Raw genomic sequence first — 70,550 nt, 5'->3', positions numbered from 1 at the left:
ATGCAGATCCAGGATGAGCGTTTCAAATGGCTGGTGACTGAGGAATGCTATGGAGTTCTGTTCAGCCAAAGTAAACCTTACATTGAACATTGAAAACATCATCCATAATAATGTTCCTGTATGCCTGTGTTTAGGGGCGAAGGCAGTGACACAAAATGATCAGACGTTCAGCTTCCTCTCCCCATGACAGAATTCATTACTGCACTTAATGCATCGGTCTGTGTGATGACCTCATCCCCTCTTCTTTGAACTGAACCCCAAAGGTGATCTTGAGATTGAGGAAAGAGCTTGCTATTTCAATTCTTCAAATTCAAATCCTAAGACTGTCCCCCGAAGCCATGCCTCCAGAGGCAGACAGTAGTGAGACTGAATCCTCTTTCACACCATTAAAAAACAGGCAGGATCAGTGGGTCAACCAGGACCAGGGTTAAACAACCCTCTCATGGACAAGGGTATTCATGCCTTGGCTACCAACCAACAAAGACTCTGGCTCATTGAACAGCTCGCTGACATCAGAGATCAAAATACTGTCCCTGACTTCTTTCCTATTTAGCCATTCTGTTAGGGCACTGAAAAAAGCATGTGAGGTGCCATCACCCTCAACAGTAAGCTTAGTAGCAGTGGCTTCCCATGATGCTCTGCAGCCCAGTCAACCAAGCACAGTTGTTCATCACTATAATATGGAATTTTGCGAGGCTAACAAGCATCATGCTGCAGAGACCAATGGGATGACAGTTGTACAGTGCTATATTCCGTCCACATGTATTCCAACTTCTTCTTCTTCCCAGGTCTCTTCTGTTCTGTTCCCAGTGCGCCACAGTGCTCTGCTGACCAGCTGTGGAGGATCAACTGGCGCAATGGACCTGGTGCACAGAGAATGTAACTATATCACAGTAAAAAATATGAAAAACTCAACTCACTCCAAATTTGTTGGTCTTCACTTTCCATTTTGTTAAGTTTGAGACGTCGTCCCCACCACTCACAAACCCTGTCAGCCATTGTAGCCCCGGGAATTTTCAGTTGTACAGAAAATTTCGACACTCCTGAAGGCACCATCTGCATGCATCCAACATACTTCAATGAGCGCTTCACCTGGGCGGAAGAAAGAAATGACAACAAGTAATGAAAGCAAACCGCAGGTATGACGTGCGCGACTGTCACGTGTGATGTGGTCTCACCGAAGTGGTCTCCATAAAGAAGGAATCATGAGAAAAGACAAACAGCAAAAGTAAAAGTGATATGTCACTTCAAACGTGTAATAAACCTGTTCCGCAGATGCTTTTTTGGTAGCCTAATGTAAAGTCAAACCCATTACATTGTATTGGAGTCAAAGGTAAACAGTAACCGCTACAGAGGCCGGTGAACTACAAGGCTTGTCCTGCCATTTTTTAGTGCAGTCGAAGCGGCATGAATCAAGTAGGTGCCATACAATTCTCTCACAAGTGGGTCCCCCACCCTGAGGAAAGATTCTTAAGTTAGACAAGGTGCCTCAGCGTCCAGATTACTTTCTTTTCGTTGAATAGCGAAAAGGAAGATTAGCATCTTGCTCACTCCCAGCTGACATTGACCCCACAAGGAGGGTTATCTGTGTACGTATGGAGAGATGGAATCACTGTTGGTCTCCTCTAAATTCGTCCTATCATCATTACTCACTGCACTCCTTTAGCGTGAGTAGCTAACCCGAATCCACTTTCTGATGAATTACATAAAATTCTAGTCACTGGTGTGATTCATGTTCCGCGCGGCTTTCTTCCTACTAACAAGACATTTTAGTCTGATCTACAAGCACTTCAGACATGGCAGTTCCTTGGGAACGCTCTCTGTTTTTTTCCTCTTTCCTCCTCCACTGCTTTTATTAAACACCACAGAGCTCTGAGCAAAACATGGCTGATGATTCGGACTGGATGCGCCAAAGGAACATGAACACGATGAGCGAAAATGAGAAGAAAACACAAGGGGGTAGTTTGCTGGGGGAGCTGGGAAAAGAGCTGAGGGACAAATGGAGGGGGGAGGAGGGAAGGGGAGCCATGGTGAGGCTTGACCAGAGGGTGGAGCAATGCTAAAGAGGACAGTTGAATATTCATTTCGAAGTCAGTGGGGAGAACTTCTGAGCTTTATATTGTCATCATCACACATGAATGCCAACACTAGTTTAACCGTTGATGTCCCGTACTCCCACACTGGTCCTCTTCATCTTTGCCCTCCAATTGATCCAGAGCATCACATGACACGTGGTCAGCCCTGGACACCGGCAGGGGATGGACAGGAAAGTTCAGTAACCCAGTTGAGTCTGATAGGCTTCACCACAACCACGGCAAAGATACATTCCAAAATAATTGAAGCATGTTTCTGGATTTGTGCACTCAGCAGATGCACAGACACACCACAACAGTTTACTGGGAGACTAACTGAACTAACTGAATAACCGTAAAGGTTGTCGACAAGCAATCCTGAATAGTCTCTTAGCTAAAAATATCCTCTATCTAAACTGTACAAGAAATGCCTCACTTTCAATTCCCCTCAGTTGCGCTCAGCGTATTCACAATATTTTGGCTGACCAAGATGACAGTTATTTACGCGGCAAAACAATCGTACAAATGTAGCAAGTTCACATGAACACAAGTAATGTCAGATGACATCTGTAATGTATCTGGAGATGATCTCCAGAGTTCTGTCTTCACTGGGGTCCCTCAGGGTTCACTATTAGGTTCTTCTTTGCGCACAGACTCGCTTTGGACCAGTCACAAACTTGGATGTTTTGTCTTTTCTCATACCTCAGTGACACCCTCGACAACTCTGTGGTCACCCTTTGTCACACAAAAATCTATCTGTGGCACTTGACAACCGATACCTCTTGTAGGCTTCTCACTCGAGGTCTGGTCCAAGTTCTTGCCATTCCTCGCTCGCCTGCCTGCTGCTTGAACCATCATAACTCTGCAGCTCATGTAGAATGCAGCTGAGCATCTGGACTTTTACCTGCATAAATAGTCTCCTCAGGGACTACTCTACTGGGTGGCAGCAGGATTGGGACTGACATCCCTCTGGGACATGGGCATGTACCCCAGCCCATCCACCCCACTCAGCTTACAGTTACAGTTCCGTCACTGAGAAGATCATCATGGTCTCAGAGCTCACGACTGTGTTGACCTCAAAATGGTTGAAGGAGCTCTGCATCAAGGTCCCTGCAGCAGAGGCTGCGATGATCTTCCAACATAGCCCACGGACTGCTTGACACTGCTGCACTCCAGAACACTGTAATTTAAAAGTAAACATGAAGCAACATCTATGCACTGCAGCCACCTTCCAGCAGATGTGTTTCTCTCTCCTTCAGTTAACTATGCAGTTTTAACAGGTAAATATTTGTGAAAGGATTAGCTCTATATCATCTACTGCACTTCTGGGGGGAACATGATACATGATATGAAGAATGATTGACACTGGAGGCATCGAAGACAGCAACACAACTGGCTCGGCTGCTCCGCAGCTTTGCCTTTGAGGTGGTGTTTAGCTTCAAATGTTTGATCCTTCCGTTCTAGCTATGTTAGAAATGCAGTTCTTGGACAGAGAGCATGACTTAATATGGTGATGCGTCCTCCCACTGGCCTTTGGTTCACTCTAGTTCAGTAACATCTTAATGAGATGTCTGCCTGAATCAGCAGAGTTAAAGGTCCCAGATGACGAATCAAAGGCAGCAAATAAACGTACGCCGTTGCAGAGACAAAGGTGACATTTGACAAATACGAGCCCTGCAGGTTCCATCATCTGAGTCAGTGAAGATGATGATATGAGACACTGAGAGGTCACCCCGCATTTCTTCTGTTGCCTTCACATGAGCACACTCCTTCTCTCTGCATCCAGACACACATGCACATGTTTGTTTTTCTATCCTTTAGGGGACAATTTGAGATTTCTCATTGCCGTAATGAAAAATAATAAAAAATAATAATAAAATAGCTAGCACTAACCAGGACCAAACTGAAAGCCAGTCATAGTGACTTAGTTATTTTGAAGTCCTCATCAATTGAGGCTTGCAGGGTTCAGTCAAATGTCCCCACAAAGTCATACAGTCCCCACAAGGATAGTGTTTTGTCAAGAATTTGGCTCCACAAAGTAGGATAAACAATCACACACACACACAAACCCAGTGACACAAATGTTGCACAGCTCTGCAGTGGCCTAAAGTCACCCCACTGCAGTTTCTCTGCAGGACATTGAGTGAGTCAGCGGTCAAACACACAACCCTGTCAACTGTATATCAACCGTCTTGAATCATAAACAAGAGTCTGATCCCTCATGAGATTCCTGCAACAAAACTATGGATGTATATATATTTTCATTGTATGTGTTCAATAGTTTAAGATAGAATACTTTAGGAACTAAGATAAAATGACACAATAAACCAAAGTATTGAATATCTTTGAGCTGAGTTTGCCAATCACATCGCGGCAAGAAAACAAATTCTCCGTGTCAGAACATCCAGGGATGTGTTGTGTTTGTATCGCATCCTCTTGGCCTTCAGCGCACGGCCATCCTCTTCCCATAAAGCTGAGAGAAAATCAATACTCCAGATACAAGTCAATTTCCTTCAGTACGTTCTAGAAGCAAATTCGTGTTGCAGCATCCTGTGGGTAAGTTTCACAGGTGTTTCGGACGCACAGTGACAGCTTGAGATCTATTGTGGGGGGGGGGGACATGACAGTGAGGTGGAAATGAGTTTCGAAGTGGATTGGTTATGAAGTGGACGGCGGGGAAATAGCAAGAAAGCCTTTATTAAAGTGAATGCCAGCTGGAGAGGACAGCGGAAGCACAGGAACAGACAGAGCAATAACATCCCACAACACAAATGCATCCCCTCTGTCAAACATAAACAAAGTGCCACTGAAAGTGCAGATGATTTGTCCTTCAAGTGCGGCCTTCACCGCGCCTCAGGGAAACAAAGGCAGACATGAACTCTGTTTTACCACCAAGAGGGGGCGAGGTGGGGGAGGTGGGCGCAAGTGCAATACAAAGTGACAAACGTCTGCTTGAAGAGGAGACGAGTGAACGGCTGATAATGCTCCATCCTTTCTTCTCCCAACTGTATTCTCAGCGGAGGCATAAAAAGGCTTGTGTCCACAGAGGCGTCTTTTGAACAAAAAAGATGCTCGGCCACTCATCTGTTGCCAGAGCACACGGGTAGCAGGGACCTCAGTCTTCCCTGCACGACCTCTTTAGAAAGTGTCGGCCATTTCCAAGCCACAGATGAGATTCATTTCTCTCACACAAAACCCAGTTTATTTAACTTTAAATAATGGTGCTCATTTGTTATTGTCTAACGGCAACATTATATCATGTTTCTGCATTGACATTGAAAAAATAAATAAATAAAATAAAATAAAATAAAAAAATATATATATATAGTATTTATTTTCTTTGTTCAATGGTTCAGACAAATCTAATCAAATTTAATAATTTCATATGTCACGCAGTAAAAATAAATATTAAACCACAGAAATAGTCTTTTCTTACTATTAAAAAAATAGAGAAAATCAACCTTTCATAAGACCAACTGTCTAATTCAACTATGCAATATCTGTTGGCACAAATCCAGCTCCATGCCAGTGCGTTTTCATGCTTCTATGATTGGCAGTGTCATATAAAAATTCAGACATTATTTACATTAAATGCTCACAGTAAAACTGTTACAGGTATATCTTACACACATTCTGCCACATTTTGCAAATTTCCTGAAGTTGTGGAAAACAAACGAAAGCCTGTGCATGCTGCTGAAGACATCTGTGGATAAACAAACTCCTTCATTCTTTCTGACTACTTTAACGCTATTTTTAGTTAACATTTCCACAATACAATGAAATCTGATTTGGAACTATTACTCGCGCACAAGTGCGCACGTTTGTGTTTGGAAAACGCCAGCGTTGCAGACTGGAAGAAACAAGCAGCGCATTTGTGATTTATTTATGACAATGAATAAGTGACTCACTCAATCTGGAGCGGGAGCTAAAGTGGGCTAGTGAGTGTGTACTTCCGTAACTGGGTGTCTGTCCACGTACGGAAGAGAAAGCTTCATCAGGATTCTCTTCCCCTGATTTGTACATGATATTTTTTTCACGTGCCCGTCCAGGTCTATTCATGGTACAGTAGATAGGGGTCAGTGGCGGGTAATTGATGTTGGGGGACGCGTGATTGAATTGAAGCTGAAGTGTCCCGCTGCGAAATGAAGGACATGCTGACTGATCCTGAGTGATAATGTGATAACACTCGATGACATGATCTCATCTAGAACAGAGCTAGACACAATCATAGGATCACAGTGTTTTGTGTTGAAATTCACAAAAGTCATCAAAGAGACCATGAAGGAAAATAATAAAAACTCTTAACATTAACTGTAAAACAGTCTTTATAACATATCGTGTTAAATGTAGTCTATAAACAAATTAAATTCAGTTCTTTACTCATTAATTCCTTCTTGTTTGTTGTTTGTGACATAAATAGAACATATTTTCCATCATTCTGTGACACTCCTTCTACACGCCACTTGAGTTTGGCTTGTTAGAGTTTCTTCATTAATAAAGGCACAAATCTCCATCGTGTTAAACAACAGAACTGAGTGTGGTGCTTCTTCTTCTTTGTCACGTCTGCCTTCGCTTCGGCGCATTACTGCCACTCGTGTGATATGTTGAACTGCACCCGTGCTTATGTTCATATATAGCTGGATCTATATCTGCTTTTATCCAATGTAATCTCCACAACCTTTCTTTTCACAGTGTTACACCGGTGATCAGCATGACACTGGCGACTAAAAAGTTCATCATGTGGAGTCCTGGGGAGCGTCAGACATCACTCAAATACCACTGACCATGAAGGTGACACTGACAGAGACCTTGACTCGGTGCCTTCCAAATATAGCCCAGTGTCATCTTCCCGATAATGGAAATGTAACCCTTCCTCTATTCACTTCAGTGAGCAGTGGAGCGACAGGCCGGGGAGACTGGCGGCCATTAAGAAGCCATGGTCTGGGTCCAGGTCAAAAGCCTAAACTTCAACTGAACCTTACCTTCCTCCTCCTCCACTTGGTGTCCGTCAGTAGGTCCGCCTCACCGATCAACCGGTGTGAAAGAGTCAGTGAACAGCGCCATCGTGGGGATTTAACAGGAAACGCGTGAGGTGCGGCTGAACGTTTAAAAACAACAACATATTTTAAACCACATTGATGTTGCACTGTCTCGTTACAGTTTGTACTTTTCATTCTAGAAGCATGGCGCCCGACATCATTTCCAACAATACATAAGCAAGAGTTTAGTTGTAAACACCTACTAACACGTATTTATTTACAGTCATCGCTGAAAAAATAATTAAAAAAAGTCTTTTCACTGAATTGTGTTGCTTTAACAATAATAATGATATATGTATAATTGATGGATACAAAGGAAATAGAAATGAAATATAAACTCAATTTACATGACCAGAAGCTCCCAGAGTTTTTAAGAATTCCAGTCAGAGTTTTCCATGCATAGTCAAAACAATTCAGAATAGCGTCAGCACGTGGGTCACCTAGTTTACTCAGACCACAGTGGTGTCAAGTCTGTAAGCACACTTCTGCAATCTGCACAACATATCGCACTGTTTTCCAGACGAGACGTTTAAAAGATAATCCATCTGTAAATATACCGCTGAATACAAGTAACATGCACCAACAGACATGCAAAATAAACATCTCCAAATTGCAATAGAGGTGCATCAACACCTGAGGATAAGGTGTAGTACCTGAGGTCAGTGGTCCGGAGAGCTGCCTCAGAGGGCCTCCTCTGCTGTCACATTTGTGTGCATACGCTTTTGGTCCTCCAGGATCTTCTGTGGAAATGCAGCACTGTGGTAACTACAGCTGGACATGTTCCTCGATATAAGTCCCCAAAAGTGTTTTTTTTTTTCTTTTTTTTGTGTGTGTGTGTGTGTGTGCAACATAACTCAACATGTTACGAACAGACTTTGATAAAGGGACATCACAAGTCCGATGAGGAACACGTGAATAGATTTTGAAGATCATCCATAGGTTGGTTTGGATTTCTGAACATTCTAAAGAATGCCCCATTCATTTTTTATTTTTTTTTACTAACAGTCATCTGACCAGTTTCGTTTAAAAACAATGCCTAATTTTATGCAACACAACATGCATCACTGAAATAAACCAACAGAGGTCTTTAGCAATAACGCCACCCACTGTCTGATCATTACATTGCACTTGGAATATATTTAGCACCAACTAGATATTTAAACTGCAGCATCTTAGAGCAAGAATGAAACACATGAGTATGGAGAAAAACAACCTCAAGATGCAAGCAAAAGCTGTCTAAATGATCATATAGTTTGGTGAAAGCTTTCATTTAGTTTGGGTTTGATATGATTTTAATGTTAATACTTTTAAAATGTAATATAATTATTATTTAATAATTGTTATTATTATGTAAGATGTTAATAATATTACAAATTTTATAATTAATTACTTATTTTTACCTTGTGTTTAAACAATATTAACGTAAATAATGTTGAAGTCAAACTGTCCTTTACGATTCACTATATATATATATATATATATATATATATATATATATATATATATATATATATATATATATATATATACACACATTTTATGTACATTTTAAGTTTGCCCACATGAGGGTGTAGTTTGACAGAGAGAGGCTGAGTTGCCCTTCCGTCTCATGGGTTTCATTTAATTGCGGCTCAGCTGCACCTGTATCATAGAGTCTTAGCTAAATCTGTCTGAAAAAAGATGATCTCTTGAGTGAGAAAGGCTGATCTTTTCTGAGGGTGAGTGACCAGGACTGGTCTTGGTTTCTATCCTGAGGTCAGGAACAGCTGCATCGCGGAGCTGCCAACAGGGGCAGCTATCATTGGCCCCCCAGCCTCCAGGCGCGGTCATAATAGCGTCGCCGTCCTCACCAGGGGATCATCGATGGTGCTTGCGAATTGTGGAAAATGCAGCGTTGTTCACTGAGTTCACTTGGAGGAGATTGTTGTTGAAGGAGGCGGCGATAAGACAATTTACACTGCTGTCATATCTTTATCTGTTTTTGCATCAGTGCACCATTCTTTTGCCTTATTTTCATTTATTTTAACCAAACAAATATTGTTTTTGTCTACAGTTAATCCTGAATCTGTTTTTCCTATATTTCCCTCCATTATGAAGAGGATAGACAATGAGCTACAGATTACTTTATTGTTTTTGTGTCTGATTTGGGCAGATGTTTTTTCATATTAATCCCCACTTCATGTCTTAGTCACAACACAGTGGCTATAGCCGAATCTGAGACAAGAACCAGAGCATAAAGACATCAAGCTTAGCATAACATTTCAGTGACAGAATCAATTCATAGTTTACCAGTTTGTTACTTCATGTCCCCAAAAATTTCAACATAAAACTCTTGAAAACTCTAGATTTCTTGCAGCCAGGTGCTCAAATTCTTTTTTCCCATGTATTTATTTTGTGATAGCAATGCAATCGTTGAAAATTAGATGACAGACATCTTGAGTTGAAAACAGGTGAGGAATCAGACGCAGAAATCTTGCGAATTTCATCCCTTCCTATTCATATTATTAGATCAGGGGCTTCTTCAGGTCTTCATGACTCATTATGAAATCCATTCGTTTTTGTACTTGAGACCGAAGATAGAGGAAGAAACTGACTGCAGTGTTATATGTGAAAATATTTAAATTAAAAAAATGTTTAATCTCAATCTCTAGTTAGAGTTGTTAGGATGCTAGTGATTTACAAAGCAAGGATGGATGTTTATCACTTCCATTTGGGTAAATTTCTCTCCTACTCAATCACCTTTCAGTTTTAAATCTGGCTTAGAAATTAAAAATGGCTTTGTTAATTAATCTGAAACGAATGGTTTCTTCTTAGTCATAAAGTGACGGGTGAAGTAGAACTGTCTCCTGTTGGGACAATTCAAAGCTTTATATTTATTTTTGTAATGTATCTTTAAAAAAACATCAAAGGATCATGATCAAAGAGTTAAAACCCCTGGGAGGACAGAGAGTGGACATGTCGGATGCAGATCCCAGGTAGAAGATGAAGACATGGATATAAACCACCACCAAAAACCAGCCACGACACCATGAGGACAGGTGAGGTGAGAGTGAAGAGGACTGAAAGTCCTTTGTAGCATTTTGACCATGTTGAATACAAATAAATATGAAACATTAAAGTGTCATAATGTTCTTTATTTTTAATCTAAAACTGTAATCCTCCCCTCATGTTATACTAATTTTAAAACTGTCTTAAAAGTAGTTCCACAAACATATTTTTCCCATGTAAATGTTATAATTAGGGATGGGATTGACTTCAAAAAATCGAATGAATTAATTAATAAGAGAATTTGTGATTAATTAATCTCAATTATTCGCAGTTTAATGGTGTAAGAATATTTGCCACAAGAAGCCACATTTTTCAGTTTGAATGAATTTGGTACATTGCTGAATCAAATGATGGACCCATGCATACATTTAAACAACAAAATAGTGCTTATTTTTGCATCAGTTTGACAACAGCACAATAAATCACGATGGTGTCGATATTCAAGTTTTTATATCTCCTTATTTAAACTAAAGCTCTTTTAATGTCTTGAAAATATTTGTATAAGAATTTCAATTTTATAAGAATTTCAAGAACATTCAGAGTAGTGGAAACCCTGGCCATTGTGTAGAGAAAAACCTCCCTGAAAAAAGCAAACAGATGCTTTTGTTTGCTTTTGTTCAGGGATTCCTCCATGTTTGTTGTTGTTGTTCTCATCCTAGCTGCCACATGTCTTGCGCATCGGTGTGATCAGTGGACCAGGAACTCCTGCACTTACAAAGGTTCCCTGTTGTCTGGAGAAAATGTAATTTAATTTAATTTAATTTAATTGATTGTAATGATACTTATTGTTCTGTGACCGTCATATTGTGGATTGAGAGGGAAATGAATCAATCATGGTGACCTGTTTTTCTGCCATGAAGCGTCAATAAAAACATCATAAATGAAAATATCAAAGAAGAAAAGGCTTCTTCCACAGAGGACTCACCAGTATTCATTTTGAGGACTCCATGTTGACAGGCCAGAATGTCTCCCGGCCCCACGGAGATGCTTCATCTTCAACACTTGGAATAATTCATAAACCCTGTTTGGGAGGTTTAAAGCACACAGGCGCAGTTTGACACATCACATCATCAGTTTGATATCAGGGCAGCTAAAGGTTATGGATGATTTCAGATATGAAACATAACCGTTTAGATATTCCAAATGCTAGCTTCTCCACAGGCTCCAGTGGGGGGCAGGTGGGGGTCCTATTTTTGGAGGGACTATCAGCAACTCTGTGGAATCGGGATGAGTGACAGGACAAGTGTTGTGCTGGATCCTCCCCTCGCGCATTTGGGGCAGGCATTCCTCAGTGTAAGCAGAGCCTCTTCCCTTTCCACCGAATTCCCTCCGCCTCTTGCTCCGGCTTGGCTGTGAAGGTTGGCCCGCTCTGCGTGAGGGTGGGTGCGCAGATTTGTGTGTGTCCAGGTGTGAGACTTCATGAGGAGCCGGACAGAGCGGCAGGAAAAGAGCTCAGTGAGGGGGCCCCGACTGCTGAGCATGGGGCCGACGCATTGAGGGCCCCCTTAGGTGATACACCGGACGATTAAAAAGTCTTATTCTATAAAAGATGGTTGCAGAAGAAGCGGTGATCACGTTGTCTGGGGGAGCGCCATGGGGATTTCGTCTCCAGGGAGGTGTGGAGCACCAGAAGCCCCTCCAGGTGGCAAAGGTAGGAAACAATTTTTTTTCAAGCAGCAGACGATCCTGAATTAGTTGTGAATGTAAAGATGTCTGCAGGTCTGAGTTTGGTTCCATGGCTTTATCGGAGCCTGGATAAATATTGGTGATATTCTGATGACTCAAACACAGTGTGCTCGGCGATGGGCGATTTACAGCGGAGGCCTGATACTATGCTGCTGCTGTCGTGCCTGGTGACGTGGTGCCACCTGAGACGGTCCTGAAACACTGATCACAGCAGAAAACACTCCGCTGTGGAAGCTTCCAAACCCATGGATTTGGTTGACCTGTGGTTTCACCCGAAACTCAGCATTCAATGAGTCTACTTCTTTGATTCAAACAAACCAGGGAAAAATAGAAAAATACATATGACATGGATAGTTTTTAAAAACCTTTCTTAATGGTAGATTTAATTGAATTTTGTCAGAAAACTGTTCCGTTCCCATACACTTCCTGTCTTTTTTAATAGGTGTCGACTGGACACTTTTTGCTAAAGGGGGGCTATTTTTAACGATGAAGCCATAGGTCATAGGCTTGGCTCAGGTGTACGTTTCATTTCAGGACCTAAAATGTAACTTTACTGACTCTGGCCTGCCACAAGGGGGAAAGTATGTTTAAAACCCAGTGGTGTATGTGATGCAAAGACATCAAAAGCTCATTAAAAAATACACTCTTCAAGTTTAGTCGATAATAAATTGGTTTTGGGCTGTCATAATCTCATAATCTCAATCTAAGTCATAATGCTTTCTATGCGTATAAATGAAACCCCTGAAATCCACCTAGAAATTCCTAATGTGAACGTTTTTGCCAGCGTTGCCAGAGTGTTTCTGCAGAAGTGACTGTGGTGATCTTGTCAGATCTTCCTGTGGTTTTCAACAGAAACCCACATTCACTTGAAGTCATGTGTTTAAGAGTTGACTATGCACAAGTTCTTCAATCCTTGTGAGTGTTGAACTCAACCTTTCCAGAATACCATACCTACTCCAAAGTCAAATCTGATGCAGCTCCATAATCTAATGATGCAAAATTAACTATAAAATGAAATGAACATCCGCAGCCCGGTCACCACTGAAACATTTCCTCCACCATCCGTTCGCAACACACAGTGTTCATTGCTTCTGTAGCACTCGTGCCGCTACACCGCCACAGGAACCACACAACTGTCAGGCCATCCTTCCTTCTTTTGTCAACCCACAACCGCGCTGCACACTTCCCTGTAGATGCAGCTAATAGTGCTGGGGCAGATGGCTAAACTGTGCAGATGCATCTGGTCGCAATAGTCTGATGAAGCTTCATGAAACAGAGCACTTATTTTCAGAGATCAAGAACCATATGAAGTTTCATTTTAATTGTTGAAAGTTTTGTGAGGAGCTCAGAGCGCCGTCTTGATGCATCTTAAAATGAGGATACTGTTTCACGAAGCTTCATCAGCCCATCACCAGCATCTCCATCCACAAGTCCAATGTAAAATGTATCAATCTCTTTTGAGACTAGAACTGCATCATGGGCTCTCAATTTTCCTCTTCCTTTGCTAAGTTCTGCAAGCAAGTTCCACAGCACTACTGCCACCAGGTGGCTAACTTTGACGGTCAATGACGTCACTGATATGCTCAGATAACGTGAATAGAAAAAATCATTTAAAATCACTCTGTGGGAGGAAACAAGCATCTTAACAGATGCATCGCTTTTTTAGTTACAACTGAGGTTATTCATTTCAACCTTGTAAGTGGATGTTATTTACTTTATTATGAAATTATCTGAGTATGAGAGGCATTTGACAAGAATGCTCACATGGAATGGTCGCAGATTTCCTCGCCTGTCTCAACAAACTTCAATTAATAAGTACAAATACAATTACAGTACAATTCAGGTAGCAGTGAGGCCCATCACAATTTATAGAAATAAAAACATCACTGAACCTCAGAACTCTCGGACTGGTCTCAGGCGAGTTAGGAAGACAATTTTGTCCAACCACATGTTGAATTAAAGGGACATAAACGTAGTGCTCACCTGCTGATGTGGACACAGTAAATATTACGCTCAGCTTTGCTAGTAGTGTCAGGATGCTGGGAGCATCAACGTGGTCTTGCTAACACGGCTGAAACTGGATATCAACTAAGAGGCAGGTCATGTTTTCTGCACCTCAAATGTGACACTATTAATTTCCAGTGGCTTCTTAAACCAGATGTTCAACAAGGATCAGCGTAAAGATCCACCTCCCCTCACTGGCCCCTCAACAAGTCTGTCCTCTAATGATCTTGTCCAAGTCTCCTTACTGAAGTCTATTTTTAACTGCTTCAGGAAAACAAATCGCTGTTCACATTAGCAACTATTTGAATGTACAACAAACTGAGTGCTAATCAGAAAACATGCATTAATGGTCCAAACACAGAACCGCAAACCCAAATGAGCTTTTTACAGCGTTTGACAGCTGTCTGGTCTAAAAGTGTGTGCTCCTTCACCCCAGAGAGCACGGAGGCGCTGTCATGTCACTTCTCATACGCCACCATCCGGAACAGGTGAAGCAGTCTGAGGTTCACTGAAGGAATTTATGTGTCAGTGCCGGCTCTGCTTATTTATGAGTTTAAGTGTATTTTTATAGCAGTCTGTGGGGTGTTTGTGTGTGTGAGTGCATGTCAGGGTATTAAAAGTGCCATGCTTTAAACCACAAGGTGACTGACTGGATGAAGCCTGCCATCCTGAAACACGATGAAGATTTGGCTAAAAGGGGGGGCATTATATGGTGGAGGCATTACTAGAGCTGATTCTGATTCAAATAGAAGTGGTGAACACTGATTCCTTCACTCCGTTTTGGCTAGCATCATGGGAGAAGAGGGTTTATCCCTGAAAGGTCCTGGGCACAAATAGCATAGGAGCAAGCAAAGATGGCTGCTGGCTGACATTTCCATGTTAAAGTGCCTTTGAGTGTCACACTCAGGCAACACCATGTGGCATGTGTGCCAGCAAGACAAAACTGTCAGCAGAAAATCTGGCCTCTGTCAGTTGCTGTCCAAGAACTAGGCGAAAAAATATCATATTCCGGTTACACGGCATGGAAGCTAAGCTAGATTATCTATACTTTGGATATCAGATATAATTAATTCAGTCAATTTCCGTCAAAGTGACCATATTTACACGTCACGGCAGCACAACTCTAAGTCCAACACGGAAACTGAAACTGTGAAGCACGGCTAATTTAGTTAGCACTATATGACGCCACAATTAGTTTGTTTTTATTCATACATAATGTGTAGTAAGAATGTATTCATAACTAGGGGCCTGTTTAGTAACAATAAGCATGGAATATTTGGCGCTGAGGTGCAATATATAGAGCTTCAAAGGACAGTTGGGGGTGTCAGTGATGACAGGTTATGGCTCACTTTAAAGTGTAGAAATGTCAAGGTTGAGCTTGTTGACAGACGTGGTGGTGAAGCATACTACGATGGTATTTTATTGTCTCAAATTATCGCTAGTTTCTGAAGGGATTATCAAAACCTGTCACTCTGCCTGACTCTCTCTCTGTCCAGGTGCGTAAACGCAGCAAGGCTTGTCGGGCTGGGCTGCGGGAGGCTGATGAGATCGTGGCGATCAACGAGGAGTCATGTGAGTCACTCTCGCACGCCCAGGCCATGAACCTCATCGATAGCTCCCCAGGTGTGCTGCACATCCGAGTCAAAAGGTGAGTCCCACAATCGTCTCCGGCTTTCGGCATTCCCCAGGAGGGCAAGCAAGAGCTCCCCCTCCCATAAAAACAAACTCTCCAAATCTAAAGCTGTAATAGATCTATCAGTCAGGGATGCAGTTTCAACTTCACCCTCCTTTAAGTCACAACTAGGCCCAAGTTGTGTTCATAAAGTCATGAAGTTGTACCTCTCAACCATGTGAAAGGATTTTCAATGCGTCATACTTTACTTGTTTGCAGGGTGCCGGCGGGGTTTCAGTCAGTGGTCCTCGTCAGCCGTGCTCCCTCACCACGAATAGACAAAGAGTATCGTGCTGCCTTGCGAGCGCTGTCTCCCACCCATTACAACCACGCCCCAGTACGTGAAGTCCACCGCAGCAGGTCTTCTTTAACCAGCGGGCTTACCTCACCACCTGGCAGTGAGGCTTACTACGGCGAGACAGACAGCGATGCAGATGTGGCGGGCTATGAGAGACAGCGCAGACAGAAGCGACGCAGCCCCAGCAACTCCAACCCTGGGAAACCAACAGGACGTGCCTCTCCTGAGGGCGGAGAGACATCAGAGATGAGCGGTTATGACAGCGCCCCAGATGCACGTGTTTACCACAGTTTGTTAGAAACGGGAGCTGGAAACGGTGGCGTGGGCCTACCAGGCGTGGCCCGGAGGGAGGTCGTCTACCAGCCGCATGGTCCTGGCATGTGGTCATCTCAGACGTCCACAGAGACTTCCTCCATCATCTCCTCAGCAGATGACCAGGGGCCACGGGATGTAGCACAGGAGGAAGACAGTGGATTCCTGGAGCCAGCTAATGTGCCACTGGTGTCGCCTGAAAGGGCAAAAGAGGCCTTGATGTTGAGTTCCCGAAGTCAGCTGGTTCCCATGGTTGGCCCTCTGAGTAAACCAATCGATGAAGAGCTCACAACAACCTACATGGAGAAAGCCAAGCAAGCCAGTAAGTGTGGATTACTACGTACAGTACATGGAGTATTGTGATCTCACTCGATAATTTTAATGTTTCTTTATAAACAATTCTGTTTCCTGCAAGTTAGTAACAACTTTCAACTGTCATGACTGCATTGAATTGGACTTAATGGCAAGAATGAGCACGAATAACATTAATTTTTAAAACTTTTATGTGACACGAAGGTTCCAAAATAGATGGTACTGTAATCAGGGCACATTAAATCATAAAGTTAATCTTGCGTGAAATATAACACAGCAGCTTAATGTGTCAAATGCAGTTTTTAAATACCAGTGCAGCCTCTTAAAACTGGAGATCTTTTAAATGTTTTTAGTTAGCAAGACTTGCAGGTCATTTTCGAAGAATATATGTGCCTTCTAAAATTGACCAGTCTTATCTATACAGCACACTCAGGCTGCCTTCTCAAACAATTGTCAAGTTGCTCTGCCATTATTACTAACAGATGTGGCTTCTACATCCTACAGAACTGAATCGAGGAGATACACAGCAGGACAAACATGTAAAGGAGGCAAAAAGCAAGTGCAAAACAATAGCATCCCTGCTAACTGATGCGCCAAACCCACACTCCAAAGGAGTGCTGATGTTTAAGAAGAGGCGGCAGCGCTCTAAGAAATACACTCTCACCAGCTTTGGCAGTGTGGATGAGGACAGATGTTTGGATTCACAGGAAGAGGACGGAGTGTTTCCGGGAAGTGAGTCAGAGTTTGATGAAGATGGCTTCTCCTCGGTCCCTGACCCAACATGGGACAGCGAATACATGGATATGTTAGAGAAACGGGCGACTGCAGGCACGGAGGGTCGGGGCGACGGGGCGGAGGATGCACCAAGTCCTGGGTTAAGCGACATCTCAGGAAAAGGGGCCAAACTATTCGAACAGCAAAGAAAAAGGGCAGCTGAGCATGCAAAGAAGGTGGAGGCATCACAACCTCCGACGTCTCCGCAGTCTCATTTGGTCGATCAGAATCAGATGTATGAGGTGAAGCCACAGATGCAGTCCAGCTTTCAGCCTCAGCCAGCACCAGGAACCATCGAGCAATCACCAAATCTTGGTGCCAGCTCTGTTGGCAATGTACCGATGGCACCTCCACCTGTGGCCCCAAAACCATCTACTGCACCTGTAACCGTCATTTCAGGACTCACCTCGCCATCAGAGACACCGCTGCCAGAACTACCCACCAGCAATGTACTCAACAGAACAGCCCGTCCATTCACACCCGGGTTCATCAGTATTCGCGCCTCAACTGCACCCGTCACATTCAGGCCACCCGTCACAAAAGCAGCACAGCGACCAGCATCGGCAGCAGTTGTCCAACCAGCTTTCCACACACCCCAGGAACAAGCTAGCCACTCTGCAAACATATTTTACCCACAAGCTCCAAGTCATGTACCAGCTCAGCATTCAATGCCATCGGTTCCCTTTGCTCCATCACCAGAGGCTCCAGTTACTCTGCATGCTCCGGCCATCTCCACATCAGTAGATACTGTGCGTATAGCACAACCCTTAACAACATCGTACCCGGCTCAATTTGCAACCGTACCTCAGTTTTCTTCACCTTCATCGCCTCGAGTTGTGCAACAACCCATGGCTCGGTCACCTGTCCAGTCAGTACCACAATCGCCCAGTTCTGTACACTTTGGTTCCTCCGTTCCTCCTCCAGCTCAGGTGTCGGTTAGTCAGCAACCTCCACCACAGATTTCAGTGTCACCTGTACGCCCAGTAACCGTAGTAAACCAGCAGGAGGAGGTTGCACCAACTCCTGTTCCAGGGCCCACTGGTCGAACTGGAATTTTGCTTGAGGCCCGAAAACGGGGTGGAAAACCAAAGCCGATGTTCAGTATGCCCGAGATGAAGAAAAACTCCCCGAATCCGGACTTACTGTCCATGGTCCAAAACCTTGATGAAAGATTCAGTCGCTACAAGTACGGCCAGCCTCCATCCGATGCTGCGTATGATGGTGCAGAAGATGATGGCTCTGGTGAGGTAGGTGCCGGGAGATTCCCTCCGCCTGTGGCACCAAAGCCACGAGTTATCCACGAGACACCACAAATTCTTCAAGCAGGCGGGAAGGGCGCGCAACTCTTTGCTCGCAGACAGAACCGCATGGGTATGTATGTTGTGGATACCCCACCTGAGACCCCCTACCAACAGGAGGTGACGTCATACAGCTCTTCCCAACTTGATCCTTCATCATGCCCTTCCTATTCATCGCAATGGAAATACTCTCCAAATGTACGAGCTCCTCCACCAATTGGTTACAACCCACTGCTTGCTCCTTCCATACCAACGGGACCTCAGAGAAGTACCGGACAGCCGGAGAGCCGGGGCAGAGGAGGTCCACATAGAGATGGAATTAAAGCTATTGATTTCATGAGACGGCAGCCATACCAGCTCAATTCAGCCATGTTTAACTATGGAGGCAGTGCAGCCAATTTGGCACCAACGGCCAACTACTCAGCCCAGGGGCACCAACAGGGAGATTATGGAAGAATGGTTGGCAGCTCTTTAACAACACCAAAGCAGATACCTGTCAAAACAGCTCGTACCTATGAGATCAAGCGTTTCTCAACACCTACTCCTATGTCAGCTCCCACCCTGTCACCAAAAGTCATCGCACCCCGCTCAGCTACCACCCTTGGTGAGCGAATTAACCACTCCGAAAGCAATTCCCCCCCTGCTGATCTGTTCTCTCCAAGGTCATCCACCGCATCTACAACGATACCAGTCAATCCCCCATCCATCTCTTCCCCTCCAGCCACAACCAGCGGACTCCCTAGCCTCCCAAAATTCTCAACCGCTCCCGTGCACAATCCTCTGATGCCTGCTGGCCCGACACCGTACACTCCTATTTCATACAACAGCGGCCTACAGTCAGCCAAGCAGTTCCAGAGTGCCCCTGAGCTAAGCATCCTCGCCTCTCTGCCTCCTCTGAAGACCCACTCTATTCAAGCACCTAAGCCACGGTTTGTTGCCACCAAAGGGGGTGTTCAGCCGCGAGTCTGGAGACCCGGTGCAATGTAGAGAGGTGACGTTGTCCCTCAGCCACACTTTGAACTACACGATGTGAATGCTTCATGAAAAAATAATTTGGTTTATTTCAAAGTGGGTCAACTTATTACGTGTTCTATGATCACAAGAGAAAAACCATCACTGGCCAGAGGAGTGCTTTAGATTTGGTATCACGGTCCACAAAATGTTATGTTTGTTTTACCTGCTGTATGACCCTTCCCGACAGTCCTTTCAGTACATTGTACAAATATAGGTGTTTGAATGGATACGTGCACTATACACATTTTAAGGCTGTTGCAAGAAACACATTTGGGCTTTCAGTGTGGTCTTTCTGAGCATATGTAATTCTTGACGTTGATTTTTATTAAACAAATGTCAAAAATGAAGGAAGTGTATTCTGATTTCTTAAGGAATTTTTTGGAGATCTACGGAATGTTGTTTTGCCCTGAAAATTCTATAAAGAGCAGTGAAGAGCTTTTGGACTAGGAAGGGTTACGATGGGCCAAAAAAGATCACAAAGTGATGTTTGGCGGAAATATGTGGTTGAAATGCCACGATTGTCGGAGAAAGAAAACAAGCAGGAATGGTACACAGAGCAAGAGAACAGGCGACGAAGCTGAAGAAGCAAAAGAGCAGGAGAAATTTGTCTCAGCCTTTTACAGACAAGGAAAGGTGGCTACAGTGTGACCATCACAAGTCATGTAGAATGTTACAAACTGGTGTTCTTATCATCAGGGAAAGTCAGAAATTTATTTTGTATAATTTTAGATAATATATTTAACAGTACTTTTTCTTGTATGTTAATATTAAAGCTTCCAAAAATGAGGTTGTTTTAGACATGAAAAGTACAATGCATTTCCATGCATGGCCTGACTGTAGATGTGTGAAAATGTTTGTGATAAATGCTCATTGGTTGTATTTATATTGAACCGTTGGAGGCTCTTGAAGAATAAAATTAGACTTTAAACTATTTTGGGAGTCTTCTTTTTTCATGCCCCTAATATGAGATTGGAAATAGTTTATTTATTAATTATAATCTGCTGAAAGAAACCACTTTTGTTGAGATGTTAAAAATAACATTAATGAAGACATTGCACAGAAGCAAGAGCATCACGGTACATACTGCCTCCCACTGGTGGCCCACATATTGCAATTCAACCTGGACTTTCGGGGTAGTTTCACTGAAATTTTAAATAAACAATGACAAAAATACACTTTGCCGGTATACGATGCTTTCACATGAAAATGAATTTATGGCATCAAGGATTGTTGCTGCTGTGGTCCAGTCTCAACGTGCGTTTAAAAGGTCATGACCCTTGACCTCTAGATTAATTCCTTTAACTACTTTTGGTAGGTACTGACCACTGCAGACTAGGAAGCTCCTGCATAAGGAGGAGGTCATCAACAAAAGGGGGATCTACATGATGTGATGCCGAGTATTGGAGCGACTGACAGACAGCAGACAGGGCAAAAATAAATGTATGGAACGGAAAAAGCATGACTCTCTGGAAATGACGATTTACAATCACAATGGAAATCTATCTTTCAAACATTGACATGCAGCTGTACATAATTACCACTCAGCGGCGCTATAGTCATAACTACTGCACAGGGAGTACATAGGTGAGTTTAAAAAAATAATCATTTAAACGTGGGGAGAAAGTATGAACTCCTCATAGAAAAGTCACAGGTTGGCTCCTTGAGGGATTTGAGGCAGCCACTGTCGTGCTGCAATGCTGCAGCACTAATATTCCACACGGCTGCGCGGTATCTAAATATAGGGGACTATTCACAACCAAATAGAATATTAATAATGGTGGCAAGTTTACTGCCAAGCCACAACTGTAATCAAGAGTTGGTTCCCGATTTAACTAAAGCTCGAAGGGATAATTAGAAAGATAAAACTACCCTCCAATCCTTGGAGAGATTTCTATTCCCGGATCAATATGGGGCAGCCTTTCATTCCAGGTAAAAGCAGGTGTCATCATCACAATGCTTTTCACTTATGTATTTTCAGCAAATCGGTGGTCGAACATGCCACTCAAACCACTTGGAAGGAATTCTCAATCCTAGGTCCATTCCTGATCTCCAGAGACTGGTCTTTCTTTGGAGATTTGCTAGAAAACACCCTTTTTCAGTTCTGGCACTAGTTGCTCTTCATGTTCACTTCACTCCTCTACATATAATCTCCTTTTGGGCCAAACTTCTTCTCGCGAATTCTGTCCTAATAGAGTCCAAATAAAAAGTCTCTGAAGTATTTTGACTCAGCCATGAGCCTTCTTTGGTTTAGAATTCAAATATCTTAAGTTAATTCGACTGAAACAGGAGAAGAAAATTGGTGAATAAACTAAATCACAAATTTGAAACAAATTAAATGGCCAAATTTGCATCATAGGAAGTTTGAAGGAAGGACGTGGTCAAGCATCTTTCATAACTCGCAGGACTTAACTTCCTCAGAACCCATGCACATATGCAGAAATGTTTTCCAAGCTCATGCGATGAAGCGCACTGGTCAAAAGAATGGGGTGATATGTACTCTGATAACATCCGGACCTTGTGGTTGTTGACCTCTTTAATCGGGCAGCTTGGATAAACCAGACTGCAGCATGACAGGATGTATACCATCCAGGCACCAGGTATTGATAATGTTTTCACTGTACTTCATGATTGCATCAAAACATTTTAGTCAATAAACAACTGCAACTCACCAACGTGGGCACATCTTAGACCAAACCTGGGCAAAGTGAGACCCGGGGACCCTTCCCTGTACTCATGCGGCCCTCGTGAGGTCCGAGCAAAAAAATGACAAAACAAAATGACATTGCTTTTAATTCTATATAAAACACAGTTTTCCTTCCTTCTCGCAATTCAAAGTCATATAATAAAATAAATATTTTTAAAACAAGCAATGTTTTCATGGATTTTTACAATATATTGGGAAAAATATCTTAAAATAAGTACCTTTATATGATGTGTTGCCAAGATATTCAGTAATTCTGATCATCCATTTATTATTTCTATTATGTAACTACAATTAATGAATAATATCACACACTTCCCCAGTTTTCCCCTTGTTTTATATATATATATATATATATATATATATCTCAGTTAAATGCAAGAGTCTTTTATTTCCCTTCAATCTCTAGGCTTGATAGGCCTCCCACCCCCCATGTCTTAGACAGAAGTCTATGCCCACTGAACTGATAATGATAATAATAAAGTCAATTCCATTCTCATCAGGGTTGTGTAACGTCAATCAAATGTCATCACAAACTCTGCAACCAGACACCAGGACCTCTCACCCTCACCGTGTCACTGGCAGCTATAGCGGCGGTCTTTGACACGTATAGCGTCCTCTATAGCGCCAAACCCACCCTGAAGTCCTTTGAGGTTATCTGATGACTGGTTTCTCTTCCGGGAGCTCTTGTCACTAAATATAGACATCAGAACCATCTGTGAGAATGATTTTGTTCCCTTAATATCCCCATCAGCACTTTCAGTTGGCCAACAGAGACTCTCCCCTCCACTCCTTCAGCCCTGATCCCTGTTCATGCGCCTGAAAAATCCTCCTCCTCCTCCCCCCTCCATCCTTGCACTAACACTGCTGCCACCCACTGCCCCAGCCCTCTGCCATCTGTGTGTGCGGGGAGGGTTTTGCACTTCCCAGGATCTGGATCCCGCCATACGAAGGTGCAGAGACATTGAGGGATTTGTAAACTTACGATCGGGATCACCAGGTCTTCTCTCCTCTGACTGATATTTATAGGTTCCTGTCTCCTCCCTGACCTGCAACAAAGCCCGGTGAGTGTCTCTTTATCATGTTCAGCCACACAGTTTTCATTGCAACTCGCGTACACTCGATGCAACATGTTTATGATTTCCATCTCTTCATGGAGGTTCTAGCCTAAGGTCTTTATTATTGTCTCGGGGGAAGCCACTTTCTTTGGACTTCTCAAAGTGATCAGAGGCCCAAAAGAATGCGCTGACTCTCCCTCTTCATGGGTGTTATGTTTTATACGGTGTCACCAAACACTGATAGGGGTTGATCCTGTAAATAAGAGCCAAACGTTCCGCACATTCAAAAGGACTTAAGCCCATGTCCAACAACAGCCTCTTGTCACATCGAACAAATGCCACAACACGGCAGCCAAAAATAAATCGGAATTGTCTTCCTCAGGTGTGTCCTCACGGCCTGTGTCAGACCCATTTGATAGGCCAATGACGCCATAGCGTGTCGCGTCAAGAAAATGTCTTGGCTGAAAAAGTCTTTTAAAAATAGACGCGCTGGGTTGAGTTACAGCCTGTAGATGTGATGTGATGTTTTGCCATTTCAAAGAGGGTCGGAGTGGAACTAAAAGGGAAGTGTTCATTGCTACTCCAGCGAAACTGCATGAATAGGGATGAATTTGCATCATAACTTGGTCTGCAAAAACATTTACACACAACGCTAAATGTGTCAGGTGAAAAAAAAATGAAATGAATTTTCCAACTGAATTTAGGCAACAAAATGTAGTACTATGATCCAAAACACAATGGCCTCTCACCACACAGGTCCTTTATTTGGGCGTTTTGAAAACAGAAAAACAGACATCAAGGATCATGGGAAGAATAAAATTTAATCTAATCTCAACAAGAATTTAGGAAACCTTAATCTGATCTGAGAGTGAGTTAATGATTTTTATATCCCATTCAATGATAGAGACAAATTAAGATTATAAAATCACTGTAATTGCATATTGACCACTAAAGCCATGGGCCCACATTTGGTACTTTCATTGCAGTCACTCAAACCAGGGTGAGCAATTTATCGGGAAGAAAACCCTGAAGGCTTGGATTAATAAGAATGCCAGTGATTCTAGCGTGAGATCAGTGGGCTGCTTGAGTCAGGAGGCAGGACATATATTGGGGTACGGATAGTAAGACCACAGGCAAGTCTGAAGGTGGGACAGGATTTATCCAGAGGGAGATTGCTTTTTTATAGTTGGTTGTAACTGTTCTAAATGCAATAAAATAAGCTTTACAATTTCACAATATTAGAATACCACATTTAAAAAAACTAGCAATGCCATATAAGAATGAAGAACAGGCGAGTTCAGAAAAAAGGAAAAGCAATGTTATGTGTATAGTATTATAGTGAAAAAGGCAATAAGACTTCTGCTTAAACCATCAATAACGGCATAAAAAGGTTGCTAGACCATACACATCGCAGTGATGACCTTTGTTCCCTTTAAGTCCAAACTATGGGGCTTTAACTCAGTGAGTCGCAACTGGTTTCACTTTGGGACCCACCATCATCATGAACCGTGTGTAGTTAAATATGTATTAAAGAAATATAAGTACAGTTTGAATCCCGACAATTTTGAAGAATGCCCAGAGAAACTCATTGTTGAATTAAATGTACAAAAACTTAAAATTAGCTTATTATTAGTTTTAAGACCAAGAAGTAAAATATTGTTTGTTAAACATATTTACAAAACACAAATGCTACCATAAAATAAATTAACAAAAGTAAGTAAAAAAAAAGAGTAAAAAACAAAAATAAAATAAGTAAATACATTTGTTCATCCATGTAAACAAGTCAAAATTGATAATGGAAAAGAAAAATAAATTAATTAGCATATTGCATACACAGAAACAATTAAACACAACAAAAATGTCTGCATGTTTATGTTGTGTGTCATGAGACAGTCGTTTGAGACATACTGATGTAGCTATAGCACTTCACAGAGCATGGTTTTCCCATATGCACTGTCAAATTATCACACGACACATGGTTTGGGGTCGCAAGGGACTCTGGGCAGCTGCTCAAGTGATGTTGTGATGTGAGTTAAACCCTGGTCAACTCTTTCTAAACCATTATCCACTTGAGAACGGTGAGAAAATACCTGTTACTGCACACAAAAAAAGCTAAGTCATATTGTTTGTGTTTGCTTAGCGTGTAAACAGATCTCGTGTGTGTTAACAAAACACAGCTATATGATTCGCTGGAGCAGCTTCGTGTAATGTCAGGAATTTAGTGGGACTGACATGCACCCTTGAACGTGAAAGATGAGCTGGACCCCAGCTGACCGGCCGCCGGATCCATTCGTTTGCTCTGAGGGATTGTTGACGTTGGTGTTTAGAATGTTTTTCCATATGTGCTGGGAATTTTTCCAAGGCGAATTGAAAAGCTCCAACTTCAAATGAAGTTTGAGTTCTCTGTACCTGAAAAACTGGGTGGGACTGTCCATCAGATTCTACATGGCTGTTTATGTGTGGACACCACTGGACTCACTAGGTTCCTGACCTTGAAACGCCTGCAACTCTCTTCATCACGCCCCCTCACTGACCAGGGCTGTGGAAAGAGTTGAGGAGATGAGGAGATGTGCAGTGGTGCAGCTTTAGCTAAAATGTAAATTCACAATATATATATATATTATTTAGTTAAACTGACTATCACCCGTCTTCTCTCACTATTTGGGTTGAGACAAGCCATAATATCATCATAACAAAGATTAAAGACTGCTAGAATGGAACTAGTCGATGCCGCATTTTTTAGACTGCAGAAGCAGCTGACGTCTTGTTTATGTCTGACCACCAGTCATGCCGCTGGGAAAACCTGCACCCCTGAGCAAGAGGAAAAAGCCCTCCAAGATCATCACCGACCTCTCACATATCTCCCAGCATGGTAAGCTCTGACCTGAGATGACACCAGTGTGAGAGATCATGCACAGACGCACCACAGAACCAGAAAGGGAGAACCAGGGAGTGGAACTTTAACTTTTGAAAGTGTGTTTCCGAAATCGCCCTATTCTAAATTATGAAGCAAACTTGAAGATAATATAGCACGAGGTGTCAGAGACAAAACTCTTATCAACTGTCTGCATGTATAAGCATTTCCTTCCCAAACTAGAGGGTGAAGAACAGCCAGAGGCGTCCGAGTTGGACCTGGGAACAAAGATCAGAACACCCAGGGACATCATGCTGGAGGAGCTGTCCCTGATGAAGAACCGAGGCTCTAAGATGTTCAAGATGAGGCAAAAGAGAGTTGAGAAGTTCATCCACGAGAACAACCCTGACGTCTTCAGCTCTGACTCCATGGTGAGGGATCCACATGTGGTGCTTGTTTTGCTGACTGACATGGCTGACCTTGCTTATAGGACCAGCTGCAGAAGTTTGTTCCCTCTCTCGGTGGTCAGTTTGGAGGTCAGATGATCAACCTGGGTGGGCATTTAGTCAGCAAGCAGGCTGGACATCTGAATTATACCGGCCTACGTATTGGAGAAGGCCCTCCAGTGCCTCCACCGAAGCCTGGGAGCAAAAGTGGCGGAGCAGGAGGGGCGGCAGGAGATGCTGGGGGTGACCAAGGGCAGGTGGGAAAAGGAGAAGAAGGAAGCGGGTGGTCTCCACTTAAAGGTTAGTTTGACAGACGGTTGTGTTGAGGAAAAAGTTACAAGTCGGTGTACGTGCCTTTTTAAGGAGGAGGAAGAGATGAGGGAGCAAGCAAGCGAACTTACGTGAAGACCTATGTCTCTCCTTGGGAGAAAGCCATGAAAGGTGATGAGAGTTTGCTAGCCACTCTGAAAACTAGAATGCCTGAGCCTGGTAAGAAAAAGGAGCATCCCAAATATAAAAGCTTCAACAGGTAAGTTGTCAGTGTGAACTAGAGCGCGAACTGTGGCTTGACAACATTTCCGAATGCCTTGCAAGGAGTGCAATGCCCTTCGGCGGATTCGAGAAGGCCAACCAACTCATGAAATTCCAGCTGCCGGATCCTGAGGCGAGCAAACCGGAGCCTGAACCGCCAGTGGTCTACCAGCATGACATCGGCTGCAGGCCATCTTTCAACCGCACACCCATTGGTTGGGTGGGCAGCAGTGAGCCCAGCAGCATCCACATGGAGACCAGCGACGCGGTGCCGTTCGACGGAGAAACGGACGAGCTGTGAAACTATGAACGCATGCACAATAGATGCAAGGGATTTGACTAAATTTCTGAATGTGATTGACAAGTGTTTGACTGCGACGCAACTAAACTATGAGATGAAATGAAACGTCAAATGAAGGCCACAAGGGAAAAAAGAAGGTGGATGAATTGTAACAAATACTGTTGCGCAAACTGTCTTCATGTCAACAGGTGTTTATCTTTCAGGTACATTTTCTTAGAAGACTGTGATTCAATGGAACCATAGAGAACCAAGACGAGTGTTGAATGCTTCCTTTCAATGTCTAAACTATGAAAACCAACACTGTGAACGACTGTCTCTCCCATATAATAATAAAGACTAGATGAAAGTCCTGCGATGCAACACTTTTTTACCTGTAACATTTTACATTTCACATTATGTAGATAAAATAAACAAATGAACGGCTCAGTGGAGGGGTATATTTAACTGGTTGAAATGTTCCACGCTTGGAAGTGGAAGTGAAAAAGCGAGACCGACACATCACATTACAGGACGCCTGGCAAAGTTCACTCAAACGTACTAGTACTAACTGTCCAGATCATAACTCCCTTTTGCAGCTCGTCTTTCAAGGGCGCATCAGATTCACCAACCAGTCTACGTGTTTTATGGAGTCTAAATTAGAGATTATTTGATGTTTTAAGGCAATCCCAGTACAGTAAAACAATATATGGTGGTCTTAATAATACCATGACAGATCGGCCTATTGTCTAAGTTACTACATTTGTGCATGATACAGTGACACATTTTATCTCTTTGTCTCAATTGTTGATGCAACTAATCGGGGTGACTGACAATGTATTTAAAACAGTGACAGGCATATACATCATGATGTTTTCTTGGGTAGATTTATTTTGCATGTACAATTATATAAACATCTTATACAAATTAGTAAGCAAGATTTAATAAAAATTAACACAACAAACCGTCACTACTGGACATGACCGCTAGATGGCAGAAAAGGGCTAAATGACTGGCGAACTAGCTCTGTTCCACTTCCGTAGCATTCGGTAGCTAACTGGCTGTTGCTAGACATCTGTTTGCCGCAGCGCGCTGCCATTGAAACGTTGCAAGAAAGACAGATATTGACTTACCCAGCATGTCCAGTGAACGTCTTCTCAAAGCGTTCGTGACAGAACGTTTGACGGCTGCAGCGGAAGAAATCGCAGACTTTTTTGGTAAAACTATCGCAAAATATGAAGAGGAAGCTTGTGAGTCCCAGAGAGAAATCACACGCCTCCGGTCTTTATTGATGGATTTGGCTTCATACCGAAAATCAGGTTTGTTGACAGCTGTCTCTTGGTGAACCGTCATAGTTTTGTATTGTAAATATCACAGCCAATGTTGAGACACCTATGTAAAAGTGGCTGTTCTGTCACATGCTATTGAGAACTGCTATTGTTTTTTTTTTTTTTGTTTTGTTTTTTGTTTTGGGGCGGGGGGCGGAGGGGGAGTCAACTGTCGTCAAAACCTTTCAGAAGTCTTTAAAGAGGCAACTGGTGCAGATGACAATCTCAAATTGCAAATTGTCTTCGTTGGCAGATGTTAGCAATTCATTATTTATTATGGAAGACACCTGATATTCTTAGTGTTGACCCCTGACACAGCAAGTATGAAAGGCTGCCACCTATTATGCAGAAAAATGTGGCGAACTAAGCTTCTTAGCTTTTGAAGACCTCATGATCTATCATAATTAACTTTAAATTAGAAATCATGCAATAATGTGTCTACACAACCTTGGTGCAAAAAAAAAAGTTGTTAAACATGTTTTATATAAACAAAAATATAAACGCAACTATATATAATTTATTTATTTAATACAGTGGTACCTCGGTTCTCGACGGATTTCGGGTTTCGAGCGAAAATCCAGAACTCCAACGCCCCCGAAAAAGGCTGGAAAAAACATAACGTGCACAGACCGATCCCACCCACGACGCGCTTTGTTGTTGTGTATAACTCAGCCTCTGTATGCAGACGTGTCCCGTTAGCTACATTTACTGACTGTTTTTTCTTCATATTGAGGTGTAAAATCTTTCCTGTCTCCACACTGGACCGTGGTAGAGTGTCACAGGGGAGCTGCTCGCTCTCCACACCTCTGAGGCTGGAGCGCGCACTCCAGGGTTTGATGTCCTGTTGTGGGCTGGAGCTGGGACAGGGATGAGGCGAGTCTGGGACAGAGCGTGACTTGGTTTATGACTTTGTCACAGCCAAACTGCACAGAAGCGCACATTCAGAGCTGGACACGCACCGGGCACCTCTTCACTTCTGGAGAGACGTCACTCACTCGGCAACCCCTCCCACATGCAGCGGCCACACACATAGAGGAACAGCGCACCTGCAGCAGACACTCCACATTCACTCCTACAAAAGCCTATTTTAAGGCTTGGAACGCATTATTTCCTTTTCCATTCATTGTAATGGGAAAAATCGATTTCGAACAAATCGCTTCTCGAACGAGGTGTGGTCGAGAACCGAGGTACCACTGTATATATATATATATATATATATATATATATATATATATATATATATATATATATATATATATATATATAATTTATTTTTTGTGTACTAGATATTATTTTTTAAATCTTAATTAACTCATGAATAATGGTAATTGGTCACACATTTTGTGTCTGTTGTTAACGTAACAAAAGATTTAATCACACCAGAGTGGTCAATAATGTTATAATGTCATTAAGTTTCCAATGTTAAGTTTTTAGCATGTTTTTTAAACTTTTCTGTGCCTCTGAGATCATTCTAAACGTTGTCATGTTGGGTTTTTGGAGTAAACAATTGTTGCATAAGGCCTGAAACAACAGAAAATCACGCTGTTTTTTCTTGGCGACAATGTTGCAACTCTTGAGCAAGTTTTAGGTTAACATTTGCTTTCTCCAAAGCTCAGGCAAGTTTCTAAGATAATATCAAAGTGATGATGTAACTTTTCTTGTTGTCGTCTCTCAACATCTGTCTCGAACATCTACTTGTAAAGAAGAGGCTACTCCAGAACAAAACCAACGTGAGCTAGAAGCAAGTCCATGCCATGTGACGGATGTGGAGTTGCTGCACATCAAAAAGGAAAGTCGGGCAGCATGGGGAAGTCAACAGGTAGAAACACAGACTCGGGAGTCAAAAGACAATGATGCGTTGTTTGTGCCTCATACGTCCACTTGGAGTCAGAATGGGGAAGTGGATGTGAAGCCTTTTCTGAATTCCCCAGAAAACGGCAGTGAAGGTGAACTGCAATGTCAGGAGCCACTGGATATCCAGGGAGTGCATCCTGCATTGTCTGCCCCTTCAATGTTGTCACCACAAAGCCCTAACCACAGTGAAGCAACTGAAAATCTGACAGAGCATCTCAGAACTTCAACATGTTTGGAACATAATTCTGCACAGCCTCATAACCCAGGAGAAACCTCCTACAACTGCTACGTTTGTGATGTTTCCTTTTCCTACAAACAGCATTTGGTCAACCATGCTCTCCGTGTCCACTCGCCGGAGACTGGTGTCGTCTGCGCGGTTTGTGGCGACGCCTTGGACTCAACCGAAAGTCTGCGACTGCATCTAGAGACTCACAGGCTTCCCAAATCCTGCCATATTTGTGGCAAACAGTGCAAAAGCACCTCTACAATGACTGGACACATCGCCAGTCACACTGGAGAGAAACCACACCGCTGCCACTTTTGTGGTAAAGAGTGCAGGCGCAAAGGAGACCTGAAGATACACATGAGGATTCACACGGGCGAAAAACCTTTCAGCTGCTCTTACTGTTGTAAAAGTTTCACACACAGTGGACATCTGACTAAGCACATGCGAAATCACACAGGGGAGAGACCGCACCAATGCTCTGTTTGTGGGAAAGGATTCCTGCAGAGTGCACATCTGAAGTACCACCTTAAGACTCATGCTGAGAAAAGTTAAATATTTGTTGTCTTGTGAGACTTACAAGACATGTGTGGTAATAAAAATTTCAGTATTGTTTGTAATTATTTGCATAGTTGTGTGAGTCACACATCCATTGTGTAAGGACACTATTAGCATTGTGACAGAGCAGAAAGTTAAGAGTCAGCTTCAGAAGAAAATATTTGTTGAAGAAATGACAATGATGGTAATAAGCAGTAGGAAGGGCTTAAGGAGACACACGAGCATAGCATGTGGAACTGAGAGTCTGATATTAATTCAATAATATTTCATGACATAGACCAAAAAAAGTAAATTGTTGAAAAGGCAAATCAAAGGTCTTTTTTAAAATTCCTTCTAAGCCCATATTTTTCTTACTCAATATTTATTGCAGTGTTGAATTTATGTAATGCTTACATGAATTGGATCTTTTTAAAATAATTTCAGTTGTGTATGACACATATTAACATTGTTTTTCAGAATTTTGCTGATATATTGCCTTTCAAAATACATTTCCTCATTGATTTTTTTTGCATTAATCAATTTCAATGCAAACACATTTTAAATAAAGAAATTTGTATTTCTAAAATAGATTTTCTTACAAGCCACATTTTAAGTTTTATTTCTCAGATTCATATTTGAAATTACTCGTTTGTTTTCCTTTGAATTTTTGAATCTAGTTTAATAACCATTTTTGCAGCGAATCATGTAATGATGAGCCTTACCTGTAGATGGCGCCATTATTTGCACAATTGCATTGAAACACTTGAAACACTGCGACTGAGAATATCATATCCTTGTCCATATCTGTCGCGGTTTGTGCTGCTTAATAATTGAAGGTAGTGAGACCCAGAGGCGTCAGGAATGAACGCTTCTGTTTTGCCTTCTAATGACTTTTAATTTGGGTTATAAAGGAAGTTCCACGCGTGTTCACCCTGTTGGAAGGTTTTGAGCCTTTTATAGCTGATGTTTGGGTTAAATCCCGGGATCACAAAGACCTGAAAGAGCTCTGCTTGGATGCCTCCCAGGTGGCCTTGAGTTCTCACACAGCAGAAGAGCTCTTTCAGGAATCTCAGTGTTTTGGGAAACAGCTTCAGGCAGTGAATTGTGAAGCCAGTCGGGCACCCACGACCTTAAGGGCTGCATTTCAGCGTTTAATCTGGTTATACAACCGCTACCTAAAGGCATAGGATCAGCTGCTTGCCCACCCCCGACCCATGGGAATAGCTTCCCTCATGTCGGCTCACGTTGAGCGTTTCGGAAATTAGATGACTGGCTAATGGCTTAATGACAGACAGACAACCTCCTTATAGGAACCTAAAGTGGCCTAATCCTCTCAAACTATTATGTATACGAGTGGTTGTATGGAACTGTGAAGGTGAAGTTTGCTTTAACTCTATATGGCGACTCACGCTTTACTCATTTGAAGAGAATGTTCCTCTGAAAAAATGGGGGTAAGAGGTTAATCTTCCGTGGAGTCAAATTATGTAAAGCTTGGCCAACGGAATGGGCCACTTTTTTTGTGGGTCAAATTGGTCTCAGATTAACAATGTAGGGGAAAAAGGGAGTCAAGTTGTTCCAGTCTCATGGCAGCGTGAGAGACACACTTTCACCCCAGGAACTGTTGTTCGAGCCAAGCAATCCACAGGAATTCCTCCGAAGCTTGAACTGGGTCATTTGGAAAAATCTCCCTCCAAACTCAGACTTCAGTGGACCGCGCGCAGGTGTGGAGGGGAGGTTTTTTGGTGTCGGTTCAGGTCAGGCTGTTATCGTGGTGCAGAGGAGGTCTGCAGACATCAGAACTGTCTTCTGAAACATTCATCTGAAATTTTAATTTGGCTGCTCCATTTATTGTGTCATAAATCCAGCTGTGGGAGTGAATGGTTCCGTATGAGGAGAGAAGCATTTTCGGGCAGAATCCTGGCTGCACCCAAGGCTGTGCTGAAGTCCTTCAGGGTGACTTGGAATACACATGGAATACCCTGACCTTTGGATAGTCATCAACAAGCCTAACCAACAGTCAATGTCAAATGGAAAGTTTTTCAGCTCCAAATAATATATTGAATTGCTCCTTCAGTTCTGTTGATGCTAGTATGAATAAAAATGTAGCACAGCCAATGTCATGGTCTGGTTTTGCTCACAAGTGTGCATACCTCTTTCGCAAGACTGAAGAACTGCTACTCGATCCAGCACCCCGAATTAAGCAATCCCACTGGACCTCAAACTTTTCAGTGTCTGTAACAGTCTCAGGATCACAATGTATTTACTTCAGCTGTAGATGTTAGCACAGTAAATAGCTAGGCCAAAGTGGGAATAATTGAATTTATGTTGCATATATTTAATTTTTTCACAATATAAAGCGTAAAAACTTTATTTCTAAGCAGATATTTTTAAATGTACTTTAATTTTATTTTGCAAGAAATGCTCGCAGAAAAGAATAGCCTAGTGAAAAGAAGGAAAATTGGGAAAATAATATATATTTAAAGTATTTTCAAAAGTGCAGGTAAAATTGTGAGCAGCAGTTTCATAATTTTACTGTGGCCTCATGATGGCTGTCACAGCTGAACATTTAATTCAGAGCTGCAGTTGATACGATATTAAGTTTACCAATTTTCAGAGCTTTGATCTGACAAATATTTATGATCGGTCAAATGAGGAAATTGGATTAGAAGCACGAACTCAGTCTCCTGCCCTGCCGCCTCCAACGACATTACATGGCCTGTAACGTGAACTGGACACATCTTGAGGGTATATTCGTCCTCATCCATGAAGTTTTCGAGGAACATAATAGAGCGTTGAAGCGAAGCCGCTGGCTTGAATGATCAAAACACAAGAACGAGCGTTCTAAATGGGCCGGTTCAAAGTCTGGCTTCTGGGACCGTTTACAGACCTTGATCTCGCACAGTATCATAAAATGTACTCGTGTCAATCTGAGCATGTCAAATTAGTCTTTAAAAATTACAGACTGTGACCACCTTTGGAAATTTTAGCTGGTGACACTGAATCCTGAAATCTTTTTCCTGTCTGTCCAAAGAAAGAGTCTACCTTGTTGGTACAATGAAAGCAGAGACTTTACAGCAGCTTTAGAACTTCCAGAGAAGATAAATCTTGATATTATTCCCTGGATCTAGTGTCATGTACTTTAAAGTTCACGTCAAATATCCGTATCACTCAAAAAAGTGAATTTAATTAAATGAATACTCCTACTTTTAAGTTATTGTTTGGCTTTCAGTTCCAGTCCTGTTAATGAAGTGTAACTTGCTGTGCAGAGCTGAAGCAGCCAAGAAGGTGAAACGTGACACTGTTGAGTGAAATGGGAATCGTCTTCGATGGCTCTTCGTGGGTCCCACACAGAGCTCGCCTTCACCTTTGCTGCTCACTTTAAACCAACCCCTCCTCACTCCCAAGGCGTAATATACTGATGGGAAAGTGGACTTTTGCGTCCTATACTAATGAAACATGGCAACCTTCAGCGTTGAATGTTCTGCATAGGTGTTTCAATAAACTAAAATAATGCTTTCGTTCCGTAGCGTTTGAGGCTGGGTGGTGTGGATCATGCCTTGCTGGGCTACATAGAGCATCTCGTGTTTTTTCATGTGTCACGCAAGGCTCTATCCCAACGTCAATGACAGAGTTATGTGAAAAGTGTTGACGCAACTGTCTCATGTAAAATAAGTACATTATTTTTCCAGTGTATCATGATTAAGGAGTGACATGGTCCACTTCCTGGGGGATTATTTCTTGGATAGCTCAGACATAAAAGACAGACATATTGGGTTGTAGGGCTGTGCATTGGCAGGAGTGGTGATACGGTACATTGTGATATATTGTAATAAGAACCATCATTTTAAGGGGAAAGTCTGGTAATGAAGTACAATATCGTGTACATAGTATTGCAATATTTCATCAAAAAATAGTGATTGAAAAAGCATTGTATTTGAGTGAATTGATATTTTCTGTTGGGGCTATTTTTTTTTACACTTGAGGACATGACATGTAATGTGTTTATTTGCAACTGGGCTTTAAATCTTTTTCCATGTTTCATTTATGCAATGAAATCCCTTCAATTCTTGCTCTCTTTTATTTAAAGACATGCCAGTCATATTACAACATAAAGCAGCAGCTTTCTGGTGCATTTAGATTCCTTGGAATTCTCAGTTCTGATCCCATAACTCTTGTATGATCATATATACTTTTCTGATAATGAAAGTGGAACACAAATTCCCGCACTTCCTGCAGGCTTTTTCTCCCCCGAGCACATGATTTGTTACAACATGAGGATTATTGTGGTGATCAAACGGAGCCACTTTGCTATTTGTGGTAGTCTGTCACCCCTGCCTCCCCCCCCTGCAACTCTCACCTCCCCCCGTCTCTCCCCACATGCTGGATGATTGTGCAGAGTTTTGTTGCTGACATACACAAAAGAAAACACCAAGATTCGCATCTTTCTCCTGCCAAATGTTTTTCTCATTTGAAAGCGGAAGCTGTTTGTGCGAAGGTAAGTGAGTCCTATGATATTTTTTTTCTGCTGACACACGAGCGAACAAGATTAGATCCAGAGTGAAGGTCACAGTGGTTAAGGACGCGTTCAGTGTGCATGGTTGTATTCGCTATTAAATATCTCTTTCAGAATACTGGAGGCAAAAGGGGCAAGGTCAAATGGTGAGGTGCCTCAGTGACCTTCATAGACAGTTCTGAAGTCCCTGACAGTGGCCCTCTTAGTTCTCCATCTGACCCACATTTGTTGTCGATATTGATTGATATGTTGTGAGCAGCTGAAAGGTTGCTGGACGCTCGGACCCAAAACTCCTCCCTGTTCTGACATCCTTGGCCACATGAAGTATGAGTGTTTTGGTGACACATTCTAATCCTATCTCTGGCATACGTTTGTAATTACAAAGGAGAACATGTTGCCAAGGTGTCGGGTGGATATCACCTTGTAGGTGCACAGAAAGGAGGACGGAAAAAGGCAGCGGATAATATTGACGAAAGACCAGCAGTGTGGACATGCTAATGCAACATTTGCATCATTGTGTGAGTTTTATCAAGAGACCCAACCTTTTTGTCACAGAGGAAAGGCCACTTCTGTATTAGATGTCAATGTAGACAATGTGCTGATGGCACAGTTTTAATGTCATTTTGCAATATCATAATACAATGTGAGTAAATATCAGCGGGACCATCGCAGTGAAAACCTCCGCCATGATGCTACTTCAGTAGTAGAGTGTGTTTTAGTTGGTTCAACGTGACATACGTCTACTCTGGACTTGGTTTGAGCTGTGTTTATCCTGTGGACTTAGAAGGTTTTAGCTGTACCAAGCCAAGGTTTTGCATAGTGAGTCAGACTGGGAGTGACAGTGAGGAGGCCAGCTTCACTCATCTGAACAAACACAATGACCTTCTGTGTACGTATAACTTTGTCATTGAAGGCCACTTGTAATTATTACTTCGAGTAACTAGAATATCGGGAATGACTTTATGTTACATTAGACAGGCTAAAAAAAATGTCAAAAATGTGTCCCGAACATTTAGTCTCAATGATAGTGCCATTGTAAAACACACAAACAAGTTCCATTTGAACATGAAAATGAAAATGCTTAAGGTGTGAGTAAAATGGATCAATAACTCAAATCCTGACACTGATGGAGCTGCCTCTGTCCGGTCCAACAGATCTCATGTCAGCATTGGCTTCCTGCTAAACTCGTTCCTCGTCACACCTGCGCATTGAAACAATGAACCACCCACGCACGCATCAGAGAAGGAATGTGAGCTGGTCTGTTGAATCACATTTTGCCAGCTGACGTTTATTTTCAGGTCCATTATGAACCTTTCTATAACCATATGGTACCTGGATAAATCGTTCTGTGATGACACCCATCCCATGAATGATGTTAAGATAAAGGTCTGACGCTTCTCCGCCAGGTTTATATTATCGTGGTTGAGTCTTAGCTCCATGCCGAGGCACTGGTTCGGTCACTGTGTAACTAGTTACTAGTTATGCATAGTCTTCTAGTCAAGACCCCACCAACCGAGACCAAGCCATTATGGAGACTGGAGAGTATTGAGACTGACACCAAGACAGTTAATATCAGGAGTCTCAAACTGATCTACATATATTGCACCCACTGTGGCCCTCTTGTGGCTCAGTTGGAGACCCCAGATAAAGACAAGGAAACTGAACAAAAGCCAGAATCTGTCTTTTACCAGTTATGACAGTTTTCTCTGTCGGTCTCGACCGGTCTAGAATAGTAATCCTGAGTTCGCCCAGTTCAAGACCGAGTGAAAATGCATTAGAGACCAAGACAAGATCGAGACCCTAAAACAGTGGTCTCGAGTCCAAGACCAATCTCCAGTAGTGCAACAATAGTTATGTAGCTAGTTGTGGTAATGCCGCATGAAGGTACCTCAGACAGCTTGGTTTCTTTGGAAACTCAATTGTGAAGGTTGATAAGGTTGTAACAACATAATGTCTCCATGTGTCACATTTAACTGACTTTGTTCTGAAAATGTCTAAGGTTGACACAGCCCCACTACCTGTCATGTAGAGAGACTGTCACAGCAAGGTTTTTAAACGCCTCTTGAAAATGTTTTGGTTCACTTTGTATCAATACAAGTGGCACTGAGAGGAAATTTTAACAATCTTTGATGTGGTGTTTTGCGAACCCTTGTGCGTGTTATGATAGCTGTAGAGGAAGTTGAAAGAAGAACTGGCTCGGGTGTTACTCTGGGACAAGGGTCTGGATTTGAAAACAGTCTGGGATGAGGCGACTCCAGCCAGTGACAGGGTGGGATCCCTGCTCCTCCTCTCACACTCTTGCCCACACACTCGCTGCAGGGGTCAGCATGAAAGAGCTCTCAGAATAGAGCCTCGGGAGCTAAAAATCACTGCAGGATCATGTTATAAGTGTTCGGTGCAGGTTCTCAGTGTGAGCACATACACTCCATCTCTTAGCTCAGACGGGAGGTTTGTTTGAAGCTGCTTCTTCTCACCAGTCTGGTGGACTTGGCGACGAACTTGTAGACAAACTACTTGTCTTTGATAAAAGTCAAAACTCAGTCCAGACCAGGTATTAGAAATGAAGTCGCAAGCTTATTAAAAAGCCTGATTATTCAGTAGGGTTTGACTTTGTTGGACACACTTGCAAAATAAGTCTGACAGCATGACCGAATGTACAGTATGTATCCACGCATGCCTGTGTAAAGGGTATGTGTGAGCGCGGCGTGTGAGTTTACGTCTATAAAGTCTATGTAGAAAATATACTTTATTTAAGGATAAAACAAGATGAAATCTGAATAAATAAAAGGCATAAAAAAGAAAACAGTTGTTTTTAGTAAAAGCCACTCACTATAAAATCCAGTTATTTTTCCAGTTTCACTTTTATCTTGGCTAACTGAGACACAAGTCATCTCATCTTAATTTCCAAACACGAAAGAAAACATCGGCTGAATGTAGGATTCCTGTCATGTGCCTGTGTGCGCACGCCTGTTGGAGAAGTGAGTCACGTTTCTGTTTCTTTTGTCCAAGAGACTGCACGTTTCTAAAGCATGTTTGTGGGTGAGAATCTGAATTCTTCCACGCACGTCTGTGTACATGTTTACGGGGATGAAAAGATGCCGCTCCAGTAGCTGCAAACATAACAAATACAACAGCTGCCAAATGGACAAAAAAAGATTCCTTTGGTATTCCTCTGCCTTCAGAATATTGCTGCAAGTTTTTTGGATCCACACTACCATTTTAACTCTTCAAATACAATTCTCAAGCTGCGTCTCGTATCAGAGGTTGCCAGAGCCAGTCACCCACCCACACTTTGATCATCCTCCCGAGTCAGATCTATCATCCTTGTTTCTGCCGCCCATGAACCTCACTAGTTGTCTTCCTCTTCCCTCCTATACTTGGTATGTGCCTCTCCAACATCCAGTGTTGGACATGTCAACTGTCACTCCTCTGGGTGTTCCCAAACCATCTGAGTCAGGCCCTCAATGTTCTCCACGTGAGCTGTCCCTTCATGTGCTCATTTCTGACCTGATCATTTCTAGTCCCTCAACCTGGGCATCATAAGCACTCACAACTTATTTCGTTTTTGGCAAATAGCACTGAGAGCCGTACACTTGGATTCACAAGGCAATGCTTTGTTTTTTTTCTCATTTGCCTTTTTCTTCAAAGTAACAGTGACATCAAGACTACTTATTTGCCTTTTGTCGTCTTGCTTGAGATGGAAGCAAATATTTAGAGACTCCTCTTTTGTCGACCGTTTGTGGCTAACACCATCAAAACCTTGGTAAACGCAAGCGTCTCGATTAGATCGATGGTGGGCGCTCGGAAGTCCACGTGCCTCCATTTTCCTTGAGCAAATATCGGAGGTCGACGAGGACGTGACGCTCAATCAAGAGGAATGATATCGTCACGCAACTCAACCTGCTATGCAGGAAATTAAACTGAATTCATTGAACCAAATAAACTTTATCTAACATTTCAGAAGTTCAGACTAACTCACCCGCACTCTTTTTTGTTGTTTCACACAACAACCCTCAGCCACAGGAGACTTTTATTTATTTTTCAGGGAGGAACATTTGCAGAGTGTGTAATACTGTAGCCGCGCTCATGTTATTACAGTGATTAACTCTGCTAGAGTATGGCGAGGAGCTTTGTTAACAACGGTCAGTCACCTCAAATCTTTCTGCAAATTTGGGTGTTAGTGCCGATATATGCCGATATGAATCAGCTTGAACGGTTTGTTTGGTCGCTGACTGCCAACTTACTGATTTAACCACATTGATAAAATGCATAGCAAGTGACATGTTTCACTGACCGATTTGTTGATACGGTGCCCAACTATACAATTAATGACCCCTCTCTCCAAAATCGACATTGTATGTTTAATTTCATTCATGGGGAAAGAGACGTTCTGTGATTTCCAACATTCCTTTTTTTGTTATGACATTCATTTTTCTGGTGTCGTTGACTCAACAGTGTTGGCTGTATGACTGTACTGTCACTGTGTACTTTGAATGTCTATCACGTTTACTGCGCCGGAATATTAGTCGCACCGGGCATGAGGATCACTTCAAAACTAGTTTAGAAAACAAGTCCAGCATCAAGACTGACTCATGAAACAAACTGTTGTGAAGTTAAATCATGAACTCCTCACATCTTTTATTCACATTAAAGTACTCAAAATGTGCTGTTTCGCCTGCATGTCCGAAGTTCCACCACCATAACTGGTGGTTGGCACATTTTGCGTGATGTGATTTCATCTGTTTAATGTGATGAGTCTCAATATTTTGGTGGTATGAAGAATAAAAAAACATATTAGTATCATAGTCGTATGAGCCGCAGGTTTCAGACTATGAGGAAAAAAGGTATCGACCTATAGTCTGCAAATATTTGTCTTGAACATTGCCATGCTGCCATCACAACCAAAATTTCCCCTATTCAAATCTAAAATTCCCAGATTGACCCCAGTGACATCAAAGCACCTGTAGGTTATCGTTCTATTTTGAATAAACATAACGTGTGTGTTTATCCCAGTAATACTGCTTCACTTTTTAAAACCACAAAACAATAATGGTGTGTCCCAAATAAAGAGGTAAATGTGTTACAGTGTGATAGTAGAGTGTTAGCTACAGTACAAGCAGCAGAACAGTGTATACATGTCACAAGGACATGTGGGACTTTAGAGGAGAGCGTGGCTGAACCACCGTAGTAAAACACCCTTGTGACGTATTACCACAAGTTTCTTGTTCACCCTCATTGCTGAGGGGAATTCAGGACGAAATCAGATTTGATGCCTTCCTCATTCCTTGTTCTGTGGAGTGTGAAAAAAAGCCTTCACAGTGTGTTTGGTCTGGTCTGGAGTATTTTGAATTTAAATGTACAGCGAGACAGTGATTAAGCTGGCACCTTCCACAACAGATGTAAGTTTTGCTTCACATCTGAACATATGATCTGCCATGTTGAACATTTCACACCTATTTCATGTCTGCACAATTCATCCATCTTCATGAATTCACTTTTCTTTTTGAGGGCAGAAAATAATTCAAAAATAATCTGCTCAAATAAAACATCTTCTGTTGCTTACTTGGAAAAAAAATCATATATTGAGTAATAAAGTCATTCCTGAATAAAGAAGACATTCTCTGGTTTAACACCCTTTGAGTCTCTTAAAAAGGTGCAAATGCAAATGTGTGTCCTGCGATGGACTGGTGACCTGTCCAGGGTGTGTTCCCGCCTCTCACCCAGTGACCTCTGGCGGAGGCTCCAGCGCTCCCCTGCCACCCTGAACAGCAGTAGTTAACTGAAGATGTATGTATGTACATTCATACATGGCATTTCATTCTGGTTTCATTCGCTCTCTTCACAGCAAAAACAAACTACAAAACCTGAAGAGACTAGCGAAACACAACCCTCATACATCAGTGTCCGAAGCCATTCCAAATCAAACAGTCATATTGAGCGGATGTAACTATATTTAATGTAATGTACGATATGTCTTCAATATTATGTTTCAGTTGACGTCATGAGGCTAACAAGAACCTGGCAATAACACACAACTGTTTCTACTGACTAACAACATCTGCATCATATTCCCTCTCATCTTGTCTTTTATTAGTCTTGTAAAGATCAGTTAACAACAACGATGCATCAAGGTCACAGTTTCGGCCAATTCCAGCTGCAACAACTCTGTAAGACACTTGAGGACTCAGGCGCTCTAACTGATGCACAAACAAACAGTGACGCACACACTACAAAAATACAGCCCAGACAATTCGGCTCTATTTTTTAAACATTCAGTGCTGGAACCAGAGCAAGTGGTCGAGCGGCAGCTTGAGAAGGGGCAGCAGGCGGAATCACTGCTGGCTACGTGCGACCCTCATGACCCCTTCTTCTAATAAAATAGTAACTATTCCCTCTTAAACATTGTGTTTTTAGTATGATTTCTTCAAAAAAACTTGATTTGGCCAAGATGATTAACATGGGGAGTATACCACGCACAGAGTGCTCAGAAGAGATCTTAGTGGAAGCGATGTCTCTAAGAGGTCTAAGCATCCGCTTGGGCTCACCACCCTCTGCCCTAAGGACAATACCAGGGAGCATCATCTGCTCTAGCCCTTCAGCTAGAGAGTGCTTGTGGAATGTATTGGAACTTCAATGACTCCAGTGTCCAAAAGTATGTGTTCAAAAAGTCAAGTAGACAAAAGCCTCTAGGAGAAAACAGCCATGGCTTTTACACTTGTGCATATATTTTTCTGTCAGAAACAATTGAGTAATGGTCCTCAAAATGAGAAGATTGAATGCCAAATGGAAGTACTGTAGACATCAAAAACATGTTTGTGGCAAATTTAAAAAATGCTACCGTAAAAATTATTTTCTAGTTTGGGTCAACAGGTCGACCAAGACCACGATAGAAATCTGACAGAAATGTGACAGAATCCCCATAAGAATGCAAACAAACAAGAGTATCTGCAAGCGAATCAGATGTATGGAGACAGGTGACAGGTCGAACTCGACAGATCACACCAGGTGCACTGTATCTGATGGAGATACACACTCGTGCTGACATGGACATGGAGTCAAAGTGTGAAAGTTAAGTGTGTTCAGACTCAGCTCTGCTCGCTGAACCTTCTGTGGTTAAATGTCCGATCAGATTTTAGAATGAGCTGGGTGAATGGTCATCACTTGCGTGTCGCATGGCACAGGATGAGCAATTTCTGTTCCAAATATGACACCACTGTCATGCAGGGAAGAGGATTAATGGACTCCGTCTAAGTGGTAATCTGACAGTTGAATCTATTGAAATGCATAAGGCTGACTTCGGCGTCAACATTGGACCCAAGGTCCACAATGATCAATATGTGACGCCTTGGGAGTGAGCATGCGTTGGACCCAGCCATTTCTTGGACTCGTGTGAGCAATAATGCATTGAGTCATCAGTTGGATGCACACTATGTTATGTAATGCTGTCAGGTAGGATGGAAGAAGGTGAGTAAAAAACCTTTCAAGAATCTACTTGCAAAGTACAATAAGAGCCAAACCCATGGGTGGCGAAAGTCCATCTTAAATCTAGCTGTTGAATAAAGAACAAGCCATTGTCTCTTGGCTGGAAAGGTCACACAATACAGAGTCTCTGTCTCACTGAAGTCTACTATCTACTAAGAATGTCACAGTCTTCTGGGAATGTGAATCGTCCGCTAAAGAACTGGGGCTTGAACAATCTCAGACCACCCTGGGAATGTTTTTTTTTCTCTTTGTTCGACTCCCGTGTCTTAATCCCTTGTAGTTTAGCCATGTTTTAAAATTCTTCATCTCAAATGGGATTTGTTTAAATCTCTTACTTAACTTAAGGGTTGAAGAGGCCATCCTTTGGAATTCCTCTCCTCTTAAATCTCACTATGTGGTCAGGAGGTTACTTCCAGCTTATGCCCCCTACAGTCCCTTTTATGCCACCAACTTCACAAGGTTTTTCTTAAATTAGACACCTCTGGTGTTTGCTTGTTTTATCCAGTATCCGTGTTCCAAAATAGCACCGCAGGAAGGCAAAGTTGATGGCATGGAAATTGTCTCCCGAAATAGAAATGCCTGTTATGCATTAAAGAAAAATATCCTTCAAGCTTCCTGTATTTTTATAGGAGTGAGTGCATTGTTATAAGCTGCTTTCAATGACTTTGTTAACCTTATTTAAGATACTTTGTGTGTCAAGTGGGGTACACACAGAAGGATTTTCTCAAGCCTAACAGGTCTTTATTATATATATTATATTATATTATTATATATTTATTTATATATTAGAGAGCCCACACATGAAGACAGCTCTGCTGTTGAGAAAATGTCTTGTTTCTCAGTCAGTATGCTTCGTAATTCTACTCTATATTCTGTTCCACGTCACAGTTCAAGGTGGTAACGGTTGGCTCACACCATACATGAAGAGTTTTGATTGTAAATATTGAACAAATTTCACCTGAATGATTGAAGTCAATGATCAGGGCTCTCACACCTCAGAGGATAAGATGTGGTAAGACAATTGAGCCAGGTAGCATCATAGGAACGTGTGTAATAGCAGTTTCACCCCGAAAACCAGTGTTTATTTTCATGGTTTTTTTTTATACACCGGCGAATAGCTTAAACAATATATGGAACATTTCTTTTTCTGTTATGGAGCCGAGTGGAGCGGAACCCAAATACTTGATAGAAGACTCACAAGGAGACAATAGGATAGAGGAGCAAGTACAATCTTAATTTTAGTTCAATCAAAATAAAATAATCGAATGGAGTCCAAACAGAAAGCGTCACCGAACCAGGAGATCAACAAATGTAAATCTGAAAATAGAAACATGGTGATCAGACACAACAAAATTTTAAAAAATGGAAATCCAAACAAAAATACACCTGTACGAAAGCAGGCACCAGGAAAAACCAAGGGATCAGAAAAGGAGGAAGTGAACAAGAGAACAAATGAGGAAGGTCAATTCAATACAAATGGAGTCGATGTGGCACACATTGCTGGAGCCCAGGTGTTTAAAAGAGCTCTGCCGATTATGTGTAGATTAGCTCCAGCCGTGTGCCATTACCAGAGGAGCGAGAAAAATGAAATGGATAGGACGCAATAAAAACGACCCTCACTACACAGTGTCTGGTGATGAAAACTCTCAAAGCTGTACTGTGACTGTAAAGGTGCCGTCAAAATGCTGTGTAACAGAACTCCTGCATGAAAAAAGTTCCATGTCTGATCATATTGCATTAGGTATAATCCCTTAGGTTTGTCAGGTTGCAGATCATCCTCCTAGCTTAGACCCAAACTATTTGTTGACACCTCACAGAAAGAAGAGTTTTCTCTGTTTCTCTTCTATTGGCTCATCATTCCTTTCTGCCTCACTAGTAAAAGTAAAAGCTTTTGCTTTTCCACTCTGACTGCCAAAGTCCACATCATCCTCCGAAACACGTTCACTGCAAGGACATATTTGCTTTCACCTCATTAAGTTTGCTTTGTTATGTGGATTTCCAAGCAAACCTCTTGAAAAACGCTGAACCTCACCACTGTTGCAACTTCAGTCTTCACTGCTTCGGAGACAGAAGCCCCCAGAGAAGGACTGATCCTTCTCTGTTTGTCGAGTAGACGTTAGCAAGCATGCTGTGGTGCCTTAACTCTGTCTAAGAAGGTGACCATCCAAAACCACAGAATGCTTTTTTTAGACTGAGGGGAGACAGGGTGTGGATGCCTGCGTCTACCAGGACTATTACAGTGCACAGCAGACGGGAACATTTGGTCTTTCCAGAGCCACTCGCGGCTAACCATAAACAACTTCGTGGTGCCTCCGTGTTGTGATGGAATGACACACTGGTGTTACTTCTCTCAGGTGGTTGGTCAAAGGATACGGAATGAGATTTTTTTCCCCCCCTTACAGGTCTACGTTTTTACACAGACAAAACAACTGAGATTCACTGCTTCCTCTCACTGCATTCCAAAGTGCAGCTCAGTCCTTGACTTGAGGCACAGTCAGCATCAACCTTGAAGCTGAAACGCACATGATGCACAACTCTGCTGCGCTTTGTTTTGTGGCTAGATTCAGTCCGGTGTTGATTTAGATGATCCAAATAGACACGATCTAAATTAAATCATAGTAGTGGAGTCGAAAACTATGTCAAAAAAGCACTTATACTGGAATTTGTTAAATGTTAAGCACATTAAATGACGTACATATACATTTAAAGTCAAATTACAAAGTCACTTTAACTCAACAAAACTGCTTGACGTGACCAAGAACTAGCTAGTTTTTTTTTTCTAGAACCCCTTCCGTCTAAAGTTTATAACACAACAACACAGGACCACTGCAGCGCGGATCGAATCGACTCCACAGCTTATACCGTCCCTCAAATGACGACACGCTGCTGCTTTCATGAAAGCTCGGGCAACCTAAAAAGACCAGTCCATTGATTGTTTAAGTTTAATTGAAAAGTTTTTACTCTATGCTTTGACAGAAGGATGAAAATATACAAAATACCTTTAGGAGAAACAAATTTCACTGACGCCGATTTGTAAAGTCCGATGTACTCAACACTGAATTTTCCGTGGTTGTCATGAACGCACCATTCGGAGAGCGGTTCACCATGAGCGCCAGAGACACAGAGCACACGACCATCACCCTGTAATGACACGGTAAGGCTTTCTAAACGCGCTTTATTCACACCACTGGATGCTGCATTTCTTCTACTACAACTCCTCACTTGTTGTTGATGTGCCTTTTTTCACGAGGGTTTCCTGCTGCCGATGATATGTGGCTCAAAACGACCGGCGTTCTTTGTTGAATTAGAATCTAATGTGTATTAAGGTGGCGTTTCTTACACCATGCCGAATGTTATTGTGATTCTAATTCATCCATTGTTCACGGCTTCTGTTTAAAAAAATGTGGCGCGTCAACGGCTTGAATTAAGCGCCAATTTCCAGCGTTACGTCCGGTGGTCAAGACACCGCACACGTGCGTGATGCGGCTCCGAAATGAAGGATAAACATTCACTCAGTCGTATATTTATTCCCCGGGAATAACAACATAAAGACGAACGGTAGTCGGTGACCTCCCTTGTCGAAACGTTGATTCTACTGTGTTATTTCGGATCCTCGTTCTTGGCGCTGATATTTCAGGGTGAACCGGTGACAGATCAATAGACGACCACGTGGTTTTCAGCTCCGATTCCAATGATGCTAGCAACACGCCTGCGTGTCTTGAGTTACTTGGCCTCTTTTAGTTCCCAGATCAGTCATGTTTTTCAGCAAGTCACACCCATTCATACTTGAGTGGACTTCACTGAGGTGAACTGAGTTGGTTTGCTGTTGCCCTGCTGTCCTGAAACACACGTGGATGTGCTATTTGTGGAGTCTTGAAAATGGGTGCTTTGTTTCCAGACAGCAGCTGAGACGCCAACACAGCTACTGGGTTGACAAGAATCTCTTTTTGCTGGGGACTTTTGCTCGGTGACGCGACTGGTAAAGCATGGCTTGTGGGGGCAGGAAGGAACTAACCAAGTCTGTGACTCATCGAGGAGAGTCATCATTACGTTTTACGCTTGAGTCAATTCAAGCATCTGCCTGATGGCCTTTGTTGGCGGGAAAGCATTTTGAGTGGTGAGGGGTGGGGTCTGTTAAATGACAATGGGTTTTGGAAACCTTTTATCCTCCCTTTGTTGCGGTCTCTTTTGTCACCTATTCTGTTAAGTACATTTATTTTCATTCAGAGGAGTTCCTCACAAGTTGCTGTGTTGATCAGTTTCAATGTACAAGTATCATATCGACAGTTGACACGAGCTGTTCAAACACAGTAAAATAAAGGAGCGCCATAAAATTATAACTAAAACCCACGTTATAATAGGTGAAAATAATGATAATCCGAGCTTAGTGAAAATGTAATATTAATATGGTTCCAACCTGAATCAAGTTGTAAAATCTTTTGCCATTCATTTGTTGATTTTGTCTTTTCACTGTGAATATTCTTATCGTCCATTAGGCTACATAAGTGTGGCTCTAGAGTTTAAAAAGAAATACATTTGATGTTGTGATAATGAGTCACAAAGCTAAGGAGTATGTCTGCCGCCTTTAGCCCGTGGTGTTCTGTGAAGATAAAAGACAATACAGCCTCCTTTGCTGGCGGAATTATTTTTAATACCCCATCAACATTGGCAGAGCTCAGGGAGAACAGATGAAACTCAATCTTTAAACCGGCATTAGTGCTTAGTTACTCTATTCCATCAATCAAAAACTATAAAATGACTATTATGGCCCCAGTTCTATCTGTATTCCCATCACAGAGTAATGCTGGGAGGAAATGAAGGTCCATAAATCTGTCACCAGAAGTGTCCAATGTCATCAGCAAGTATCTCCCAGGTGACTAGTTCAGTCATTTGGATCTTTCTAGCTGTATTTTTCTGTTAGAAACACACCAAAAACCACCATAACCACGTCTGCATCCAAGTTGTGTTTTCTGCTTGTTGTGAGGCGCTGAGCTGATAAATCAAAATTGGATGAGCAACAAAGACATAAAACATACCCAAGGTTTTGTATCGATATATCTGCTGCCCAGATTTATTGGTCAACATTCTTGTATATTTTTTGTGACACATTTCTGATGGTGTGTGACTCTGATCCACTGGTGTTGCCCCTCCCTCCCTCTGTGGAGCTGGCTGTGTGGGGTTTGGCGAGCGTGGCGAAGATGCTGGTCTGGTCTTAACAAAGTGACTGTATCAGACCTGTTCAAGTGGCTGATTCCGCACCTGGCATGTGAACTTGGAAGATACACTGGAAGATAACCTAGGGATATTATGTATTTCAGGTGCATAAAACATTGACTCTAGACCAGGGATGGGCAATTAAATATTCTTAAGGGTCACATTATTTACAGTGACTGCTGTGAGATGGACAGAAGAAAATGGGTCTTACAATGAAATTTTATTACTAAAACATGATAAAAAAAGGAGATTATAGTTAAAAGATGTAGTTTAATTTCACGTATCAATAGCTGTTTATCTTTGTAGGGAATACAATTGGGGCGGGGGGTCATAAACGTCTGCACATATTTAGTTGTATTAAAAAGTGCTTTGGAGTTTGTATATTTGGAACATTTGAATCAACTCTAAGCGAGTTGATGATAGTTTGGGAAATCCTACTGACAATGTGGGTTTGGTACATGTTTAGTTTGAGCACATGCCAAGGTGTACGCAGAAGACGTGTCAGTCATCTGTGAGGTCAGTTATTCTGTTATTTCAGGATGCAGAGATAGAGATTGTATGAGGTTAGGGAGTGCAGAAATCAGACAGTAAAACAATGGTTGGATGGGGACAGAAGAAACGGTGAGGCGACGTGCTAAGAAAATAAACGAGAAAAAGCCGGAGGGAGGATGGAACTGAAGAGCATCTTGAATGAAATGAAGTGTGAAATAAGGTGATGTCGAGGGAACATGAAGGCTAATGGAGGGGGAAATTAAGACCACAGGAGACCACAATTGGATCCTGTTGAGCAAAAACAAAGCAAATGCAGCAGATTATGCGACAATGAAAAGACGGCAGCCAGTTTAGGAGAACATCAGATTTGGCCCGAGCACAAGCTCAACTTTACCCAGGGGTTTGGCATGTGTGCTGTGGCCAAATACAGGACTGTCTCAGAAAATTACAATATAATAATATAATATAAGTATTTATTAAGTCGTTTATTTTCTGTAATGCAATTAAAAAAACAAAAATGTCATACATTCTGGATTCATTACAGCTGGATTATTGCAAGCCTTTATTATTAAATTAATATAGCTGATTATGGCTTACAGCTTAAGAGAACTCCCATCTCAAAATATTACAATATTTCCTCAGATCAAGTGAAAGAAATTATAACAGCAAAACAAGCAGCCTGTGGCATTGCTGTGTGTTATGGATGCCTAGGATGCTTCGATAGCGGCCTTTGGCTCATTTGCATTGTTGGGTCTGGTGTCTTTCAGCTTCTTCTTCACAATACCCCACAGATTCTCAATGGGGTTCAGGTCAGGGGAATTGGCAGGCCAATCCAGGACAGTAATGCCATGGTCAGTACACCAGTTACTGGTGGTTTTGGCCAGGTGCCAGATCATGCTGGAAAATGAAATCATCATCTCCATAGAGCTCTTCAGCAGACGGAAGCATGTAGTGCTCTAAAATCTCTTGGTACACAGCTGCATTTCCTCTGGACTTGATGAAACACTGTGGACCAACACCAGCAGCTGACATGGCTCCCCAAACCATCGCTGACTGGGGGAACTTCACACTGGATGTCAAGCAACTTGGATTTTGCTCCTCTCCAGCCTTTCTCCAGACTCTGGCGCCTTGACTTCCAAATGAAATACAAAACTTGCTCCTTCTTTTCCATAGCCCTCCGTTGTCTTGAGTTCAGAAGTGGCTTGACCATGGGAATAGGCCCACTTCCCGGACACGTCTGTGAACAGTGGCTTTTGATATCTGGACTCCAGCTTCAGTCCAGTGTCTTTGAAGCTCCCCCAAATTCTGGAAGCGGCTCTTCTTCATAATGCTGTTAAGGCTGAGGTTATCTCTCTTGGTTGTGCAGCGTTTCCTGCCATATTTCCCCCTTCCAACAGACTTCTTGTGAATGTGCATTGAAACTGCACCCTGTGAACGGGCTGCTCTTTGAGAAACGTCTTTTTGTGTCTTACCCTCCTGATGGAGGATGTCAATGACGGTCCTCTGGTCAGCAGTCAGATCAGCAGTCTTCCCCATACTTGTGATTTAGTTGAACCAAGCTGAGTGTTTTTCAAGGCTCAGGAAACACTTGCAGGTGTTGTAGCCTACTAGTATACTTTGTCATGATATTCTAATGTTTTGAGACAGGATTTTTGAGTTCTCTTAAGCTGTAAGCCATAATCAGAAATGTTAAAATAATAAAAGCAATATTTCAGTTGGTTTGTAATGGATCCAGAATGCATGACATTTTTGTTTTTTTTAAATAATTGCATTCCAGAAAGTAAAGAACTCTGTCACAATATTCTAATTTTCTGAGACAGTCCTGTATACGCCACATGCGATGGAATGTAGAGTAAAATGTTTTGGGAGGACTTGGGGGATCATGGCTGCTGTACAAGAATGAGAGGGGGGATGGAGAGAAGAAGAGGGGCCGGTCACAGAGACAGTTCACTCCAGAGTGTTCACTCCCTCCTGCTATAAAGTGAAGCATCTTTGGGTTGAGTTGAGCATTTGCCAGAGGGGAGGACGGCGCTGCTCTGGACTGAAGTAAGACCTTCTGTACCATTCTGCACCGTCTGTACGTTGTGTGATTCCTGGAGTGGACTTAGTTGTTGTTAGCTCTTCTGATGGCTTTTTCTGTTAATTGAATTACCTCACTGATATGTGTTTAGCGTGGTGAGGCACGGAATGTGGGGCCTCCAAAGACTCTTCGCAGTGGTGTCTTTCATTCCAAGACATTGTATGAGTCATGTGGCTCAGCGTGAATTAAGGAAATTAAGATGTAATTAAAGCGTGCTTAATCTCATTGTGCAGGATCTTGACTGGCTTTTATATTCACTTAGATTGACATCATACGCATTTAATGTTAAGTCAATGAGCTTCAGACGTTAGTAGATACACCTACGCTTCAAAATGGCACATGCACAAAAGTTGTCATGAAAGGATAAAAAGAAAGGTCTTTAAAGTGGTTGAATTCCGGATTGGTTGCTTTTATTTATGCTCAATTGTGTGGGCCAGAAGTTATGATTATGGTTTTACAGTGGGATGGTTTGAGACAGTCAGATAGCGTGTGCCATGTGATGTTCCAAAAGTGTGGTAAACATCGGTTATCTGTGTCTTTCAGGCCTGGTGCCGCCCACTCTGAGCCCTAACTGAACACGCATCGCCCCTCAGTGCTTCACTGGAACCATGACGGCCCTCAACACACCTCGTGACAAGTAAGAGTTTAAACAGAGTCTGAGACAAAGGCAGTCTTTGTACGCTCATTTTAGATTCACATCGTCCGTATCCGGTGATGTCGTGTTGGGAAATGTATTGTTACGTGATTAGTAATGACTTGTACTAACAATACTTAACTCGAAAGAATCATATTCCTAAACAATACATGCTTTCATGCCACTCTCAAATGTTCTTCTGTTTCCTGTGCCCTGTCTCCTAAACAGGAAGAATTATTTTCAGGGTTTTGCTTGTTTTTCATGCCTTGAATGGATTCGACAAAGCAAACAATCTTTTGTCTCTTTGTCAGATACAATGCAGTTTGGATCATCTTCTTCATCTTGGGTTTGGGAACCCTCCTACCATGGAACTTCTTCATGACGGCGACAATGGTACGTCTGAGTGGGCGGGGAATGTCGGTTAAATGAGGCGATCATTTTGAAAGCCAGACAGATGGAAGTGATAGAAAGACGCCCAGTCGGGGGTAAAGAGTTAATATTCAAAGGTCAGGCTCTGAAAAGGTCAAGCTCCTGAAGACAACAAAGATGATCTGTTTGCTGGCTAAATCCACCTGGTTTTAGTCAAGAAGGTTGACCTTACTCCAGCCAGGTGGAGTTTCCTCACAGTTGTAGATCCTCTTTAATCCGCTGGCATTCGTTTAGAGGTTAAAGTTCTACGGTGGTGGAGTTTCACCCCAAGGAATGAACTGAAGAACTGAAGAGCAGAAGAACTTAACCATGTAAACCATGTGGCCTTGCTATCGTGGGTCACCAGTGCTTTCTGCCACACAAACGCTGGGCTCAGGAACTATCAGAATCATTAACAGCCAACCTAAAATCCACCTATATTCGCCACGAATTACTTACTGTGATGTTTCTGTAGTAATAGAAGATAATCTCGCTCTGTGCTGTATTCTAACTCTGGGCAAACACCTTTCCTTAGGGCCACACTATATGCCAGTGATGGGTAGATGAGCTATCGTGAAACAGTATTGCAGGGATGATGAAACAGTGGACTCATTTTCCGCGGCCACTAGATGGCACTCTTTGTTAAGAAATGTTATGAGGTTTCGTTGAGTTAGTTAGTCCAAACATGTTGCAGGAGACAGTGCCATCTGGTGGCCTCAGAGAATCAGGACACTGTATCATGAAACCTCATCAACCCTTCAGTACTGTGTTGTGAAACCCCATCTACCCATCACTACTATACACTGAGTGCTGTGAGGGCACGTCAAACTGAAAGAAAACAACGAATGAAACAAACTGGGAAATTCTGAAATAAAGGGTTAATTTAACCATTCTTTTTTGTTGTTTGAGCTGTGATTATCTTGGTAAAGATTTGAACAAATAAATGTACTTTCTCTAAATGTACTTCATTTAAGTAAACATTGGTAGAGAGAGGATTGATGTAAAAATGTAGACGAACGTGAAACAAAATATTATGTCTGCAGCCTCACTTTGCCCAGGTCTATTGGTGTATCATTGCCTTCTAACGTTGGAGTAGAAAACATGAGCATGTGATGAAATCAACCTGGGGACTGTGAACATTTCAAAGCTACAGATCCGGATTCATGTGTCATTCTCTGGCACATGTGATGATACCTGGAACTAAGGGTGCTTTGCCCCCCTCAGTACTTCACCAGCCGCCTGAAGGACCCGCCCACTGATCTCAATGGGACGACTAACAGCACGGTACAGGATTCCAAAAACGAACTGGAACTGAAGTTCAACAATGTGATGACGCTGTGTGCCATGGTGCCCCTCCTGATTTTCACCTGCCTGAACTCCTTCATTCACCAAAGGTAGGTACTTCACAACAAAGATGTGCTGACGAATACGAGTTGCAAGTCACTGTCTTCACGTGAGTTAAAGTCCAGAAATTGAGGCTGTTCTTCTGCAAACTTTTCAAGTAGCTCTGATCCCAAGGCTAGTCATGTTCTTCAGTCAAACATAGTGCACCAGCCTTAGATGCGCACATAATCTGGCACCAGCTTCTTTACCGGGCTGTGATATTGATCAATAGATGAATTCTGATCAGCTCACAATTCTATTCGTTCAAAGTAAGTCTGAGTTTTCTCGGCCTCAGTTTTCATGTGTCTCCCCAGGTAACTTGATCATGTTGTGAGGAAAAAGAAACCCATGTGCCCCACTGTTTGTTTTAATGAGAGAGGGATTGAGAGTCCTGGGGTGGACCCTGACCATGTTGGACTCTTTGACTATACAAACACACCCAGGAATGCTATTCATGTTCCTCACGCCTCTGTTTTCCTCCTCAGTCGTCCCTTCAACTGTTGTTTCATCCCCTGCGGCTCTATATGTTACATTTACTGCAGCGCGTCTTAGATATTTACTCGCCTCTGGAAGTCCTAAAACTCCACTGATGAGGACTTACACTTCAGATATTTACGCCGTACATAACATTTTTTGACATGATTTAACAGGATTTGTGCATTTGTGGTTAAACGTGAACACACCGTTAAAACCTTTGGTTTCAAAAGAAGCCATTTTTGTTTTGTCACTTGTGCACCCTGTTTCACCTCTTCAAGGCTGTAGAAGTAATCAGAGCCGGTGTACAGCTGAGCACCATGTTGGTGTCTTCAATATCAATATAAAAAGCCTGTTTTTCCTCCTCTTTACTTCTTCAGAATCCCCCAGAAGCTGCGTATCTCTGGCAGCTTGACGGCCATTTTTTTGGTTTTCTTCCTGACGGCGGTGCTGGTGAAGGTCGATGTCGCACCGGTGCCCTTCTTCACTCTGACCATGATCAAGATCATCTGCATCAACTGTGAGTTCAAATTCAGCTGCAGTACTAGAGTCAGTATCACTGCTTCACGCTGAACTTGTGTGGTACCATCCTGAAACCCATCTCATCTTCAGTGGTCTGAGCTCTCATCCATATAGTTCCCTTCTATCTTTATTAGCCGGGGGATTTTAGTCACATACAGGCTCCTGCAATATAAGCAAATAAAACTGTCTCCCCAAACGCTACAGCTGAGTGAAGACTGATTTGTACTGTTTGACTCCCACTGTAAGCTTGTCGTGGTGTGTTCACAAACATAAATCTATGTTGGGAAAAATCCAAGCCCAACAACACACAGGCTCTTTGAGGTCATACTGAACACAGCCGCAATGTCACTCCGCAAGTTTATTTTTAATGCGTCACAGAGCCACGGGAATAAGGCCCCCCCACAACTCTGTGAGCCTTGTGAACAACAGCACGTCCTCTTTAAACTGGAGGACGCGCTGTTGTCCTTGTTTAATGTGGAGAAAAGTATCATAGTACAGAGCCATGTAAAGATATGTAGATACTCTGCTATGTTAAGCAGTTCAACATCGATCATGGGTTTGTCACGTCCCAGCTTGGATTTACAGTTGCTTAAATCTTGGTGTTGCTCAGGTGTCTTAGTGGCAAATTCCTGAATGTCCAAAACTGATTTGGGTGCATGTAAAAGCTCAACCTGTGTGAAGTGCTCTCACCATTTTCCTCTTTTCTCTCTGCAGCTTTCGGTGCGGTGCTTCAGGGGAGTCTCTTTGGCCTGGCCGGGATTCTCCCTACCTCCTACACGACTCCCATCATGAGCGGACAGGGACTGGCAGGCACCTTTGCAGCCTTCTCCATGATCTGCGCTCTGACCAGTACGTCTGCGCACAAGTCAACAACTTTATAGTCAGAACTAGAGAAAACATGGATCCTCAGATATCGACGTAGACTAGCCAACACCAAAACCAAGTTTTCATTCTTCTGTTTACTTATGAAAGCTATATAAAATTGTGTGTTTACTTTCGCAGTCACTGAATTCTTGATGGAAGATGAGGGGCTAAAATGTACCACAGGCACTTAACTAGACTCAGTGTGTGGTCAGTGAAGTTAAGTGAAGCTTCAATACCAGTGGTTTTTCGACCTAATTCTCACATCTGGTTTCTTTGTCCCACAAGGGAGGAGATCCAAAATTGGACAGTTGACCTCTGTAACATTTGTTTTCAGAATCACAACCAGAAAACTTTATTAATCCCAGGAGAAATTATGTTTGTAGCATGTTCTGTACACGACATAACACAATGAAATGAAAAAAAAATTATACAGTGCAAAAAGTAATATACAGTGTGCAAGAAAATGCACCTGGGGCGCTCAGTCTTTGAGAAGGGTAGTCTCAGTCTGTTGGTCCATGTGCTTCTGCATTGGACCAGGAGCGGATGGAGGGGGTGGGTGATGTTGTCCAGGATGCTCCTTAGTTTCAGGAGCATGCTTCTCTCCAAAACAGTCTCCAAGGAGTCCAGTTGTATTGGACCAGGAGCTGATGGAGGGGGTGGGTGATGTTGTCCAGGATGCTCCTTAGTTTCAGGAGCATGCTTCTCTCCAAAACAGTCTCCAAGGAGTCCAGTTGTATTGGACCAGGAGCTGATGGAGGGGGTGGGTGATGTTGTCCAGGATGCTCCTTAGTTTCAGGAGCATGCTTCTCTCCAAAACAGTCTCCAAGGAGTCCAGTTGTATTGGACCAGGAGCTGATGGAGGGGGTGGGTGATGTTGTCCAGGATGCTCCTTAGTTTCAGGAGCATGCTTCTCTCCAAAACAGTCTCCAAGGAGTCCAGTTTCACCCCACCACATCACCAGCTTTGCGGATGAGCCTGTTGAGTCTGTTTGTGTCCGCCGCCGTTAATCTGCTGCCCCAGTAAACCACAGTGAACAGAACTGCACTGGACACCACCGACTCATAAAACACCCTCAGCATTGTGCCGCAGACGTTGAAGGACCTGAGCCTCCTCAAGAAGTAGAGACGACTCTGTCCTTTTTTGTAAAGGCCTCAGTGATCCAAGCCCAGTCCAGTTTATTGTCTATGAGGACCCCAAGATATTTATAGTCCTCGACCATATCCACAGGAGACTTGGTCCTCCTTAGGTCCACCACCAGTTCCAGGTCCAGTACCAGTTTTGGCATTAGTTCGTGGCTCACTTTAGAATTGATAACTGACCCTGCCTCTCTTATCTGGTCATGAGGTCATCAATGAATAAAAACTCATGTTTCCTCTTGTCTGTTGGCCACAGCTGGCTCATCCCTGAGGGACAGCGCCTTCGGCTACTTCATCACCGCCTGCGTGGTGATTGTGCTGGCCATCGTGGCCTACCTCGCTCTGCCCAGGATGGTGAGCCGTGATCTCTGCTGCCACTCCAGGGGATCTGATGGGTCTGCTCACACATGGTCACGTTTTTTCAACAGGAGTTTTTCCAGTACTACATGGAGTCAAGCACCTCCACACCCAACTCCGATGAGGAGAACAAAATGGATCTTCTCAGAAAAGGTACAGAGATTTGTCCTGGGGGATTTGTGGTGTGGTTACACGTGGATCACCGTGAAAGTGTTTTTCACTGCATGCTCCACAAATGCATCACCTTTCTGGAGTTATCTGCAACTTCTTGATCAAAATGAACGCTGTCTACAGAGAACTCAGAGAAGCAGCCCTCCAGCTGTGCAGTTGAGGACCAGTCCTCGTCTGTCTTCAGCATCTTTAAACAGGTAACAAATAATGGTGTATTCTGAGGAGCCAAGTTCTATTGACCAATCATGCTGTCGATGACCCATCAGATCTGGGTGATGGCCTTGTCGGTGTGCTTCATCTTCACCGTCACAATCGGCGTCTTCCCTTCAGTCACAGCAGATGCAAAGTCAGTGGTCGCAGAAGGCGGTGCCTGGGGTGAGTTTGGCTTATGTGGCTCACTTTCGTTGTAAAAAAACTGACAGTAAAGTTTTGTTTTTACAAGAATGTTGCGCAACTTTGAGTAGAATCCACCATCAAATACATGCCCTTCATTTCAGGCAAATATTTCATCCCGGTGTCATGTTTCCTCCTCTTCAACTTGATGGACTGGGCTGGCCGCAGTCTGACCGCCGTCTGTATGTGGGTGAGTAGTGGTGTGGTCAATATGTCTGGGCCCTGCCTCGTCGGCACCTCGCTCTGAGTTACTAGCTTTACCTTCACTGAACTGAGCGGACACGGTCACTGCTAAGCTCTTGGGCAGCAGGTCAAGACACGGCTGCTTGTTTTGGACGTCTACATGTGGTGTAGTCTCAGTCAAAATGGCGTCAGTATCAAAGGGAAATATTTTCCCCATATATTTCGTCACTGAAGCTTCATGTGAAAATCTGATGCGGATCTTGTTTCTCTTAAATAGATTAACAATGAGCAAATTATGAATAAGTGAATGCATAATTTGACTGATTCTTGGAAATATGTTCAGTTTTATTTAATGTCTGCTCAACAAAAAATGTGTTAACATGTAAAATAATGCGTAGACCAGCATGCGAAGTGTTAAGCTCAACTCAGGTGGAGCTAGTTTGAATCTTTCTTATAAGGTGTGCAAATTAGTTGGGGCGAGTATTAGGTTTTATGCTCTGACTCTGACAACAGTTAGTGATGTTCGACTCTCTCCTCCAGGACACGATTGTGCAATGAAGTGTTCTTCATGTTGGCGCCGTCTTCATGTTTATCTTGATCAGCTGCTGCGTTTAAACATTTGATCAGAATGTTTGGAGCGTTTTTAACTGTCTTCTCCAAGATGACTCAATTTATTGCTCCAGAACACGTTTTTTTTTTTTTTTTTTCACCTTTATCACATTTTTACTTTACTTACAGTTTATAACAGTTTCACCCTCGCACGTCCTTATGGATGTTTGTGTCTCTTCTTACCTGCTGTCATCCACTTGGTGACAGTCACTTAATAATTTGAAGTAGACGACTCAAGAAAACTGACTCCATTCTGGTGTGACTCCACTTTATTATCGATTTTTTTTCCATAAAGGCCTTGCTCCCACCTCAACAAAAACAGAATGTTTTCCACAAAAGTAGCCCCTAGTGTAATAAAATATGATGCTAAATGGATGTGGACATGACGTATTAGGTTGGGATCAGAGCCTGAAGCTTGTGAAACTTCATGGCAGGATTTCACCGTGAATGTAGGCAGTTACATGAAGAAGCAGAGACTGGCAACAAAGACCGGAGTTTTTAAGTTTTTACATTGAGTGATGGCATCACAACAGTGTGCTAATGAGAGAAACTGACCTTGCGACTTGCACTATGAAAGCACACTCTGGTTCGAACGAAACATTCAGTTCGGGGCCTCGGAGAACTGTGCGCTGCGTGGTCGTACGGACCGTGCTGCAGGTAATGGTCCCAATCCGTGCGCACCAGAGGACATAATCAAGTTGACAAAGTTTATTTTGTACAAGCGGAGCACAGTTACTCGACGCCGTGTGACCCGAGTTGGAATGTGAAGGCCCAAGTGGTTAATTGAGTTTGTAGAAGTCTGAGAGTCATGTGATGCTGCTTCAGGACCTTGTGAGAATATTCATGCTCATCAGATCAGACCTCTCAGATGCAGTCACATGTCCAGAGTCTCCTACTGACCGCTTCAAATCCTCTCTGCCTCCCTGCAGCCTGGTAAAGACAGCATCTGGCTCCCGGTGCTGGTGGGTCTGCGGGTCGTCTTCATCCCGCTCTTCATGCTGTGTAACATTGAGCCTCGCACATGGACGAACGTGTGGTTCGCCCATGATGCCTGGTACATCGTCTTCATGATCCTCTTCTCCTTCTCCAACGGATACCTGGCCAGTCTCTGCATGTGCTTCGGACCCAAGTATGAACACAAATGCACACACACACACACTCCTACCATCCCATACCATAGAAAAGTGGCTGATACTTGAGCTGCTTTGTGCTTCTGTTGTCGGTCAGAGCCGACGTTTAGGAGGTGTGGATTATTCTTTGACTGATGTTCATTAAAGAGAGGGAAAAAAAGGTGAAATGACTGTGGAAGACTAAGATAGTTTTTCCTGTGTTATGGGGGACGCCCTGTTTCAACATCCTAGCTAAAAGCCTGACTGCAACAGTCATTACCACTGTAATCCCAACAGCATTTCCACACTAAATGGTCGACTCCAAAAAAGTCACTCATCATCTCAACTCAGTGTGTCGGATCCAAGCCCAACGTACCATGTCAACAAACGTGCCAAATTTGTGGTGGCTTTTCCACCTTGGCTTGGGATATGTTGTACTTGTTGACAGCATCATTTGAGGAACTCAAAATCAATGAGAATGAGGATGCTCTGAATGAAAGAGTTAATCGTGGAGTTCCGGTGGTTTACTCAAGATAAAGCGCCACAGATTTTTGGCAGAGTAAGTGAGGCGTTCTCAGCTGAGGTCAGTTTGTTCGTGAGCAGAACACGTCAACCCAAATGTGACTCCCAGAAACTGACAGGAATTTGGTGATAACCTGGAGTTTGAAAGGTGGAGCGGAGGCTTGTCTCAGGTCACACACCTAGAACGAAAAGTGTTTGGAAGCTTAAATATTCCCCTCATCTAAATACTGATGATCAACTGTCTTCAATTGTCCAACACCGTGTTGATACCTGCTCCAGTCGGCGCTGATGAGTTTGCTTCCTCCCTGCAGGAAAGTTCCGCCGCATCAGGCAGAGACAGCCGGCGCCATCATGGCCTTCTTCCTGTCGCTGGGGTTGGCACTGGGTGCTGCCCTGTCATTCGCCTGCCGAGCCTTGGTCTGAAACAAGACGCCTGCAAGTCATCACACAGCACAAGTCTGCTGCATCTTCACCGAGCAGAGAGACCCAGTCCATTCAAAGCGCTGACTTCAACTATTTGAACCCAAAAACGTCTGTGGAGAAAACTTCCTGTGGCCCAGTCACTCCAATTGGAATCATCTTTTTGTTGACAGTAGTTCCATTCATTGTTTTACACTTGCTTTAAAATGTTTTATTTTCAACTGCAATGAAGCCAAAAAACATGACAGTATGGGAATTTGAGAAGTCTTGAACAAACGCCTTTATTGTCCAGCTCCATTTTGTTACCGACTTTGAGACGAATTTGGTGATCTCCTGCTGTCTCAAACTTTTAGTCCTGTGTGTCGTTTCTGCATGTCTCATGCAGAAAAACCAGTTTTGCTAAGAGGCCTTTTGAAAACATGGACATGATAGGATCATTCTTATCCTCCAGTCATTGCCATTTCATGTGTTTTATATCTTGTGACGTTCACCTGGTTCTTGCAAACATTGATTTATTTTTTTTTTTATTAAACCACACAGGCCTTGTACATTTTTTTTGTTTTGTACGCGTTTCTTTGTTTTCCAGCTTTTGGAAACTGGTACTACCATGCGGTTGAAAAATAAATTAAGCGTTTTTGTAAGAGCTTGCCTCCATCTGCTGGTCATTTCGTGGAATTACATGACTTTAAGCTTCTTAAAATGTATGAGGAAAATGTACATTTTACTGTATATATATATATATTTACAGGTTTTACTGAGTCAAGCTGAAATATTTTTCTTTTAATGCTACTTGACAGGCTTGCAGGAGGAGTCATGACCAGGTCAGACCAGGGGTCTCCCTCTCACGCCTCCTGTTTCTTAAGTAAAAATAGAGATTACAAATGTATGGGTCAAAGACACTCTTTAAAAATCTGGTATCAGGTTTAAAAAACATTTAAAAGGAAAGGTGTCCCATTGTCCAGTTATGTCCACCAGTGGGAATATAGAGTTCCTTCCACCTTTGGTGGACATGGGCTTTGACTTGATTCCTTTGAAAGGAAACTTCTCCCTGTCAACCAGCTGTTTGAGGGAAGTATACTTAACACTTGTGACCAACTGAAAAGCAATATCATCCTGTCATCAGGCGGCCACTATAGATACTTACAATATACTAACAATAATATGAAATAACATAAACATGCTGACTGGGATCAGACCAATAAAGAACCAACAAACATAGACATTTCTTCAATTCAATTGAAAATGATGGGGTAACGAAAAACCATGGACTCCATCCATTTTTTTAAAAATCCAAATATGTTAGCAGCAAGTGCTGGAGGTTCTGTGGACTTGTTGGCGATCAGGGATTGTCCCGTTGTGAAAACACTTTTGGACTGATGTGAAAGGAATATTGGATCATTTACTTGAAGCGAACCTCTTTCTATGGGTCCATTTTTATTCCTACTGGTATGTTGTTCCTATGAGCAGGAATTTATATTACATCTTCTTCTGATGACAGCAAGAAAGATAAAGCTCATGCAGTTGGACAACAAAATTCAACAAGTTTGTTCAATGGAGCAGTTCACCACACAGCTACAGAAACTGTAGCTGTGTGGTGAAACAGTACAGTTTCTTTGAGAGAAGACGGGGACCTTCAGTCTTCAGTCTAATCGGAGATTCAATCTGAGCCCTGATCTTTCTCTTTTCTTCTTTTTTCTATTGGACTCACATATTTTATATTATAAGTTTAGGCCCAATCTCAGGATATTTGTTCCTTGTACATTGTCAACTTTTATTTATTTTGTTTTTTCAATAAAAGTTAAAAAAAAAACCTACAATATTTGAAAGGGAAAATTCCGATTTTCACGTAGCTATGATGGAATTACGAGCAAGTTTAAATTATTGCTGTAACACTGTTGACTGAAACATTGCCCAGCATCGTAGTTGATACTAAACAAGAGCCTGCCATATATAGTCTACTTTTATCAGGTCAAAAATCCACAGAACACGAGTCAAGTGAACGCCACAGAGAAGCGGTCGCTCGACAACCAAGTTGATAGTTAAGATAGCTCTGTGTCATGTCACGTCTAGTAGTTCAGTGAAAGCTCAAATTAAAGCACTTTTTGAAAGCACTTTTCACTACATGTGCAACACCTTTATCAACAAAAAGTGCTTTGGTCCAGTCCAGTTGTGATCCTCAGGTCAAGTAAACGTACAATGAACGTGCTTTGTGAATACATGCTTTCCTCCTAAATAACACTGAGCACAAAGACAAACTGAATTGTAACATTTTTTTTATTTTGAAGGTAAACATTTTATTCAAAAATAAATTACCAGGGATATTCTTAAAAGGTAGACAGACGTCTCCAACCAGCTCGACAATCAAGACTCCTTTCTTACTGTACAACTGTGAAATAGTGATGAAAACAAAGCAGCGCCATCAACTGGTTGTCTAAAAAAATGTATACAAAGTTTATTTAAATATTGAACACGACTTACAAGCCTGATTGGTAGCGTTTGCACACACACACACACAGAGACGACACAGGAGTAAAGCACGCAGAGATGAAATCGATGCAGGGGAGGTGAAATATCCTTAAAAATATCTCGCTCTTGGGACGACAGAGACGTGACTATAGAGATAAATATGATTCTTCTAACTTAATCACATGGAATAGATGTGAGCCAAATTCTTTCTGCTTGAAGTGAAGACGAAGTAAATCCAATATGCAGTGTTCCAGTCACTAAAAACAGTCTCGACCAGAAAAGCAACCGCTAAACTTCTCTCATATCAATAGAAATATCTGCTCAGTGAACTATAGATGGAGCTGAGGGGTTATTTGATCTTATAAAATTACATCAACACCGACAGGTTTCGCCCCAAAAAAGTATTTTTTAAAAACCCGGAAGCGCGCAAAAGCAAGAGACCCAGTGCGAAAACTAATCTGACTACCTTAACCGATCCGCGCCGACACCGTAGATCCTAAACATGCAGAGAACTACTCTACGGTCACGGTCACAAATCAACATGTCTGCCCTCAGCGTTGACGCCAGGCGCTAGCTAAGCATTAGGCCCGCATATTCAAGATAACAGCAAGTCTGTCGGTTGCCCTGTTGAAATGCATGCTTGTGAAAGCAGGAATTAATTCAAACTTTAAGAGTGAATATTTCAAAAGTTGAAAGTGCTGTTTGATTCAGGCTAGGACCATAAGACTGATGATGAGGAGGAGAAAACGTTTACAGTGATCCAAGCTTTGTACATCAGGTCTATTAGAATAGTTCCGCGTACACCATGCTACATCGTATATAACCACTGAAATAAACCAGAAACATCGGCTGAGAAGTTCCACTAAGCAAAACACACAGGGGAGGTCCTGAGCTTGCTCGGTGTGACATCTCCACATTGTTGGGGGAAAAAAAAAGAACACCAGAAACTGATGAGCACCGCAAGTTATCAGAAGTCTGACTTATTTGTGCGGAGAAGAAACAAGCCATAAAGAAAAAGCAGACAAACAATTAAGTGCTCACAAAGTTTGCTTCTACGATCAATAATTATCCCTGAACTACATGTGAATGTGGCACGCAGGAGAGAGGAAAAAAAACAATAAAACTCTTTAAAGTTTTGGCCAAAAAAAGCTGACGCCGAGCTCAAAGAGTTTCTACTCCGAGGCACCACCGGGCGATACAGAAGCAGAACATGCCACTGAGGAGGATGATGAGGGGGGTATAAAGGGAGGAGTCAGCTTTGGTGTTGAACTATTTCCACAGTTCTAGTTGTTCACACGTGGAGCAGGAGGAAGATGAAGATGGAAGGTCAGTGAGTCTTTAACTTTGTATTCTGCGAGCTTTGTTCCGTCAAACTGGCCTTCAGCGAGTTGACCACTGTCTGCCGGACGTTGTCTTCCATATACCGTTCACTGAGTGGCTTGAGAAGCTGCGAGAGGGAAAAGAAACTCGAGTCAGACAAAGCTCAGAGTCGTGCAAGAGAAGAGGGAGAACGAAAAGGATTCACGGAGCTGAAAATCAAAACATACAAATCCAAAACACAAGCAGGGTTCAAACTGAAAACTGGGAAAACGTTTCAAAATTCACCAAGGTTTGTTTGGGCCGGCGGTTCTTGAGATCCTGAGATTTTTGGGGATCAATTTGAAATGTAAAAAGTTTTGTGGTTTGTTTAGAAAAGTGTTAGTGGCAGGAAGTGAAAGAGTGGCTCAGTTTCTTTTCTTGTAGTTGTTGTTGAGAGGAGAGAACGCTCGCAGGCCCGGGAGCGACGGGAGCAGGGACAGGGGCAGAGCCAGGCGGCCTCGGACCGGCTCCAGAAGTTTGGACAACACCTGGGAGCACAACGGCAGAGTTAACATGGACGCAGGGGGGGAGCAGCCGAGGATGAGGGGGAGAAGCATTAAAGAAGTAGAGAATGAGGACGAGAGGGTGGGTGAGCCTGAATGTAGAGGAGAAGGTAAGGATGAATTAGGAAGAGTGGAGAAGACAAAACTGGATGAGAATGAATGAGGAGCAGGACGAGGGCTGAGGATGAATGTGAAGGAGGAGAAGAAGAATTATCAAAGGGGAGGGGCAGGGGTGAGGATGAATAGAGAAGTGGGGATGATGGCAGTGAGGACAAATGAGGAGGAAGAAGAAAAAGAGGAATGAATGAGTGAGCTGTGCAGGGTAAGGAGGTGAGCAGAGGTTGATAAATGAGGAGTGAGAGGACAAAGGTGAAGATGAGGAGAAAGATGTAAAGCATGAAGTGAAACAAAAGCAGCAGATCACAGGGCCGTGCTGCCAGTGGGATTTTCAATCTTGCTGACACCCAGTGAACGACGAGAGACGAGAAGAAGATGCGGTGAGGAGAGTGAAAGAAGACGAGGAGTGGCTTTTTCCATTTGATGAAGAATTGCAAGAAGAGTGAGCGAAAGATGTCAAGCATTAGAGGTGGAGAAGAAGACATGTTTGGTGCATAAGGATGAGGACGAAAAGCAGGCGATGATGGACTGAAGGATGACGCATGAAGGTTCATAACAGGGGCGATGAGAGAGCGACGAAGGAGCTCTCACCTTCCTGATCGACTTCTGTCGAGCAACAGAGGGAGACAAAAGCAGGAGGATGACATCATTGGAATTTGTGACAAATCCCAAACAATCCCAAACCTCAGCAGATACATAACATCACGGCAGAGTGAGGCCTCACAGGATGGATGAGACCACGACATGAAATGCTGAGGCTCAATTGTGAAATGAGGTCACGAGACCAGGAATGATAAACCACAGAACGAACGCAAAAGCAGCAGACGGACTTTACACATGTGGATAAAAGGTCAGAAGTAATCCTCGAGCGGGCGACACCCACCTGTTCCCAGAGCGTCTCAGCCACCAAGTCGATCATCGTTCCAACCTCGCGGAATTCTCCGGAGTACTTCACGTAAGCCCAGGTGCAGAGCGACAGCAGTGCTAGCCCCATCACCAGGTTAGCCAGCGCCGCCAGAGTGCTGAGCCCGATGAAGCCCGTGATGCCGGACAGCACGTAGGTGACAAACATCACGGCGAAGAGTGTCGCTGGCGTGCGAGCGGCATAGAAGATGTTTTTTCCATCGTTGTGTTTGCAGAAGTTGGCGAACGCTTCGTCCAGCTCCGCTTCCAGCTGGTTCTGATAGCGCTGGCAGAACTCTTCCCCGCCCATCTTCTTCACCGAGCGGAAGTAGCGCACAGAGTGCTCGCGGAACTCGCCGTGGCATCGCTCCAGGTCAGAGGGGGCGATGTAGGGCTTGTCTCCTCCACAGACCTGAAGACGAAAACAGGTCAGGCACAAGCGGACGCTGAGTGGAGACAGAGTCCCGGGTTGTGGGTCAGAACCTGCTCCATGCTTTTGCTGTACATGTCTTTGGCTCCTGCAACTGCAGTCAGGTTGTTGGCTTCGGCTGTTGCCTGCAGACAGAGAGATCACAGTTAGACGGAGGAGCATGAGAAAAACTGCAATCAGAACGAAAACAAACCTGTAACATGGACTTTGGATGAGGAAGCTCCTCCCCCTGGTAGATCTTGATGTAAGCCTGTAAACATCAATAACATGTAACGCCTTGAAAGATGGGAAAGTGTGTGGATATTGTGTGTATATGTACCAGCAATCAAATTCATGGCATTGTTGTGCAGCCTGCCCATTTATTCAGGAGACAAATGTCATAACATTTTAGGCACTCCTTTGGTTTGACTGGACCACAGATCTGAATCCAGGAAATACTCACAGTCACAACTGTCAGGAAGGTGGCACTAAATATGGTAACTCGCCACAGGCTTTTAGCTAGGAGGGTGTCTGGACGTCCTCAGACCAGGCGGGCTCCTAGCTCAAAGCCTGACTAGCCAGCTAACTCTCTAGAACACTGCGGGAGCGTAGGTGGTGAAGACCCAGCATACGTGCTTATTTCATTTTGTGTCAAAAATGTCAAACTTTTTACTGGTTGATGTGACTTTAAGTTAACAGTGAACAGCCACAAGATGGCGCTGTTTGTCAAGTTATTTAACGCATGTTTGTTGTCTGGAGTCATTTATGTTCTGACTCTCAAGGAATCGACAGCACTACCGTACGAATGTGGAGCACGCTGAATCATGGAACTACTAGTTTGACATAAGAATTACATATTCACTCTCTGACCTTGAAGTACTCCACCAGATCTCTGCAGGTGACTTTGCTCCCTCCGATTTCCTTCACCACCAGCTGCTCAGGCGCCAGCAGGAGAGGAACCAGTCGAGACAGCTCCCGTTTAAAATCCCCGTCAATATCTGTGTCACAAGAAACAGCGGAATCCTGACTTTCCAGAGGAGCGGCTCGCTTCTGCTCAGCATATTTGAGCCATCACTCATTGCTGCGATGGTAATTAGAAAGTCTGTTTACACACCTCTAAGTCTGCCGTCAAAGTACGGGTTGGTCGACACCTTGAGGCCCGGATGAGGCAACAGGAAGCAGCCGATGTTGGAGAAGCAGGAGTGAATGTGCTTCCTCACATTCTGCAGCTCCTCGTGCTGGTTCTGTTTGACCTGTTGGTAGAGGAAAATTTGATGCTGCAACTGTTCAACCACCAACTTTGATACCATTTAAGGGCACTGTCTCACCTGCAGTCTTTTTTCTAAAAATGCATTTCCTCCGTCAAGTCCATAGTCGTGTTCGTAGGGGTAACTCCAGTCCCGGATAAGAAACATCAGCGACTATGATAAAGTCACAAGAAGGGATAATTGACATTATAGGCCTTATAATTTTGATGTTTTTAAATTGAGATGAAAAAATCTTTAAATACCTGAAAAGGTTTCGAATAGATTTCTTCCATTGCAAGTCGGCCGTATTCTGTAAAGAGCTGTGTCAGAAGGGAACTTCATTAGAAACACGACATCATTGATGCTGGACGTTAATTTTGTATGACTCCGTTTTACACACTGAAGTCATTGTTCAGGTACTGTCAAGCAGGTCAATCATTTTTTTCAAATGAATTCTTCTCCATCTGTCTCCATTTCCAGTCACAGGTTGCCACTGCAGGCTAGCCTACCCAACCTCATCTTGTCCCCCTCCCCGGTCAATCACTTTTAAATTCAGAAATTAGTGGCATAAGATGCTTGACTGTATGACTTTGCTGTTTAAACTGATGAACAGATAAAGAAAATATAGTTCTTTAAAAGGAAAGACAAGCACCTGCAAATGCTGAAGGTCATCCTCCTGAACATTCTGGGAGAGATTGTACACCTGAAAAGACACACACAATGAATGGTGAGAAATTGCACAGTTCTATTTTTGACAGGCGCCGAGCTTTCTGGGTCTCACCTGCACCGAGCTAGTCATGGTGCTGAGAGCGAAAACTGTGGCGCAGTCCTTGATGGTGGACTGGCTGTCAAATGCTCCCTGGGTGTCTACCAAGAGAACAGCCACCTACAGAAAACAGGAGAATCAGTAAAGATGGCATTGATATTTTCAGACAGGCTGTGCACCAGCAAGTGATCGCTCTCAAAAGATTCTAGGGGGATTCATCCCGGTCAGACCCCCTTTAAATAGGGAAACTTGGGTTCAGTTTTGTATGGGTACATTATTTTTTTTTAACAATTCTGCTGAAAATTATTTGATTACAGCAGCTGCACTGAATTATTTTCTCATTGTCGTCCCCCCCACCCCCCTTCAAGAAAAGACAAACTTGCAACCTTCTTCCTGTGAGTCAGCAGCCATCAGCTAAAAGGTTTGATCTGCCCCCTGACAACAATCCTCATTTATGAATCATTGATATCATCAAGAACACTCGACTATTCAGCACAAGTGATGTCAAACACTTGACAAACTCAAATGTCAAAAAGCTAGCTAGAGTAGTCACCTGACTGCCGTCTGGCTTGTCGACCACAAAGACTTCGCTCCAGACTTGGATTCCTGTGGTTTCCCTCTCACAGCCTCCTCTCCAGGTGAAGCCTGTCAGAGGCTCGTCGTCGCCTCCCATCCAGTCCTCATTTTGTTGCTGAAAACAGACCAGAGATTTCAGTTTTGAATAGCCACAAGTCAAACACTGTATAGGAGTATGACAGCATTAATCAATTGATGTACAGTAGTGGCCTGACAACATGAAGGAAGAGCAGAAACACACAAAACAGCAAAGGCAAATCAGTATTGGCCCAGTGTTTGTCAAGTGGCGGCCATTTACGCGAGCGTGTATGTCATAATGACAATAATTAGGACCAGTAAACACATTAGATAAATTACGCTCCTGATTCACATCTCTGGTTTCTCGGATCTAAACACAAATTTTGCACCAAAAAATCAATGAGACAAGGGTGGAGAAAATAAAGGGAAAATAGTGGAGGACCTTGTCATACATTCATGGACATTGATTTTTATTTATAATTTTTAACCAGAACAAGGCCAGATTTTCAAATGTTCATTCTCATCGAGCGACTATACTTTTGTCACAATGGGCCGCTCAAAACGAAATTAAACTCTCCTTATAAATATCATTAACTATTAAGTAATAATCATCATGCGCTCCAGCTTAAAAACTCCACTAGTATCTTTGAGCTCAGCTCATATTTTGCTGCAGACATGTAACATCACTGTTCAATCAATCCTGTCGCACTCAAGAGCATTTCATATTACACAATCAATACTTGTGATGTCCCAACACATAAATATTGTTTGTAGGTTAAAACCAGCAGCACAATGACCTCTGTCCGAGTTCCCAATCTAAAGACTGCCAGATCACTAATATAGAAGCTAAACTACCCGCCACCAGCAAATGACTTCCAGTGATTTACAAGTCAAAGTATGAGACACTTGATTCCAGGAACCTTCCACAAGTTGAATCATCTCCTGGCATGCTGCAATGGTGTCTACATAAAAATGTCACAAACATCCACATCGATTTATATTGTAACAACGAAGCAACTTGCGTTTTACACACTCTGGAAGGAAATAAACAAATGAAGTTCATTTTAGATTAATAAAAACTTGGACAACAAGGATATTTGTTTGTTTTTCTGGAGGGCATTTGTGTGATATGTGTATGTGTGTGTGTGAGTGTGTGTGAGTGTGTGTGAGAGGGAAAGACAAGTGCATGAAAGGGGATACTGTCCTGTCTGCTGTGGTGTCCAGCTGCTGCTCAAGGACCAATTTTTCTTATTTGCATCTGACCATGTCAAACAGCTGAAGTGTCTACGTCTATGACAGGGGACATGTAAACAGACCATTACGTTTAAAAGACTTTGTGTCATTTTTATAAACAATTACTTTGTGATACAGTGTTTTGATGTTGGGATTCATGTTTAATCCACTTTTAATGTGGATGTATATGTTGGGAACTCGCTGGGAACCTCATGATAAACATTGAAAGCACATTGTTCAAAATTTTTAATTCAAGGAATGTCGAGCTAAACATTACCAGGTGTCATGACAGGGGAATATTTACCAACATCTCAGCACGCCAGAACAACATTAGCCTTTCACCTCCTCAAATTATGGCATTATTATGCTCGTCATCCGCCCCACCCTCACTCCTTCCCAATCGCAACTACACACAGGTGATGGTTGTGTTGTCATTTTATCCACCTACAGAACTGATTTATTGGCCTGTAGAGGCCACCCAGCAGTGTCACCGCAGTATACTGGCTCTAAATTGTAAACTCTGCATACTAAACACTACTAGTTATGACGGAAGAATGTGAAGATGAGGATTTCAGTAAAAGCCCAATGGACTCCTCACGGACTGTGGATTTGATTTCTATAGGAGGGCAACCACCTCACTTTGAAACTT

At 42.8% G+C, this 70,550-nt stretch overlaps 5 protein-coding genes across 16 annotated transcripts in view; 4 read left to right on the top strand and 1 right to left on the bottom strand.

Annotated features, from left to right (window-relative positions):
• Window positions 1-11,517: 11,517 nt before the first annotated feature.
• Window positions 11,518-20,423, top strand: synpo2la (synaptopodin 2-like a). The gene is made up of 4 exons (XM_053876064.1): window positions 11,518-11,810; window positions 15,346-15,497; window positions 15,741-16,453; window positions 16,948-20,423. The coding sequence occupies exons 1-4, from the start codon at window positions 11,709-11,711 to the stop codon at window positions 19,500-19,502; spliced, it is 3,522 nt and encodes a 1,173-aa protein (XP_053732039.1). The 5' UTR covers window positions 11,518-11,708; the 3' UTR covers window positions 19,503-20,423.
• A 2,665-nt stretch (window positions 20,424-23,088) lies between these two features.
• Window positions 23,089-27,730, top strand: myoz1a (myozenin 1a). The gene is made up of 7 exons (XM_053876065.1): window positions 23,089-23,183; window positions 23,260-23,294; window positions 26,074-26,160; window positions 26,386-26,573; window positions 26,633-26,888; window positions 26,952-27,117; window positions 27,183-27,730. The coding sequence occupies exons 3-7, from the start codon at window positions 26,076-26,078 to the stop codon at window positions 27,418-27,420; spliced, it is 933 nt and encodes a 310-aa protein (XP_053732040.1). The 5' UTR covers window positions 23,089-23,183; window positions 23,260-23,294; window positions 26,074-26,075; the 3' UTR covers window positions 27,421-27,730.
• Window positions 27,731-28,451: 721 nt separating this feature from the next.
• Window positions 28,452-31,785, top strand: LOC128765065 (zinc finger protein 239-like). 4 transcript variants are annotated; one of them, XM_053875458.1, is made up of 3 exons: window positions 28,452-28,715; window positions 30,428-30,543; window positions 30,898-31,785. In XM_053875458.1, the coding sequence occupies exons 1-3, from the start codon at window positions 28,535-28,537 to the stop codon at window positions 31,354-31,356; spliced, it is 756 nt and encodes a 251-aa protein (XP_053731433.1). In that variant the 5' UTR covers window positions 28,452-28,534; the 3' UTR covers window positions 31,357-31,785. The 4 variants fall into 4 exon arrangements, with proteins under 4 accessions (XP_053731433.1, XP_053731434.1, XP_053731432.1 ...); XM_053875459.1 differs by having other exon boundaries at window positions 30,656-31,783; XM_053875457.1 differs by having other exon boundaries at window positions 30,431-31,784.
• A 3,922-nt stretch (window positions 31,786-35,707) lies between these two features.
• Window positions 35,708-60,947, top strand: LOC128765291 (equilibrative nucleoside transporter 1-like). 4 transcript variants are annotated; one of them, XM_053875917.1, is made up of 13 exons: window positions 35,708-35,833; window positions 51,663-51,756; window positions 52,065-52,146; window positions 53,386-53,555; window positions 54,399-54,538; window positions 55,255-55,389; window positions 56,797-56,894; window positions 56,969-57,050; window positions 57,192-57,265; window positions 57,335-57,443; window positions 57,566-57,651; window positions 59,183-59,382; window positions 60,196-60,947. In XM_053875917.1, the coding sequence occupies exons 2-13, from the start codon at window positions 51,728-51,730 to the stop codon at window positions 60,305-60,307; spliced, it is 1,317 nt and encodes a 438-aa protein (XP_053731892.1). In that variant the 5' UTR covers window positions 35,708-35,833; window positions 51,663-51,727; the 3' UTR covers window positions 60,308-60,947. The 4 variants fall into 4 exon arrangements, with proteins under 4 accessions (XP_053731892.1, XP_053731889.1, XP_053731891.1 ...); XM_053875914.1 differs by lacking the exon at window positions 35,708-35,833 and adding an exon at window positions 46,414-46,487; XM_053875916.1 differs by lacking the exon at window positions 35,708-35,833 and adding an exon at window positions 48,007-48,206.
• Window positions 60,948-62,580: 1,633 nt separating this feature from the next.
• Window positions 62,581-70,550, bottom strand: part of atl2 (atlastin GTPase 2) — a 14,494-nt gene continuing 6,524 nt past the window's right edge. For 2 of the 6 annotated variants that reach the window (XM_053875524.1, XM_053875528.1), the window contains exons 4-14: window positions 68,628-68,765; window positions 68,090-68,194; window positions 67,961-68,011; window positions 67,572-67,628; window positions 67,390-67,482; window positions 67,176-67,314; window positions 66,932-67,059; window positions 66,276-66,332; window positions 66,136-66,207; window positions 65,633-66,064; window positions 64,227-65,355 (exon numbers count right to left, since the gene is read on the bottom strand). In XM_053875524.1, coding sequence (XP_053731499.1) covers window positions 65,206-65,355; window positions 65,633-66,064; window positions 66,136-66,207; window positions 66,276-66,332; window positions 66,932-67,059; window positions 67,176-67,314; window positions 67,390-67,482; window positions 67,572-67,628; window positions 67,961-68,011; window positions 68,090-68,194; window positions 68,628-68,765 — 1,422 coding nt within the window. In that variant the 3' untranslated portion in view covers window positions 64,227-65,205. The other 4 variants (XR_008415820.1, XM_053875526.1, XM_053875525.1 and 1 more) reach the window with 4 other exon arrangements.

This window comes from Synchiropus splendidus, chromosome 9 (assembly GCF_027744825.2).
Source record: "Synchiropus splendidus isolate RoL2022-P1 chromosome 9, RoL_Sspl_1.0, whole genome shotgun sequence".
Classification (NCBI taxonomy): domain Eukaryota; kingdom Metazoa; phylum Chordata; class Actinopteri; order Syngnathiformes; family Callionymidae; genus Synchiropus; species Synchiropus splendidus.
The sequence above is the reverse complement of the archived record's forward strand: the minus strand, read 5'-3'. Positions and strand labels throughout refer to the sequence as shown.

Excerpts from the sequence above, each read along its gene's own strand:
- synpo2la (XM_053876064.1), top strand. The coding sequence starts at position 11,709 with ATGGTTGCAGAAGAAGCGGTGATCACGTTGTCTGGGGGAGCGCCATGG. Across the intron at positions 11,811-15,345 it reads AGCCCCTCCAGGTGGCAAAG|GTGCGTAAACGCAGCAAGGC; the intron begins GTAGGAAACAAT and ends CTCTCTGTCCAG. Across the intron at positions 16,454-16,947 it reads GGAGAAAGCCAAGCAAGCCA|AACTGAATCGAGGAGATACA; the intron begins GTAAGTGTGGAT and ends TACATCCTACAG.
- myoz1a (XM_053876065.1), top strand. The coding sequence starts at position 26,076 with ATGCCGCTGGGAAAACCTGCACCCCTGAGCAAGAGGAAAAAGCCCTCC. Across the intron at positions 26,574-26,632 it reads TCTTCAGCTCTGACTCCATG|GACCAGCTGCAGAAGTTTGT; the intron begins GTGAGGGATCCA and ends CCTTGCTTATAG. Across the intron at positions 27,118-27,182 it reads AAATATAAAAGCTTCAACAG|GAGTGCAATGCCCTTCGGCG; the intron begins GTAAGTTGTCAG and ends ATGCCTTGCAAG.
- LOC128765065 (XM_053875456.1), top strand. The coding sequence starts at position 28,535 with ATGTCCAGTGAACGTCTTCTCAAAGCGTTCGTGACAGAACGTTTGACG. Across the intron at positions 28,716-30,427 it reads GGCTTCATACCGAAAATCAG|AAGAGGCTACTCCAGAACAA; the intron begins GTTTGTTGACAG and ends CTACTTGTAAAG.
- LOC128765291 (XM_053875917.1), top strand. The coding sequence starts at position 51,728 with ATGACGGCCCTCAACACACCTCGTGACAA. Across the intron at positions 54,539-55,254 it reads CAAGATCATCTGCATCAACT|CTTTCGGTGCGGTGCTTCAG; the intron begins GTGAGTTCAAAT and ends TTCTCTCTGCAG. Across the intron at positions 57,051-57,191 it reads AATGGATCTTCTCAGAAAAG|AGAACTCAGAGAAGCAGCCC; the intron begins GTACAGAGATTT and ends CGCTGTCTACAG.